At 39.5% G+C, this 60948-nt stretch overlaps 1 protein-coding gene across 5 annotated transcripts; it reads left to right on the top strand.

Annotated features, from left to right (window-relative positions):
• Positions 1-364: 364 nt before the first annotated feature.
• Positions 365-27083, top strand: ankib1b (ankyrin repeat and IBR domain containing 1b). 5 transcript variants are annotated; one of them, XM_046846840.1, is made up of 21 exons: positions 365-656; positions 6185-6443; positions 10281-10581; positions 10686-10868; positions 11026-11143; positions 12754-12962; positions 14587-14675; positions 14875-15019; positions 15867-16033; positions 16573-16661; positions 17000-17130; positions 18142-18276; positions 18402-18488; positions 18570-18636; positions 18732-18877; positions 18991-19169; positions 20817-20868; positions 23000-23074; positions 24206-24317; positions 24507-24550; positions 24635-27083. In XM_046846840.1, the coding sequence occupies exons 2-21, from the start codon at positions 6256-6258 to the stop codon at positions 25412-25414; spliced, it is 3297 nt and encodes a 1098-aa protein (XP_046702796.1). In that variant the 5' UTR covers positions 365-656; positions 6185-6255; the 3' UTR covers positions 25415-27083. The 5 variants fall into 5 exon arrangements, with proteins under 5 accessions (XP_046702796.1, XP_046702797.1, XP_046702801.1 ...); XM_046846841.1 differs by having other exon boundaries at positions 365-688; XM_046846842.1 differs by lacking the exon at positions 365-656 and adding an exon at positions 911-1375.
• The last annotated feature ends 33865 nt before the right edge of the window (positions 27084-60948 follow it).

Here is a 60948-nt window from a genome sequence, read left to right as displayed (position 1 = left end):
CTTTATTTAAAGTGAATAAAATACCCTAGTTAACGGAGTTCAACATTAATTAAGCCGCAGCCACACACCTGACTCGTGTGTGTAGAGTAGGTGAGATGAACTGGGAAAGCAGGCAGTGGGTCAAACCACTGTGAGGAAGGGGAGGGGGGGAACTCAACTGTTTCTAAATGCATTTTTGCGTTTTTTTTCTACTTACACAATTATTTAGGTATACATACATATATTTTTCACAATAGAGAGTGCGATATTTATTTAGATTTTTTTTGGGGGGGGGCAACCCTCGGATGGGTGGGGACATGTCCCCTCCGTCCCCCCCGGGATTTACGCCCATGATAGATAGATAGCTAGATAGCTAGTTAGCTAGCTAGATAGAGACAGACAGACAGACAGCGAGCGGTGGCGCTGCAGGGACTTGTATTTTGGCGGAAGGTTAAACACACAGTGAAGCTGGCCGCTTGTTGCTGCTTCACCCGCATTTGAGCTCGTTTACAACAAAGAGCGGAGCAGGGAGGCGTTTCTTCTTCTTCTCTTTTCTTTACTGTATGTTTGTGTGTGTGTTGGAGATTAAACCGGACCGGATTGATGACTGACATATTAGCGGAGTTGTTCCGGATCAGCAGGACCCTCGGAATCGCACCTTTTTTCTTGATCATCGGGTAAACCACAGCCACACACACTCCACTCTCAGGTTACAGCTTTCCGTTGCGTTAGAAGCGTTATGTTTGTGTGTGTGTGTGTGTGTGTGTGTCTTTGTCTTTGTCTTTGTCTGTCTTTCACTCTCATACACTCCCTGTGCGATTTACTGACACAAATACAAAGTTAGCATACAGGACAGCACTCCTACTCTCTCTCTTTTGCTTTCGCACACACACACACACACACACACACACACACACACACTGTGCTGTTAGTAAACACGTCGCCTAGCGGGCTAACGCGGTGCCATGCTAGCCCAGGCAGGTATCAGATCCGGGCAGGTTGGTGTCGGTTTTCCGCAGTTAACCCACTTCTTGGTCTGGTTGGACCCCAGGGATGGAGCTCGATGGTGAGAGGAGCGGTGGAGGAGTGTGTGCTGGTGGATCAGCGTGTCTCTCAGCTATGTGCGTGACCCCATTCTAGAAAACGGCCAAGATGTCCGGAGTAACCGTCAGTGTTCATGATCACCGCTGGGTTTTGCTTAGTAACGCTAGCTAGCTGCTGTACACACAGGCAGGCCGGCGCCTCGGCCCAGGAACCTGCTGGATCGTGTTGAACATCAGCATGCTTCCTGGGTGAACACTGGGAGATGATCGTCGTCACAGGAGGAATCTCAGCGCCTTCAGTGATCTGAGCATCGCTTTGACCAGACGAGCCGGAGAGAGAAACAGTCTGATCAGTGTGTTCCACCTCTCGTTTCTTCTTTTAGAGGTTCACGACGTGGACGTGAACGTTGCGTGTGTGATGGCGTGTGTTATTGTGTGTGTGTGTGTGTGTGTGTGTGTGTGTGTGTGTGTGTGTGTTTCCTGCGCGCTTGACGCTCGGTACCAGTGCTGTGTTGTTGACCAAGGTGTGGTTGCTTTACCGATCTTCTCACCTGGCATGCTAGAAAGCAGAGCTTGTATACGTACACACACACACACACAGAATCCAGACTCTTCTAGGAAATGGAACCAGTTTGTTTCTAAACAGCAGTGAAGACCGACAGCTGGAGGACACCACACTGCCTCTATGGGCTTCAGACATTTTCAGGTCTTCTCCAGCTTTGTATCTCTGCCCGCTGAGGTGAACGATGACCCCGGCAGTTCTACAAATGTGACCCCAGCTACCAGCTGCCAAAACACATGCCCAGCAGGTCAGACTGGTAGACTGTCTTCACCAGCTGGTGGATGGAAACAATTTCTGAGCTGCCCACTGCAGAACCCCCCCCCCGGACATCAGGACACCGGGGGATTAAAAAGTCTTTAATGCGCATTGGTTCGTTTCGTCAAAAATCTAAAGACGATGGAACGGCAGCGGCCTCTCAGCTTGCTGTTAGTGTGTGTTTTGACTTTTCAGACCATGCTGGGTTTTTTCAGCAGAGGTGTTAATTTGAAGTTTTCATGCCGTGATAAAACCTGAACATAGCATGGCCAAGCTGTTGTTTACTTTGTTTAGAAAGATGTGTCTGAGATCTTTCCTCCACACAACTTCTACACTGTCAGTGTCAGTATAATGTTGTAAGCTGAAAGAGTGAGTGGCTGTGTGGAAGCGCTATGCTCTGAGCCCCCGAAAGACCACCTGTAACTTGGATGTTAATGCTGGTTAACTAAAATTCGGATTGTTCATTACCACGGATAGTGTGGTGTTCTGTGCGTTTGATGTATCCAACAGATTTATGTGCCTGTGCTTACAGCAGACTTAGCAAAGAAACATTTCCAACAGTAGCTGAATACACAGCCGGTGGGTTTTCGGTGGAGTCCTGTGCAGCAATACTGAGGCTCCTGGCGTATGATTTTAGGAAGAGTTGTGAAATTGTTTGAGAGACACCACCAGACACGAACGCGATCAGAGAGATTACGATAAAAATGACTGTAATGGACAGAAATGCCTTTTTCTTTTGATCAGTATTTTGAAAAAAATTCAGCAGTGAGGTCGCAGTCTTATCATACACTCTGACTAATCATGAGACCATAACAGCTTTAGTTATGTGGATCATTTGGTGTGATTGCTAATTGGCCTTCCGATTTGCGAGATTGTATCATAACACCCCTGTAACACTCCTGATCACCAACACACACTCCGATCGTCATATTTAGCAGCCTCTCTCTTTCACACTGTGTTTAGTGGCGACTGACACGAAAAAACTGTGTGTGTGTTAGTTGCTGCTCTGCTTGTTTTGCTGTGTGTCTGATCAGCGATGATTGTACTGTCTGCATCTCTAGCGCCTCCATGTCTGTATTGCGTCTGCCTCACTTTGGATAAACAAGCAAATCTATATTTCCTATAGCCATATATTTTGTGCCTAATTATTATTTTTTTGCAATAGTTGTCCCTGATTATTTTGCATGCAAAGTGTTCATTTCAGGATCATTTCAGTGGTTGATAATGTTCACCTCACTCAGGTGTGAGAGTTAAGGAATCAAAACAGCCAAAATTGCAAAAACGGTGGGTTTGGAGTTCAGCAAATAAAAACAAAGTAGTCGATGTGATTACAAACCGGCAACAGTGAAAGCCATACAACATTCAACTACAGTCTCTAACTGCATATTTACTTTTAAAGTCTAATAAATTGGCCAGTAAGTGACTACACTGACACTCCTGAACTCCATGCACTTACATTTTATTAGTGTCCTGAAGACCTGAGTATAGTATTCATATCAACATCCTATTCCATATTTAGTCCTTATTTGCTGTTATAATAACCTCCACACTTCTGGGCAGATGTTCTACTAGATTTTGCAGTGCGTTTGTGTAGATTTGTGCTCATTCAGCCACAAGTGTGTTCATAAATGCAGTTACTGATGTAGGGTGAGGAGACCTGGGCGTTTTGTACAGTCAGCGTTTTTATTTACTGCAGCCCAGAATTCAATTGATATATATGTATAATAATAATTATATTATATAATAATGTCTGTTCAGCGGAACTGCATTTCCAGACACAGTTTATTGGCTGATGTTTTGAATTATTTGTAGACTAAATCTTTCAGTCAGGACACTCGTTTCTGCCTCCCTTAGAAGCAACTTTATGATGGGTTTTGATCGCATATGCTATTTTTTGACAAAATCCTTTCACAAGTTTTTAATCCTGAGGTAACTGATGAGTAATAAAATGGGAAAAAACAACCATAAAATGCCTGGTAGATTTGCAGGACTTAAAAAATTAAAGACTTAATAAATACTAGAATATTTCCTCTATTATAAAATGACTTTTAATGCCTCACTTATGTATTATTATAAACCAAGAGGTTTGCATTGAGGAAACAGAGGTGGAGGGAGAAGTGAGGCAGCTGTAGCAGTCTTCTTTTAAATTAGTTTAAGATCACAGGATGTTAAGTAATACAAATATGAATATTATGGCAAGCTGATTTTGAAGTCTTTCTGATTTAAAATCTTAAATTAGCAGCTTTTTTTGAAAGTAGGTTTCCCTCTAAAAGGTTCATCTCAATTCACGTCCTTAATGGTATTTTATTCGCTACAAACTCTGCTAAGTGAAAACATGTGCTTTTGTATGTGTGTTCCTGTAAGTTTCTCATAAAATACAATCGAAATAATTCGTTAAATGTTTAATCAGTGCAATTTTGAACTATTTAGTTCAACTTTTATGAGCTCAAATGTTGCATCCATAAATCTGGAATATCCTTTTCGCAAATAACAGCTCCGTAGGAGACGAGATCTGTGCGCTTTATATTTACCCAAAAATGGTCTTGTTTGTCCTGTGGGTGGATGTGAGTTGTAACCTCTCAGGCTAAAAGCAGGATTGAGCATCAGCTGACTGGTCACAGTGTGGACAGATGGTATGAGTAGGGGTATAACTGAATCCTGCCCCTCTAACAGAACCTGCTCCCAGTGGGTTGAGGGCAGTTGGCAGAGGGAGCCGGAAGCCCCTAGTGCTCCTGAAGGAAAAGAGTGTCTCGTCTCTCTGGCTCCTGTGGTGCATGAGTCAGTATAATGATGGAGATTGTTCACTTCTAAAACATGTGGTTTTATACTGTAATACTAATTCCTTCACTGGCTTAGGCCAAATGCTCACTATACAACTTTTAGAAACTCTCCGAGCTGCTCGCACTATAAGAATTGTGATCAGGAGTTCGGTGGCTGTGTATCTGTCACCGTAAAAGCGGTCATGTGACTTTGTAAGGAAGCATGAAAAAGAAGGTTTTACAGAGTAAGTGAGAATTTAGTTCTGCCAAGAGGACATGCGTTATAGTAAATCTGTATTTGTTACAGAAGTATTTTTATTGTGTTTAAATCTTGTCTTTGTCCTCAGACACATGAACTGGATTCGGGTATTTGCTGCGCTTGACATTAGATGAATTAGAGTTTTTTTGGACTCTTGTTTGCATTTCGGAGCTGTTCTTGCTCGTCTCTGAGGACTTCACTACTGAAAATGATGCTTGAAAATATTGAAGCCTTCACACTCGATCTCAAAACAAGAACAATTCACACTGTGCAGAGAGTAATCACAAAACTTTGTTCAATTTAGTTCAACATTGGGTCAGAAGTCATGTAGTGTGTACTGGGCTTTAAAAAAGGAATATTCATTTACCATGGAAGCATCTGTGTTCGTACATCTTTGTCACTAGTGTGATTACGGAAGTACATCAGTTGCCATTACAAAGACAAATATATTTTATGTCTAATCCTCCAAAGCCATGTTTATCCATCGGTTTTGCATTCTATTCATGCGGGTGCCTCCCTAATTGTTACAGTTAACTGTAGAGCACAGCAGGGAAAACCGGTTATTTTACTGCATTATGTCCATGTGCTCTGCACTTTGTTCTTTTGCCATCCTGCTCTGCCAGTGGGGTGCTATCATGCTATCATCAGCGAGCAGATTATTCGTTTGGCACAAGGGAACCGCTTCCAGGAAATGCAATGCTTCATGCTACAAGGCTCTGTACTCTCTCAGAGCTCGGATGTATACAGTTTAAATACGAATTTAATGATCTGAAAGTGCAGATACGTTTTTTTTACGGGCCAGGCATTGTTCTGCGTCACAAATATTTAATTAGCGTAAAAAGTTAAAGCGTCCAGGTGCGTTTAACGTCAATAGCTGCATAAACTAGCTCAATGGTTAAAGCACTTCTGTCCTGCAAGTAGAGGAAAATGCATCAAGTAGGACATGCTCAGCATCTGCTGCTGTCAGGCCCCTCATGTGGCTGAGCATGTGACTTTGTTTTTGTGAATACTGCTGGGCCTCAGTGGGGAGAACTAACTCTTCATTTTTGAACAGAAGAAAGAGACAAAGTCTGTGTGGACATGTTAGGCCTTGTTTGCACCGATAGTTTACTGGATTACACCGAGGTTCTATGAGAAAACAAAAAAAGGGAAATCTGGAGCGGGGTTTGTCTCCTCCTTTCCTGGTAATCGTTCGGCCGGATAATGATTTGGCTTGTAAGCATGTAAAAATGTAGGCTAGTTAAAACTGGATACGGGACCGCACTGCTGTTTCCATTCTCAGCATTCATGTATAATAGGAACATTTTTATCTTCCTGATGTTTCCAGGAGACACGCGATGCCGGATCCACAGCCTAAGTAGTGCTGAGTGAAGAGAACAGAGAGCTGGGAGCTGAACGATGGGGAATATAGCGACCAAGTTTCGAAAGGCGCTGATTAACGGAGACGAGGTGCTCGCCTATCAGCTCTACGAGGGTAACCCACAGTTTAAAGAGTCACTGGACCCCAACACCTCATACGGAGAGCCTTACCAACATAATACTCCGCTCCACTACGCTGCTAGGCATGCAATGACACGGATACTCAGGTACTCATAAGATTGCTTTATCTGAAGGTTACTTTTTAGAAGGTTTACTGGTTCCATTTAAGCTTTTGGCAGAATTTTTTTTTTTTTTTTGCACTGTATCGTTGAGTAACTGTTCATACTGTTGTATCAATAATAACACAGTACCTGCTACATTGCAGAACAGTGTATTGGGGCATTGTTAATAGAACTGGTTAATATTATATCATTATATTTTCCCAACATTCCTAGAGAGAGGTTTTGTTACTGACATCAATGTTATATATTTTATACTTATATAATATATATACCAATATAGACACCAATGTAAACCTATTCTTGTAGAAGTCCCAAAGGCCTGATTTTGTTTATTGTTTTATAAAATTAAACTACTTTAATATCAGAATGTGATTTGACCAGTGTGGAATTTTCTGGATTTGTGTCTTTACTCTAGATTTATTATAGCTCCCCCAATCCCCCCCCCCAATATGATTGACGTATTTGAAACCGCTTATTATCCAGACCGTGTTTTCACCTTTAAATGCTTCTGTACAGGTGCAACAGGATATGCTATAGTAGTAGGATTTGCTTATGCTCTTAGCCAGGTGTTGATGGCTCAACTGTAAGAAAGTTTGAAGAAACTCCCGATGTTCCTGGCCGCATCCATTACTCTAAACCTGTACTGCTTTGAGTGTTGATGCTTGCCTGCTTTACTACTTGGTTGACGGTTCATCAGTGCGCTACAAAGAAATGAAATAAAGTCACAGAATAGTTTCTTACAGCATTTTTGGACATGACCTCATCTAGCGGAAGAACTAGAGAGTTGTTTAAAGGGCGATTCAGCCTCACCCAGCCCAAGTAGCAGGATGTAATGGTTGTCATTCTGTAGTACAATGGACTCAGCAGGAGGGTGGGGTGGGGTGGGGTGGGGGGGGCGTCAATGTCTGTGTCACAGGATGTTTTTGCATTGTGAAATATGCAACTGTGTGAGTTCAACAGGATAATCATCTGCCCAAGTGCTTTCACCTAAAATGGTCATGTAGGAGACTCATTTCACTTGGATTGTGTTTGTCTGCTGCATAAAAACGAAACTAAACCCCATACTTGAAAATCACACAGGGATGTACCATGTAAGCAAAACATCTGTTCAGTGTAAACTGGCCTTCTGTCCGCTCCACATCAACTGCATGGAGTCAGTGCTTTCGGTGCTATTTCCCCTATGAGGAACGAGAGTGTGTTGAGCAAGCTGTAATTAAAGTGGAATAGTAAACAAAACTGCATATTTGGTTTACTCCACTTGGTATTATAAGTAGCAGTACTGTACAGAGTATTTGCTGTGTAACTCCAGGCTGTACAGTTCTACGATTTAAATACCAGATAAAGATTCATATACCAGAAGAGTGGGAGTGTTGTTTGATGGTTTTATGGAGATTAGCCTTTAGTAATATGTGCAAATTAAAAATGATTTGGACAGCAAAATGGAAGGGTCCACTCTTCTATGAGTTCTGTGTCTCATCTGGGTTTCTGCGTTGGATTCCATAGGCTTCAGTGACTATTTGTCAGATATTGCAAATTTTATATCTCTTATATCTTAGTTTAAAATTAAATATTTTAAATATCTAATGGAAAAGAATATATCAAACAGTCCTTATATCAAGGGAGCAATTGTTTCATAGCATATTATACATGTTCACGCTAATACTGAGTCTTATTCTTACTAATGTGCACAGGGAGAGGAGATTGCTGTTGGGATTACTGGAATTCTTGAGAATGTTAAGTGCTTTGTTAATGGAAGGAATAATTTGATATTTTAACATGTGCATAAGCTCCAGTTTAATAAGTTCAATAAGTTCATAAGTTCTATTGAATATTTTAGGAAATCTTTCCAATGTATATTACTAGAACTAGAACCCCCCCCTGCTATAGAGCTCTGACCTCAACTCTACTAAACACCGGATAAATTGGACCACTGACTACATCAGTACTTGTCATCAAGTCAAGTCAAGTTTATTTCTATAGCGTTTTTCACAACAGACATTGTCTCAAAGCAGCTTTACAGAATTTAAGAGTTAAGGTGAACGATGTGTATTTATCCCTGATGAGCAGCCATGGTGACTGTGGCAAGGAAAAACTCCTTAGATGTTATGAGGAAGAAACCTTGTCTAGTCTTTAAACAATACAGAACACTGGAGAGTAAAAACTAACATGAGCACTGGAGTATAAGACTTTCTACAGTCTTTTACAGTCATCTGAGATTATAGAACCAGGAGCTACTGAGCAACTCATAAAATAGCTCAACATTTGCCATCATCATGGATCCAACTCCAGCTTCTCCATGCCAGAGCCTTTAAACACTCAAAGAGGTCCAATGTCCAAACTCCACATGAAGTGGAATCCAAATGGTGCTTGTACATCTCTAGATGGTTCGGGATGTTCGTGGGGTCGCACCTACTTCTTTAAAGGTCCACAATCTTCATTACTAATGCTCTTGAGCCTGAATGAGTACAAATCTAACCTCAAATTTAGTGGAGGTTAATGTAAACTGAAAATAGGGACTAAATGTAGAATGAGAGAGGCGAAAAAACACACAGGAATCTTATGGTCTGGTGTCCACAAACTTTTTTCTATATAGTGTGTGTATTTTTTTGGACATGCCCAAAACTCCACTGGTTTTCAGCTCATAAAAGTGTAATTGTACGTTCTGTTCTTAACTTTGAAATGTTGTGTTCCAGTTGTGGATTCCTGAAAATTTTCTTTAGTCTTTTTTTTTTCCACTTATGCAAAGTGGCCTATGCTTTTTTCCGACGCTATCAGTACAAGTTGTTCTTATTTTCTAATTATATTTTACAAAAGTTGAATTAAAATGGATGCTTAGGGTCAATTGGTCTGAAGTGGATATAAATTAAGCTGGCTGTCACCTGTATTATTCAATCACATTGTCACATTTCAGTTCTATTTAAAGAGCAAGTTTAACAATGGACATTGTTACTGCAGCTTTACAGGAATAAAAAAATTATGAATTTACGTTTTAGCATAATAAGTCCCTATACGTTTATCCCTAATGAGCAATCCACTGGTGAGACAAGGACAAGCTCCCTGGGATAGTTTGAAGATAGTATGATGGAACTATTCACGGTAGTTTTATCATTGTTGAGGTCATCATCTGTTCACTAATGGGCGATTGAATGCGAAACTGTTCAGTGCCAGTTACAGCCCCGAAACATTGTAGCAGATTGTTTTTGTTATTTACAGTCCAAATTTATATTCATAGTTCTTGAGTTTAATCCTCCACAGTTATCTCATGGATCTTTAGGCTGTTCATGTGTAACTATTCTCAGCTGAATGGTCTCTAGTTGAAGATAACTCCATCCAGAAGTAGGGTATTAGGCAGGTCTGGAAAGCAGAAGAAATTTTAATGTCACTAATGTAAAAAAAATATGCATGTAAAAGACATCATGAAAAGCATTTGTTGCCATCTGACTTCCAGGTTTTGACAGTGTCAGAAATGTTTTAATTTCAGACTGTGACCTCAGCAGGGACACTTGTTTAAAAGCCAGTAGGAAGAAGGAAATATCCTTATTACCTCAGACTCACTTTGAAGATTGCTTTTGTTTATGTGACCCTATTTTCTGCACCAGTCTGGATTGCTCTGATTGATTCCATGAGCGTGACATACTCGTTTTCTTTAAATCGCTAGTCTATTTTTAGAGGATCTTCATTGTATAATCAGTCATGGAGAGCACATGTTCTTGCATGGTCTTTTATAGAAATGGAGCAAGATTCATTTTTATTTATCTTAGTAGAGAGGGGTTTTTCATCCATTCTCCCCGACCTGCTTCTCATCATTCTTTTCTTGCTCAGGTCTTTCCTCTTTAGCAAGGATGGCAACCCTAACAAGCGAAACATACATAACGAGACTGCACTGCACGTGCTTTGCATGGGGCCACACATCCTGATGGCAGAGGGGACGCTCCAGCCGCGCCTGGCACGGCCCTACGAGGATGAGCGGCGTCGTGCAGACTGCCTCCAGATGATCCTCAAGTGGACCGGTGCCAAGCTGGACCGCGGCGAATACGAGAGCGCTGATGTCAGTGCCACCGATAACAAGAAAAACACACCACTGCACTATGCAGCTGCCTCAGGGATGAAGACGTGTGTGGAGGTGAGCATGTTCTTTAAACGTCTTGCAGATCTTCAGTGTTTCTACTTGAGGGTCATAAACATACTGTCATGCACAATGCCTTTAACAGATAAATGTCTTTACAGTTACTCGTAAAGCGTGATGGAGACCTGTTTGCTGAAAACGACAATAAGGAGACACCATGTGACTGTGCAGAGAAGCAGCATCATAAAGAGTTAGCACTAAGTCTGGAGTCTCAGATGGTCTTCTCAACCGACCCTAACGCTGAGGACATCGAGGCGGAATACGCCGCTCTTGATCGCAGGGAGGTACAAAAAATGCCCAGATTTTCCATTTAGTTTTTTTTTTTTTTGGGGAGCGGTCATGAAATACACTTCAGATTCAAAGGCAGTAATTGGTGGAGGTGCTGATTTAGGATGTAGAACACCCGGCTGAATGATTAATCTGTCTCTGATTGTGTCTCAGTTTTACGAGGGCTTGCGGGTCCAGGACCTGAGGAGGCTGAAGGACATGTTGATAGTGGAGACAGCAGACATGCTGCAGGCTCCTCTCTTCACTGCAGAGGCTCTCCTCAGGGCACATGGTACGCATGGCATAGTCACACTAAAATATCTGTTGGGATCATTTCCATTCTGCCACGATCATTCACGGGAGGATGGAAAACGTTAAACTATTTAAACACAACAGCCACTGGAATCTGAACCCTGGAATCCCCAGAAAACTGAATTCCTCTGCTTTTTGTCACATTTGATGTGTAGCACTAATCCAGATCATGTATGTTTTTAACAATTGAAGTTAAAGGTTGAAAGTTACAGTAACTCTAGTGCCAGTTTTTTTTTCATTATCTCCAGTTATATGTTCAAGCCAATTGAAGTCCTTGTTCTAGATGAGTTGTGCCCATGGGAAAACAGCCAGCGTTCTGCTTGCTATTATTACAAGTGTGTCCTCTTTGGATTTTGCTAGCACAGGTTAAAATATGGGGTCTCGCCTTCTCAGAATGTGCAAAAATAAATCTGTAAAAAAGGTAGACAATGTGTGTTAGTACCACTTATACATGAGCATTACATTATACATAATATTTGCTAAAATATATACATAGACGGTTTGGATCAACTTGAAAATATTTAGTTGTATGATGATTTTACATCCGCATAGGCTATACGTAACATTACGTGGTAAATTAATTGGTAAACATTTTTTTTAACATAATCAATTTAAGTTTGTTTGCATTATACAGATTAACAAGCATTTGTTGTTGAGAGACACACAGTATATCTGTATACAGTTTGGATGTTTTGCTAACCCGTGGACTTGATATTAATCTATTGGATGTTATTATTGCGCTCTTCTTAGTGATATGTGAAGCGCAAATAGTAAAACGTTTGTTCATATGTTTTATATTATTACCTCCACATATGTTATTTATTGTTCTACATGTATACTTTATTCGAGATCATGTGCTATATTTAAGATTATTTGCTTACATATTAGTAACTTGTTAGTATATTAGTAACTTGTTAGTATATTAGTAACATGTAAGATACAACTAAAAAGCAAAATCTTTCTACATTTCCCCTTCTTACTATTACATTTTAGTCTTTTTTTCTGCTGGTATTGGTTATAGAACTATTTTTAAGGTCTGGTGGCTGCCAATAATTAGAGTTTGTTGAGGCTGGATTGTAACTGTATTAATTGAAAACATAAATACACTTCTAGTGGCTCGGCTAAAAACTTCAACTTTAGTTTAGAACGTACGTCAACGGTTGGTACATGACATACTAAGCTTGATCTTGATGACTAAGCAAATTTTATATAACGGCACTGTCAAAAAGTTATATGACTGGACTTTGTGCTTCCCTTGTTAAAACTTGCACATCAAGGATATCCTCATTAGAAATTGTGATGCATGTGCCCTGCTTTGAGGCCTGTTAGGGCCCTATAAAATCCTTTTATTTTAATATCATGCTCATAACTACAGAGGTCTACAGAGGTCTAGGGATTCCCCTAGGCCGTTTTTTATGTTTTTCTTAAATTAAGGATTCCAAGGTTGTTCATCTTTTTGCATTAAATTTGAAGACTAAAGTAATTAGAAAATTAATTTTGAAGGGAAGATTTATATTAGAATTATATTGGAGTGCTATGAGCTATTAGACAGTTCTTCACCTTATGAAACACTATACATCTTCTACACAGACTGGGACAGAGAGAAGCTTTTAGAGGCATGGATGTCCAACCCCGAGGACTGCTGCCAGCGTTCTGGTGTTCAGATGCCCACTCCACCACCCAAAGGGTACAATGCCTGGGATACACTACCTTCACCCCGAACGCCACGCACCACCCGCTCCTCCATCACGTCACCTGACGAAATCAGCCTCTCGCCCGCGGATGACGACCGCTCCTTGGTAAGTATGCAGAACCATAAACACACGATTTTTGTATTTTGTAAATATATAGCAACACAAGTTTATTATTATTTTAATGTTCATGTGGTGTCTCAGTGAGTCATGTATGTAGGAGGGAGGTGTCTGTCATTTTTACCATTTTGCTCTGTTGAGTGTACTGAGTGTTGAGTGTACTGAGTGTACTGAGTGTTGAGTGTACTGAGTGTTGAGTGTACTGAGTGTTGAGTGTACTGAGTGTTGAGTGTACCTTCAGATTTAGCAGATAGACTCTTTCTCAGTTTGTCTCCTTGGAGTTTTTTTTGTGAATTTGTGGTGGGTCTTGTGCGCTAGCAGATGCTGGTAACTGTATCGCTAATTTTCTTTTTTCCCCATATCTTTCTGATCGGTTTTGAGGACCACAATGTAGTCCATTAGAACTTCATAGCTCTGTTCTAGTGCGCCTTGTTTATTAGGAAGACAGTAGCTTGAGCATAGTCAGTCTATGAATGTATCAATACAGACACTGTAGTCAGACAATGTCTTTTTCACAGTGGCCACTTTTAGACTCTACAGTACAACTACAGTCTTCAGAACAGAGAAGCTTTTTAATAGATGACTAAATGGACAAGCAGATGTTTGATATGACAAATGCATGGTTGCATCCAAGTGTTAAGTCTCATAAAGCGTGCACACGATTCAACCCTTCAAAATCTAATAATCGCTGAATTACTCATGCCACATGATTAGAATTGCCGTAGTTCTGATGTAGTGTGTAGTGTTCACGCTACACAAGTTATTGCAAGCAAGGCTCTTGTCCAACACAAAATCTTTCACTTGGATCCCAGATAGTGTGTACTAATCCCTATTTCACAGCTTGTCATGAAAATAAACACAAAAGCTATCTATCAAATCAAATGACTGTCTCTGGTGACTGTTTTGCATGGAAACATGGAATGTCCAGGAAAGTTTTATTGTTAGGATGCAAGTTGTGTGAACGGTCTGTTCTGCGAAGAGAACCGAAGTAATAGTGCAAAGAAGTGCAGCTCTATTTTATCCTGTTGGTCATCATTGCTCAAGTGTTTACTTTTAATGTTGCTGTTCCCTGCAAACATTTGAGTACGACATACCACGTGTAAGCACAACATTATTTTATTTACATTTTGCTCTCGTTCACACAATTAGATAGATGAGATCTGGATTCAGGGACAGGAGATAAATTAGTTTTCCTTTTAGACTGTCATTGGTGCTCACACTACACAAATCTTTGATAAAGAATATCAAGCATACATGCAAAAAGTCAGCATGTGTGACAGCCTGGAGATCGAGAAACTCACATCACTGAACCTCTCGCCTTCTATGAGCCGTCACCACAGGAGCATGCAGTGAGTTGTCACCAATACGGGGGGAGGGGTTTGTCGGTGGCTGTGAAATCTAAACTTGTGTGATGTGCACAAGGCTTAATCTCTCCTGGCATTCGAGACATGAATATTGTGTAGGTTTACACCTGCATCACTTTTTTTTTTTTTTTTTTTTTTTTTATCTTCTATACCAGGATCAAGCCAACTGGGGGAAAGCAGATGTGTATCAACACAGCCTTTTAAAAAAACCTCTTACTGTCATTTTTGCTTTGTGTTTCTTTTCTTAGTGTGGTATATGTATGTGTGCTGCTTCCATGTTCGAAGAGCCTGTCGATATCCCGTGTGGCCATGAGTTCTGCAGATCATGCTGGGAAAGGTGAGGGTCGCTTTTAACCCCATTGTTCCGCAGGCCATTTGTCGCTACTAAAATTAAATTGGGCTTTTAAAACTGATTAGATGCAAGATGTGCACCATATGCTACCTTGCTACAGCTGTGCTATTTTTATCCAACTCTTGCACCAATATGTCTATTAAAGACTAGACTCATTTGTTTAGTGAAGTGTCTTCTCCTGCAGCTTTTTGAATATGAAGATCCAGGAGGGAGAGGCTCATAACATCTTCTGCCCAGCATATGACTGCTTCCAGCTGGTTCCTGTGGAGGTTATAGAAAGTGTCGTGTCCAGGGAGATGGACAAGCGGTACCTGCAGTTCGACATTAAGGTATAGCCTATTCACGGACGGCACTAATGGATGCTACATTTTATGTTATCCTGCAGTTTGCCTTCTAGGAAACAAATGCCTTATTAGATTGACAAGCCTGTTGTTAAAAATTAATAAATAAATAAAAATTCCTATTTACACAGTTTATTTTTAATTTTTACAGTATTGTTTTTAGTAATAAAATCTAAATTTGTACTGGATCTCACAAACTGACTGATCAGTGCTGCAGGCTTTTTAATTTAATCACTAGCTGTTCATTTGTCACTGTTCAGCAACGTTCCAATCACATTGCCCGGAAAGAACTCGCGTATGCGTAATGTGACATCTGGCTACAGCTACCGTTAACCTAAAATGTGAGCTATAGGGGAAACAACAGTAATGATCCGCGGCCCCTGCAATCTGAACATGCATTGGAATGATGTGTCTCATGCTGGGTGCCCAATAACTATTCATTATGTTGCCATAACAACTCTGAATCTTTTGCTGGGATGCTGTAGTTCTGTATTGCTGGTCAGGGTAGGGGTTACTACCGGACATGATGGCTGTCTCTGTCTGCTAGTATTATAATTAACCCACTTTTGTTTTTTTCTCCAAAGACTCCCTGCTTTGTGTTGTACGATGATTTAGAGCATATAGATTCATTTTGTTTTGGTGATACTTGACTGCACATTGTGAAACAGTTGTAAAATGAGGATGCATGATTTGATTTTTGCTTTTGTCCTCATATTGATTTTTATAATATATAAATTGGCTAGGTTCACCATGTCCATCTCTCTGCCTCATATGAGTGTATGTATTTCTTTCCCCCTCCTGTTTCTCCTTCTTGTTGCCCGGTGGTCTCTGCCAGGCCTTTGTGGAGAACAACCCTGCCATCCGGTGGTGCCCACGGGCAGGCTGTGAAAGAGCAGTACGCTTAGCGAGGCAGGGGCCTGGTGCCAGCGCCTCCGACCCGCACAGCTTTCCTCTGCTCCAGGCCCCGGCTGTGGACTGCGGAAAAGGTCATCTTTTCTGCTGGTCAGTGCTGATTCTCACCACAGCTCTAGAATTGCCATCTTAAAACCACAACACTGGCAGGTTCTAATTTTAAAAGCAGGGCTGATGTTTTTATTTCTTTTTTTTTATGTCTTTGCACAAGAAAATCAATGGCAATCTTTTGAAAGATATTCATATGTGTTATTTTTTTTTTGTATTTTATGATCTGTGGTGTATATGTATATTTTGCCTCCTGGCATGGCAAATCACTGATCATCTCTTCCCTGCAGCTCTATCCCTTCTGTTCAAACTGCACACATGCACTCGGTTATGTGCCCAATGCTGATTGCGCCAGGCCTCATTACACTTACCTCAGTGCATTTCACTTCAATCCTCCATATGCCAAGTAGGCATTTGCTCATAGCACTATTGAAGCTAGGATAGCAGCAACGTGACTATACTGTCTCACTCCATAGCAATCCCTCTCATCAACATTCAGTTCAAAAACAAGTCATTCTCAGACTCATTAGCCTGCCAATTCATCTTAATGAGTGTTTGTGTGCTTTTGTGTGACACTGCAGGGAGTGTCAAGGGGAGGCTCATGAACCCTGTGACTGCCAAACATGGAAAATGTGGTTGCAGAAAGTCAGTGACATGAAGCCAGAAGAATGTGAGTATCGCTTTGCTATATACTCGAGTGAAAAACCCATAACGGGTACTAATTCGAGTCAGGGTTTTTATGGAAATCAACCTAAAAAGACACACTTTTGTTTTTATGCTAGGACATTTGTAAGGTAGCGCGTCACATGACATTTGATCTATAGTTGTGAGATCTCTGAATGTAAGACTTTCATGACTGGTTCATCCAGTCATCAAGTCCTCAATTTAATTTCCTATTTTGATTTTTAAAATTGTTTGTTCTATAACAATGTGAAAATTTGCCTTGTCTGGGTGTCTGTACTTGAAACAAGACGACGGTCTATTTTTGTGCTTTTTGTCCCCCTGCAGTGGCAGGTGTGAGTGAGGCGTATGAAGATGCTGCCAACTGTCTATGGTTACTCACCAACTCCAAACCCTGCGCCAACTGCAAGTCTCCCATTCAGAAGAATGAAGGCTGTAACCACATGCAGTGTGCCAAGGTGCTCTTTTTGTTTCTGCTAAGAGGTGCTGGGAATAAATATTGACCTTTTAGATGTTACCTTAATGTTCATTTTCTCCTCTCTCTCTCTCTCTCTCTCTCTCTCTCTCTCTCTCTCTCTCTCTCTCTCTCTCTCTCTCTCTCCCCCGCCAACTGTTTGAAGTGTTTGTTGAGGTGTACGGGATAGATAGACCGATATTATTTTTAGGTTGAAGCATATCAAGGCAGAGATGTCTGTATTGAAATCAGTGTTATATACTCAGACATATATTATATTTACATTATATAAATTAATATTTGAATCCAGCATCCACACATTATTTGACATTTTTGATCAATATTATTATACTTGTTACAAACCATTCTTAAGTACTTGTTGCTCTTCTTCCTAATAATTGTATTTAAATTTTAGTATATATTATTTATTAGTATTTTTTTTTTAACGTTTAGTCAGGTGGTGTTAATTAATTTTCTACAACATCCTCTAAAAGTAGTGCTGATTTTTTATTTTTATTTATTTATTTTTACAAATTTAATTTAATTTTTTTTATAAGATTTATGTTTATTTATAAGATATTTATTATTTGTATCTAATATATGGTAACAATTTATTTTATTTGGCATTTACCTTTTATTTTTTATTTTTATTTTTATTTATTTATTTTTACAAATTTAATTTAATTTTTTTATAAGATTTATGTTTATTTATAAGATATTTATTATTTGTATCTAATATATGGTAACAATTTATTTTATTTGGCATTTACCTTTTTATTTTTTTTTATTTTTTTATTTTTATTTTTTTTATAATTAGTACATTTAAGGTTAATTTGAACATTACGAGCTGCATTATTTTGGCTTATTCATTTGTATGAAGAAAGCTTGTTGAGGAAACATCTCAAGCTGTATACCATGCCATTCTATAATTCCTTAGAGAAAGTTAACTGTTAACAAGAGAGTTAAGCATTTTAGGACTTTTGTGTCATCATCCCCTTCTGTTGTGTCTCTACAGTGCAAGTATGATTTTTGCTGGATCTGTCTGGAGGAGTGGAAGAAGCACAGCTCATCCACAGGAGGATATTACCGCTGCACTCGCTACGAGGTCATCCAGCAGGTGGAAGTGCAGTCAAAAGAAATGACTGTAGAGGTATATTAATGATGCTTACTCTGTTTACATGTACATACAGTATGTGTGAACGATTTATTTCTGCTTTAGCGAAATGTTAATGACTTTCCTTTGTTTTTCATTTCTGGTTTGAATTGCATATGCAGGCTGAGAAGAAGCACAAGAGCTACCAGGAACTCGATCGCTTTATGCACTACTATACACGCTTCAAAAATCATGAGCACAGCTACCAGGTAATGGATCGATTTAACATTTTTTCCTACTGTAGTAGGTTTACACTTAGTTCTAATGTCCTCTTTTACCGTTCTGTTTAGCTGGAAGAGCGTCTCCTGAAAACTGCCAAAGACAAGATGGAGCAGCTGAGCAAAGTCTTGAGTGGAAGTAAGGCCTCAGCACTCTCATAACACAAACGCTTCTTGTCAGAGCAGCAGGTCTCTGCTATTAGATACAAAAGAGCCTTTGCTTTGCTATTGCAGGGGAAGGAGGTGCCCCAGACACTACTTTCATTGAAGATGCAGTCCATGAACTGCTTAAGACTCGCCGTATCCTCAAGTGCTCTTACCCTTACGGATTCTTTCTGGAGCCCAAAAGCACCAAGAAAGAGATCTTTGAACTTATGCAGGTAAACTGACCTCTACCCAAACTTTCTGGATCATTGTGCAGGACAGCGGAGTAGTGGAGAGTAGGCTTTGTGGACGCGGTCTGGTTCATGTTTAGTTCCATTGTTTTTCTCAGACTGATCTAGAGATGGTAACGGAGGATCTTGCCCAGAAGGTGAACAGACCCTACCTCCGTACCCCTCGTCATAAGATAATCCGTGCCGCCTGCCTGGTGCAACAGAAGAGGCAGGAGTTCCTGGCTTCTGTGGCTCGAGGCGTGGCACCCAACGACTCGCCAGAAGCCCCAAGACGCAGGTTTTTAACACGTTTCTGTGTTGCCCAGATTTCTGCAGTGCAGTAAAGCAGTTTATCATTAAACCAAAAGAAGCCAACATATCATATTCATTATTTTACATCTATATGTGATCTGATCCAGTTTTTCCTGCGTTCTGTGCTGGCATTGCCAAACAATCCATCTATTAGCAGTGTTGGGGGTAACGCGTTACAAGTAACGTGCGTTAGGTAATAATACTTTTCTGGAGTAACGAGTAAAGTAGCGCGTTTAGAAATTTTATTTATACATTTATAAAACTTTATAAATTTACACATTAATATCTGAGTTACTTTTTAAAAAAAAGTAATGCGAGTTACTTTTCAGTTAAATTATTTTGCATAAAAAAAATAAATACTGAATTAAAATGAACGTAGTCACTTAGAATCGCGCACTCATACGTGCGAGCCGTGGGAACAGAAGCTGGTCAGAAGCGGAGATGGCAAACCAGTGCATTACATTACTGTGATGGAAGTATTCTTATTATTTTTAAATAGTCGAGGAAAAGGAGAAAGGAATAATGATTAAGTGTAGATTATGTGTTGGTGAAAAGCTCTTGTCAACTGCAAAAAATACCACTTCAAAATAAATAAATAAATAAATCTGCATGCAAAGCACAGCACTAAAGGTGTGTGTGTGTGTGTGTGTGTGTGTGTGTGTAATGTTAAATATATGCAACATTATGCAATGTTGCATATATGGAAATGGATACAGAAATATAGAAAACTTTTCACCTAGACTTTCCACCTCTGCAGCTCAGAATAAAAGTTTTCAGTGGTACATGTACGATGCCATCACAGTGGAGATAGAGAGCAAATTCACAGCTCATTTGCTCTTTGTGGGAAGATAAACTGCCACGGTCACTGATAATAGCGTGAACTTTGTAAAAGCGTTCAGAATGTTTCAAGCTGATGATGAAGCAGAGAATGATGTAGACGAGCACGAGGTCATATTTATGGAATTGCACGATGTTTTACGTGATGACAGCGAAAGGTATGTTCTCCCAGCCCACACCCTTAACCTTATATACACGAACGATAGTTACGTTCTTGACGGCGAAGCAGATTGAAAAACAGTGTACAGAAGTGCGACTGGAAAGTGTTCAGCCTTGTGGTCAAAATTTAGTCGATCATCTTATTGTTCTTAAGAAATGTCTTTTGCCCTAATATAACTTATTTCTTAATGGCAATTATCTATATTACACCTGTTACACCTGTAAGGCCTGAAAGAGATACAAGTAACGCAAAAGTAATATAACGCATTACTTTCCATAAAAAGTAACTATGTAACGTAATTAGTTACTTTTTTGGGGTGTAACTCAATATTGTAATGCATTACTTTTAAAAGTAACATTGCCCAACACTGTCTATTAGATAGTGAAGAAAATTGTGCAGAGGAGATTTGTTGCTTTTAAAATTATTCTGATATGTAGTTGTTAGATTTAATGTGTTATATCTCTGCCATGTTTTTGCTCTCCTTGGAAAAAAAAAAACAGGCCTCTTAACGCTCTTTTTTTTTTTTTTTTTTTTTTTTTTTTTTTTTTTTACACATTTATTTTAAATACTTTTGTATGTGACATCCATTCGTATAAGTTGAAAAAGTGGATGTTGATCGTGTTTGTGTTTTTACAGTTTTGCTGGGGGCACATGGGACTGGGAATACCTGGGTTTTGCATCACCAGAGGTAATTCTTTTCTCCTCTCTTGACTTATGTAAACTAAAAGGCATTTGCATGTTGGCCTAGTAAAAATAATACACCTAGAGTGAAATTTCTTAGCTCAGCCTTAATTCTGTGAATAACAATTTTTTATTAGCATCCCCTACTCTTCATCATAGATGACAGTGCATTTACAAATGTGAGACATTTAATAGCCTAGCTAACTGTTCTATTCAAACTTAAAGTAGAAGTAAACAGTAAAAGTAGCTCTAATTATGACCTCTTATCTATCTCCTTCAAACTGAAGACTGATGTTACCACTACAGAGAGAAAACTCTTAAGAAAACAGATAAAAAAAAAAGTGTGATTAAGTTATGATTAATCATGCATACATATATACACACACACACACACACACACACACACACATATATACATACATACAGTAGTTGCCTCTTCCTGATTTCTTATTTTTTTGAATGTTTGTCACACTTTAATGTTTCAGATAATCAAGCTAATTTAAATATCAGTAAAAGATAACACAAGTGAACACAACCTGCAGTTTTTAAATGAGGGTTTTAATTATTAAAGGAAAACAAAATCCAAAAATACATGGCCCTGTGTGAAAAAGTGTTTGCCCCCTGTTAAAACTGTGGTTTATCACACCTGAGTTGAATTTCTCTCACCACACCTGTTCACAATCAAGAAATCTCTTAAATAGGACCTGCCTGACAAAGTGAAGTAGACCAGAAGCGCCTCAAAAGCTAAACATTATGCTGAGAACAAATGAGAAAGAAAGTAATTGAGAACTATCAGTCTGCTAAAGGTTATTAAGCCGTTTCTAAAGTTTTGGGACTCCAGCGAACATGTGACAAACATGCAAAAATATATCAGGAAGAAATCAGAAAGGGGACAAACACTTTTTCACACCACTGTGTGTATGTGTGTATATGTATATATATATATATATATATATATATATATATATATATATATATATATATATATATATATATATATATATATATATATATAAATATATAAATATGGGCTGTCAGTCGATTAAAATATTTAATCATGATTGTTGTGAGTTAACTCGTGATTGATTGCAACTTAATCACACGTATTGATCTGTCCAAGATGTACCTTAAATTTAACTTTTCAAGTTTAATACTCTAATCAACATGGGCGTGAACAAATATAGGTGCTTTATGCAAATGTAGGTTTTTATTAGTGAAAACACACACATAGAGCATGAAGACAAAATATTCCTGTAAATGCTTTAAAGTAGTTATGGTGTTTTAAATCACTTTAGGACACCATACAGAACTTTTGCTATGTTTTCATACGGATGGTTTTAATTGCCGGATGTGTTCATCACGGCGGCTTTTGGTGCTGATTTGAGACATCAATAAAACAAATGTTTAGTGAATAAAAAAAGATTTCTCGGTGTAGTTTGTTTATTTATTTATTTTTTATATCTAAGTAAAGAAAGGATGTGCTTTATAAATGTGTTGCATTGAAGGTTTGAATATCGTCTATTTTATATTTATTTATATTTGTAATAAAAATGGTCAAACAGAAACCAGCGCTGCATTATTCGTGCGTTAATAAAATTAGTGCCGTTAAAATGATATAAAATCAAGTATTGATTGGAAATGCAGAACTAAATTAAAATAGTAATATTTCTGTTAAAATGTAGATTTTGTCTCTTCTTTGATGTTTCCTTTTTCTCCTTTTCTCTTCTTTATTATTATATTTAATGCAATTCTTTGGTAAGTTTAATACAGTTAGAAGCTTGACAAGACATACTATAACACAAAACATCTTTTATAATGCAACAGTGTGGACAGGGAGTGCTAAACTTATCACAAACTATTTAGAATTTTGATTCCCAGTGTATTATTTGGGTAAAACCTGCTTTTGATTGTGGATAATTGAAAGCCACTTTCAACCAGATCTAGATAATAAAATACCTAATTAATTCTCTGATTTATTTGTATACTTGTACTTCTTTTGGATAAAGATTTACTGGTATAGAATGGTCCATAGATCAAAACGAGCATGCTGAGATTTGAGGTGCAACACTATTTGGATGTCTGAATATGTTCATGTATAGCTGAATGGTATACCACTGCTATTCTGTTCTAATCTAAAGATCCAGGGGAGTCAGACAATTCTCGGAGGAATTGATCCGAGAGTCCACATTCAAAATGCAGGAGGCCAGCGGCAGGTATTACTGAACACCACCCCCCTCCTACCCTCCCAATATTCTTCCATTTTTAGGGATGGCAGCATCAGCAACGGAATGGCACCTGTCATCTGCACTCCATCAATCTTTTCATTGTTCGCACTTTAATTTGGCAGCATGCTTTCTTTTTTTGGTTGTGTCCTCTGCAGTTGACTTAAAGATCTCATGCCTGAGAGAGTATTACCTTTTTTTGTTTAGTTTAGTTTAGTTTTGTTTTGATGTAGACTTGCATCTCTTGAGCCCATTCAAAAAGAAGAATAAAAACTTTCAGTATTGTTAAAAGTCTGCTCCATTCCTTTACAAGCATATACATGAAATAGCCATGTACATACTTTCAGATTTTTGGAGCTCCTCAAATATGGCATGTTGAGATTTAAACCGCGGTGTATTGGTTACATCTTCTTAAAATCATTAGGAAGGGCATACAATAAAAGATTAAGACACTGGTTCTTAATCATGGTTACTGGTGTGATATATATAAAGTTATGTTATGCAAAGCGAGTATACTAGTATAATAATAAACACCAAACATTTTTACCTTTTTAGTTTAACATATCTTCGAGCCTAGACTTTTGTTTTGCATGCAGCTTTGAGTTCATTCAGGTTTTTATCTAGTTTCATGCAAATATTTTGGTGTTGAAAGGACAAATTGGTTTTTATCAATTTGTCACCTTTTTTTGACATTCTTTTAATTATTTTTTATATGGAAAAGATAATCATTTATTCAAAATATGTTCCTTAGCCACCTGATATAATTGAAACAATTGCATTTTTTCCCCCTAATTTCTTAACATTAATACCATTGTTCATGATGGTCTCACAAAACAAGTAATTCCCACATACTGTATAATTTCCACAAGTCCAATCCTAGATGGCCACTGTACTTTTTTTTTTTTTTTTTTTTTTGCAAGCCTGCATTTATTCTGTGGTCATACAGGTCTGGATTTGTGTCACAGTTTTGTGGAGGTTGTTTTTAGATTTCTCTTGAACGTGTCTTTTAACAGGCTTTTCTTCAGCAGGGTAGATGGGGGGATTCTTCTGTGCATGGGCTTAACAGATTCTCAGAAGTGGTTTAGTGCGTTGTATTTTTTTTTTTTTTGTGTTACAATGTAGGAGTATGCAGAGTTCCAGTACAGACGCAGACACAGACAGCGCAGGCGTGGAGACATGGCCAGCCTGCGCAGTAACACACCAGACTCCGATGAGCCCAACTCCAGAAATATAGGTAACTTCTAGGAGCAGAACAGCTACAGGAGGTGTTTTATGCCTAGGGTATTTCAGTACTGGAAGAACGCAAGTCTTTTAGTAGGATTTTGTTACTCTACATATTATTACTGTAATTGTGCTAAACATTATTAGAAATTAAATTTTTATAAGTATTTAAATGACCCCCCCCACCTTCCCATTCTCTCAGATTCAGAGCAAATTGGTTGTAGTCAGAGGCAAGGATTACCCATGGTAAGTTTTGTGACTCTTTTTTATAATTAATACCACTGAAAATTTCAATTGGAGTAAATCTTCTCCCTTATTTTCATCCTGCAGCCCCACAGCTCATTGGATGAAGATGATCCTAACATCCTGTTAGCTATTCAGCTCTCTCTGCAGGAGTCAGGGATGGCCATGGGAGACGGAGGTGCTGTAGATACCCAGGAGCTGCTTGCTCAGGAGGCATCTCTGGGGGCCATCGGCACCTCTCTGCCCACCAGACTTGACCCGGTGCTCCATGGTGTGGATGTTCCTCGTGCTGCACTAAGTAGTTCTGAGCTTCTTGAGCTCGGAGATAGTCTGAAAAAGCTGGGCAACATGAGCGGCCAGAACGTCCCGCAACGCTTTAATATTCTGGGTAATCCCAGTTGCGAGACCACTGGAGGCCCTTTCCCAACTCCCACTGGACACACAGAATCTGCTGAATTAGACTCTGCTGACAATGCTAATCTCCTGGGCAACATCATGGCCTGGTTCCATGACATGAACCCTCAGAACATCACTCTGGTTCCTTCAGCAACTTCTTCAGATCCAGAATTTGGCGCTCACCTCAGCGCCGAGCAGACAACAGAAAAGCCTTTCCAGCAGTGGACAGCAGAGGGCAAGCAAGAGGATTGTGAGTATAGCAGCACGCAAGAAAGAGAGCCTGTCAGACCCACTCAGCTGGACCTAGTGAGTGTAGACGTGCCATCTGCATCCGCTCTTGTGCCCCAGATGAGCGAGACCCTTGGCGCCTCTCAGCCGAGCCACCACGAAGACGACCTTAAATGTGACTCGGACCCTGAACAGCCAAGCAGCAGCTCTTCTGAGTGGGAGGGTCAAGTGCACCTTGTATGAAATCAAGCTCCCTGTTTCTCTTCCTCCTCCATAACCACTTTTGATGTGAATAAGCTGATGATGACATCATTCGTGAGATGGGATTCATTCGTATATATGAACTAATAGGATTAGAAATCGGCTGAAGTCCTATTTAAAGAACACTGAAATTGTCTTGAAACTTGTCTGGTGTCTCTTGCTGCAGGCCTGAGGTTTTTTTTGTGGACATGATGTGTGATTTTTCTAATTAGAAGCAGACAGCATTTCACAGCCTTGTGGAGGTGAACAATTATTAAAAGGAAAGCAGTTAAACCAGAAACCGCCAACAGTACAAAACAGGCCCGGCTTTAGTCTGTGGCAGGAAATGATTAGGGTAGCGAGCTTCAGTATAAAACTGTCGGCTCTTTTTCACAGAAAAGGTCTACTGTATGGATACAGGACTGTTCTGTTTAGTCTGACAGACTGGTTTGCTTGAATGTCCTGTGCAACCTGAGCAGGTTAATTTTTTCCTTGCTTTCTTTTTTTCCTGGAAAGACCTGCAATCTTAGTGATAGGTGTTACTGTAGGTGCCATAAACACTGGTCAGCACATGCAGAGTTCATGCACCCAGTGGACAGTGTATTGGCTGTGCCTGCTGCTGAGGGCTAAAAGCCCTTTTGTAAACACAACCCTTCCTTTAAACACAGTGTGTAGTATTGGAGAAATGAACTCTAGCACCTTCCTTTGGAGAGCTAAGCTGTTCTGAAGTGTTGATCATGGCGAGGGTAAAAAAACAACAACAACAAAACAAACAAAAAAAAAAACCGGTCGTTCCAGTCGCAAACTCTTAATTTCTTTGGTCAAACCTGATCACTGTAATATGCTACTGGTATTTAAAAATGGAACATAACGTTGAAATTCGTCCTGTGCAGGACCACTGCAATGGTTACACTACGCAACTTATTACAGTGCCTTGTCCCTGAACCTTCCCTCTTATTTATTGCCACATCTCTCGAGTGCTCAATGAACCGCTCTAGTTTTCAGTGGCAATGGAAGTCAACAGTCTCCAGATTTAGCATTTGTATTAACATTTTTCTATACTCTCAACCACCCTTTAGTTAGTCTCTGGGCTCCATGTCCAGAGCTTTTTATAAAACAATTATTAATACAGGCTTGTGTGGAATTACTGCTGATGATCATTTTTTTCCCCCCCTGTATCTTTTATCCAGACCAGTTTAAGTGGTGATAAAATGATTTGAGTGTTCGAGATGGTGTGTACAGTACGTGATGCCATTGTGCTTCATTGATTATGTAAAGCGCCAGACCTAATATATTGTGAAATTAGATTTTCTATTTATTTGAAATTGAATGTCTTTCATAAAAAAAAAAACTAAAATAATGGATAATGTACAAAAAAAATTAATGAAAGCCAATGTTTTTGTTCATGTGTCAAGGAGACGGTCCTTTCACAGTGCCACTTTAAAAAAAAAAAAAAAAAAAAAAAAGCGCTTTAAACTAATTAATTGTTACTACTGAGGTGATTTTTTTTTTTTTAAATAGCTTTTTAAGCAAACCAACTTCAAGTTTTTTTGTATCGGCATGTTTCTATAGAGAAAAAAAACCTCCGGCTTAATTCTCAATTAAAAAAAAAAATCCTGAATGGCAGCATTCGTTCATGGCATTTAGCGAAGTGGTAAAATCACACCTAATTTAAAAGAAATCCCCCAAATTTAATGGTATATTATCAATTCAGTTTTGCCCTGCTGAAGAACAAATTGCTTTAATGTCAATCAGAAATCAAGTTCATAGTGGAAAAAAACCCAACCTGTCCTCGTAGTGATGGTAACCCCTGCAGTATTTCTTCAGTAAGCAGTAATGTATGTTGCCAAAGTGGGTGAGCTATAGTATAACATAGTTAAGCACTCGATAGGTTCTTTCCATCTGTTTAGATGTGAAGTGACACGTCCTTTGTGACAGTATGCTGTGCATTAAATCCAAATACACAAGTTCTATTTTCTTGCAGAGGAAAAAAAGGCGATTTGAGTGTGAATGCAGGTCATCGGAGGAAAAGAAAGGCAAGCACATTTTGTAACCCATTTAAAAAAAAATTTATATTGTTAAGTGACTAATCCTTGAAATGTTATTTGCACTTTCATAGTCTATACTTGATACATTCCCAGTTTATACGGAGAAGAATTATATAAATGGTTGATGTTTGGCCAATACATTTGACTGAACTGAGTATGAAACTCATGAAATAAAGTTATTAAGCCCCCCCCAAAAAAGCTGGACTTTCCTCTTGAAATTACTGTCACATATACAATTGTAGTTCTACCATTGTATCAGATTATTCACACAGGCTTCTTGTAGTGGAACAAGGAAAATTAAAAAAATATGTTGGTAATGGTGTGGAATACAGAAGCTCTGATGTGTAGTGTGATAGCAAGTAGGGTGTAAACCTCAGGCTTTAATATGTTTACAATAGGGTTTTTTTTTTTTTTTTTTTGCTTGAGGTAACTACTAATTTTGAAATCTATTGCATCTGATTCGATATGATTGGTTTTTGTAGCCTCTGATTGATATTTGATCAACTTTCTTTAGGGGAGGCCTGTGGTTCATTTGCAAATAATGATGACTTGGAGAAGGACTATTGTAAGTTATGGGTGTAATATGCTAGCATAATAAATTAATCAGTTTTCAGCAATTTAAATTACTATAAATTGATGATAACCATAATGTCTAGTCAATTATGATGAATAGTAATCTATTTGATTATTGTCTTGATTAATTTAATTCATTGCTTTATAAATAGGTTAAATAGTTGCACTTCTAGTAAAAAGCAAACAATAACTTCAGAGATTTTATTTCACTTTTATATGCCATCTTGAAACCATTATAATGCTAACAGGGAGTCCAGTTGAACACATCCAAATGTTATTGTAGAAAACAAAAGAAATGCTACCCTACCTTAGATAAATGCGAGTGTGATGCCTTCCAGGCCTTGCACTGCCAGAGCTCCATGTTTCATTTGCATCATTAGCTGGAAAATTTATGAGCTTGTGCTAAATCCTTCTCGTTTGTTGTTGACCAGAGCCGTTCAGCAATGGAGTCGATTTTAGATATCAAACGCTTCGGATGTTGGTCAAGATGATTGAAATGCTTTCTTGACAGTCCCACAGCGACAATAGAAACATGGTTTAAAACACAAGTATAATAGTCTTTTAAACTCAGTAGGGATTAGGGAGGAAGCTTTAGTAAGGTTAAATGTCAGATTAAATTACTTTGCAGAGAAACTTTAATACAGTGGTTCTGAACTTTGGTGCTAGAGGATTCAAGCAAATTGTGTTCCCTGCCTTGCCTGACCCGACTAATCAGTTGATTAGCAAGAGTCGACGTGGGGGTGCTAGAGTAAAGGTCGGGCTGCATGAGGGATGGAAACCATTATTCTCTTATTAGAAGTAAAGATTCTTATCGGGGCTTGTCGAGGGTTGCTCACTCTTAAACACTAATTAAAATCTGTAATTTGGGGTGGGGGAATTTCCTTTTATGTTTGGATTTGGTTTCTAAGAAAGTTTTATTGCACAAAAACAGTTACCAGTCTGGGAATAATAATTGGGTCCATTTCCAGATTTGTGTCGCTAAACGGTGCAGGGAACGTGATGATTTTGCTGTGATACTCTGGAATTCCAGTAGAGGGTAGTAAGCTCCTACTGAAGAAGAGTTGGTCTATTCTGCGCCTTATTCTTGCAGCTTTGTGTGCATTGCTGGCAGATGCTCCTGGCATGCTCTACCCCAGACGTGATTTGGAGAGGAAGAACCAAAAGGTTCCTCTGGTGACTATTAAAGTATGTCGACATCCGGCGTAATATTCCCGCAGTCTATCTATAACAAGCTGCTTGAAGGAAATACTGTACAGAGAATAGAGATTTATTGGGTGCTGCATTATTTTCCAGAATAAAAAAAAGGTTTTTGTTACAGTAGAATGTACAGTACTGTGAATAATGCTTGTGCAAAAGCACATGTAAACAAAAAGTGCTGTAAAGCAAAGATGCCATGAATTATGATGTAAGTCAAGATTTTGTGATAACCCATTTTAAAAATGTACCAGTTTGTCTCAGGTACACGTTTCTTTAAAAAACTGCAGTTTTCTAAACATCTTTGAGAATCTACTAACTTCTCTTCCAGCAAAGTAAATCTGGATCATTTGCATTATGTTTCTGTTGGTCTATTGCGTATGTAATATGTTGCTTCCTTTATTGACACAAACATTTTTCAGCTTTTTCATATGTCACAAAAAAAAAAAAATCTTCTAAGACGTGTGGTCTGTATGTAAGGTGATGTGCTAACAGTATAAATACTACTTCTGACAAACTACGACAGATTTTTTTTTTTTTTTAATATAAGAGTCCAGAGCTTTAAATGTTGACTTGTGTGGATTAAAAGTTTGTCATGTGCATAAAGAGTGCTTCAAGCATCTATATTCAATGATAGTATTATGCTGTAGTTGTTACACTCCTACCCAGACACAGTGCTAAATGATAAAGGGTCTAATAGTTAAGATGTTAACTATGGACTTCCGATCGGAAGATTGTGAGTTCAAATCCCAGCACCATCAAGCTGCATTACTGGGCCCTTAAACCTCGACATGTCTGCCAGGTGCTATAAATGTAAATAATTCTTATACAGTACTAAAATGAGCAAAACACTGTACATAGACAAAGACCATTCAAAACTGGCTAAGCACTTGAACAATCATAGATAATAAAGAGTTTATTTCCTCATTGTTTGCAGTCAAAAAAAAGAGGGCATATTGCACATACAGAGTTTGATGTTAGTCAGTGTCCAGTTTAAAAGTAAACGTAAATATTAAAGTGAATTGCATGGAAGTTACAGTGGATTTGTTTATGGTGGTATTGTTTTAAGTTCAACCCTGATGGTGCAGGAAGTGATGCAATAATATCAACCTGATAGTAGCAGTGAGAGTGCTCCATGATTTGGATCACTGGAGTCTCTGATGATCATCTTTGCTTTCCTTTGCTTTCACGTCGCCTGGTGTGGCTGTCCTGGAGGGAGAAGATCTCACCACCGATGATGTGTAGGGGTGTCCTCACCACTTTCTGCATACCTTTGCATTTGAAGGTAGTGACACTTCTGGTTGGAATACACCCTAAATGCAGGTATTTTAAAGGAGGGTTTTGGTCATATATTTATTCAGCTTAGGAAGTAGAGATTCTTCTGAGCTTTCATCACCACTGCCTCAGTGTTAATGGACCATGTAAGGTCTGCAGTGAAAACACTAAGCAAGCAAGCTGCTAACCTGTTCTACTGGAATCCGATCAGTGGCAATGGGATGTACTCCCTGTCCTCTTTCCTAAAGTCCTCTAAGAATTCTTTAGTCTTGTTGAGGTGAGAGGTTGTTTTCCTGGCACCACTGCATCAGATTGGGTACTTAGGCTGTGTCCATTGTTGGTGATCAGACCTACCACCTAAGTCTTCTCTTCAGCAAATTTGACAATGATTGGAGTTGTGTGTGGCCACACAGTGGTACGTGTATAAGGAGAACAAGAGTGCTGACAACACAGCCCTTTTGGGCTCTAGCACTGAGAGTCAGTAGGGAGGAGATGATGTTGCCAATTTTGACCACCTGGCATCTGTCTGATATGAAGTATAAGGTCCAGCTGCACAGGATGCTGTTCAGGCCCAGATCCCAGAGTGAAGCTTGGAGTGTTGAGCTGTTCTTTAAAAAAAAAAAAAAAGAGAAAGAGGAAAAAAAAAAAAAAAATAAATATATAAATATATATATATATATATATATATATATATATATATATATATATATATATATATATATATATATATATATATATATATTTTTTTTTTATTAGTTTTAAATGAATAGGGATATTTTTATTTTGTTTTGTGTAGTCTGATATACCATACTGTTTTTTTTTTATTTTTTTATACCCCTTGTGGTTAGTACCTACCAAGGACAACTGCTGAACCAGCGACAGGTTGTTGATGCCCAAGACTCAGAGAGGCACATGGGAATTGAGAGATAGTCCACCTGGTCTAATCTAATAGAAGAGTTACTGTAGCATAAATTTGGACTTCTTACATTTACATTTGCAACATTTACCAAACGCCCTTGTCCAGAGCGACGAACACAAGTGGTTTTAGTCTCTTATCAGTGAATAGATCACTGGCATGCTAGATTTCAAACTTAAGATAAATCAGCCTACAACTCTGTAAAGAGGCTTTTTTATTTATTTTTTTATGTATTTATTTTATTATATGTAAACAAAGCAAACTTGGAAAGTCTTAGTTTAAGTGTTTCAGGAAGCGATAGGTCTTCACCTGTCGCTTGAAGATAGCCAGGGACCCCGTGTTTGGACGTCTAGGGGAAGTTCATTCCACCACCTTAGTGCCAGAACAGAGAAGAGCCTTGAAGTATACTTGACCACTTACCATGAAAGACGGTGCTACCAGTCAAGCAGTGCTGGTGGATCTCAGGCAGCGTGGTACAGTGCAAGGAGTGATGAGGTCTCTAGGTAAGAAGGTGCTGGTCCATTGTTTTAAATCTGATAAAGTGATATAGTGTTCAGAGAAAGACCTGCCAGCAGAGAGATGCAGTAGTCCAGTCTTAAAATGACAAGAGATTGAAATAGCACCTGAGCAGCTTGTGTGGACAGGAATGGTCGAATCCTTCAGATGATGTAGAGAAGGAATCGACAAGAACAAGCCACATTAGCAACATGTGAGGATCAGGACAGTTGATTGTCAATAGTTATACCAAGGTTGGGAGCAGTGGCTGAAGGGGAGAGCAGAGAGTTTTAAAAAGAGGTATTCTGAGATCCTGACCTAGAGATGAATCACCTGGGGTGACCAGCAGTTCGGTTTTGCTGGGGTTGAGTTTTAGTTAATGAGCACTCATCCACGAAGATATGTCTGCCCAGCATGCTGAGATCTGAGCGAAAGCTGTGGTATCTGAGGGAGGAAAAGAGATGAGTTTAGTGTCATCAGCATAGCAGTGGTAAAAGAAATAAAAAATAAAACCCGTGAGAATATGACTTCACCAAAGAGTGGGTATAGAAGGAGAAAACGAGGGGGCCAAGTACTAACTCCACTGGGACACCAGTGGAGAGTCTTTGTGGGGCAGATGTGGACCCCCTCCATGTTGCCTAAACTGCCCATATTGGATTTTGTATACCATTGAAAGTGCCTGGAAGAAGGTGGCTTGGTGTGATGAATCAAATTTCTTTACTTGATGGATGTTCAGGTGTGAAATGGAACCAGGATGCACTATATTAGAAGTCTGCGAATGTGACTAAACACTGATGTACTGGAAACCTTGGGTCCTGGCATTTATGTGGATGTTACTTTAACACTTATCACCTATCTTAATATTGTTTCAGACCAAGTACACCAATTCTTTGTAATTGTTCCATAATGACAATGGCCTCTTTCTGCAGGATAATGTGCCTAACCACAATGCAAAAATGGTAAAGGAATAGTTTGAGGAACATTGCAAAGTTAATGATGTTGATTCGGCCTCCAAATTGCCTTTATCTTAATTTAATCAAGCCTCTGTGAGTGTAATAACAAAAGCATTAGATCTATGGAGTCTCTAATTAACATTTTTAAGGAATCTTAGAAGCTGCTGGTAATCTTTTTGGTACCAGATACCAGGACACCTTTGAGTTTAGCCTCAATGGGCCTGAGCTGTTTTGATGGCACAAGGGACACAATATTAGGCAGGTGGTACTAATGTTATGGCTGATGGGATGACTATAAAATCTACAATAGGTTCAGTCTACATTTATTCTGACATCTGAAAAGTATACTATAATTACATGCCCATATTTCTGCAAATTAAGTATTTTCAACCAGCAAGGCCTTCTTTGCTGGCTTAAACACAATCGGAAGCACTAACCTAAATTCTAATACAGTGGTCCCCCGGTTATCGAACGGCTCGGATATCGAACATTCCGGTAAGCGAACGGTTTTCTGAACGAAATTTGGGTCTGGTAACAAACAAAGTTCCAGTTATCGAACACCACCCACGCTGCCCAACCCAGTGCGAGGGGAAGAAACTGCTTCCGCTTCAACCATCACTGACTAAGCATCTATCGCAACTTCTGTTTGTGAACAATATTAGTGATATTTAGCGGTAAGTACAGTAATCATTTTGTTTCTTACTCTTGTAAAGTTGTTAATTTATACTTTTACCGAGCCAACACAAAATACCCGCAGAGATCGGGATAATCCGGCAAAAGGCAGTCCATAAATAATATCCACGGTGCTTTACGGAGAAAGCCCGATTGCGATGAGCTCAATGTGGGCGGGGCACGCATGAGCGAAGGAACAGGGCATTCCCTGAAGCACCGAGGTATGACACCCACCAAAGGGGGCGTGGCAGGGGGATTCCTGACGGTATTAATACGGCTAAAAACAGGAAAAAATTGTTAATTATTGGGTATTGGTGGAGTTCGGGAACGGATTAATTGGTTTTCCATTATTTCATATGGGATAATTAGGTCCGGTTTTCGAACATATCGGATTTCGAGCGGTTTTAAGGGACGAATTAAGTTCGATAACCGGGGAACCACTGTATTTGTTCCATGAAATTTTGTAAATTTATTCCCAACAGTTTATTCTCTTTATTTCGTAGCGTTTCTCTTGACTGTACTGCTTTCAGTACGTGTATGTGGATGTTAGATTATTATTTTTTGTCCAATCAGATAGCTGCGATGGCAATCTAATATACCCAGGGTCTTAAGGTTCAGTAGTGCTGGCTAATGTACCTTAAACTATATTAGCAATATGTCTGTTTCTTTAACCAATCAGATTTCAAATTCGCCTCACAGAATAGCATCAGCATTTTTCTGTCCTCTGATTGGTTGGTCAGAGGGAAAATGTTACAGCCAAATTCGACTAGCTAAACACATCTGTAGTGCTCTGCACACATTAATACATCGGAGTTAGATTTTTTTTATACGCCCATACTGGCTGACTGAGAAAGAGAAATTGATTTGGTCGCAGACATACTTAAAAATCATTTTCATGGTTGACTTTTCCAGAAAAGAACCCAGCCATTAGGGAGGCACAAGCCAGTGCATTCTTAGTGCCGGTCCCAAGCCCGGGTAAATGGGGAGGGTTGCGTTAGGAAGGGCATCCAGCGTAAAACATGTGCCAAATCAAATATGCGGATCACAAATAAGAATTTCATACCGGATCGGTCGAGGCCCGGGTTAACAACGACCGCCACAGGTATCGTTAGCCGACAGGGTACCGGTGGAAATTGGGCTACTGTTGGCAGAAGGAGGAGAAGGAGAGGAGGAAGACGTCTACAGAGACGGCAGGGAAAGGAGCAGTGGAGGAGAGTGGAGGTTAGGGTTGGTACTTTAAATGTCGGTACTATGACGGGGAAAGGGAGAGAGATAGCTGATATGATGGAGAGGAGAAAGGTAGATATGCTGTGTGTTCAGGAGACCAAGTGGAAAGGGAGTAAGGCCAGGAACATTGGAGGTGGATTTAAACTGTTTTATCATGGTGTGGATGGAAAGAGAAATGGTGTAGGGGTGATTCTGAAGGAAGAGTACAGTAAGAGTGTAGTGGAGGTGAAGAGAGTTTCTGATAGGGTGATGATCGTGAAGGTGGAAGTTGAAGGATGATGATAAATGTCATCAGTGCCTATGCTCCACAAGTTGGCTGTGAGATGGAGGAGAAGGAAAGATTCTGGAGTGAATTAGATGAAGTGGTAGATGGTGTACCTAGGAAAGAACGGTTGGTGATTGGGGCAGATTTTAATGGGCATGTAGGTGAAGGGAACAGAGGTGACGAGGAGGTGATGGGTAGGTATGGTTTTAAGGAGAGGAATGTGGAAGGGCAGATGGTGGTAGATTTTGCTAAAAGGATGGAAATGGCAGTGGTGAACACTTATTTTAAGAAGAAGGAGGATCATAGGGTGACGATAAGAGTGGAGGAAGGTGCACACAGGTGGACTATGTGCTATGCAGGAGATGCAACCTGAAGGAGATTGGAGACTGTAAGGTGTTGGCAGGGGACAGTGTAGCTAGACAGCATCGGATGGTGGTCTGTAGGATGGTTTTGGAGGTGAAGAAGAAGAGGAGGAGAGTGAGGACTGAAAGAAGAATAAGATGGTGGAAACTGAAGGAGGAAGAGTGTAGTGTGAGGTTCAGGGAAGAGGTCAGAGAGAGGCTCAGTGGTGTTAAGGAGGTGTTGGATGATTGGGCAACTACTGCAGGAGTGATGAGGGAGGCAGCTAGAAAAGTACTTGGTGTGACATCTGGAAATAGAAAGGAAGACAAGGAGACGTGGTGGTGGAATGAGGAAGTGCAGGAGAGCATAAGGAGAAAGAGGTTGGCAAAACAGAAGTGGGATAGACAGAGTGATGAGAAAAGTAGGCAGGAGTACAAGGAGATGCGGCAGCAGGTTAAGAGGGATGTGGCGAAAGCCAAGGAAAAGGCATATGAGGAGCTGTATGAGAGGTTGGACACTAAGGAAGGAGAAAAGGATTTATACAGATTGGCCAGGCAGAGGGACCGAGCTGGAAAGGATGTACTGCAAGTTAGAGCAGTAAAGGATGGAGAGGGAAATGTGTTGACTAGTGAGGAGAGTGTGTTGAGAAGGTGGAGGGAGTATTTTGAGCAGCTGATGAATGAGGAAAATCAGAGAGAGAGAAGGTTGGATGATGTGGAGTTGGTGAAGCAGGATGTAGATAGGATTAGTAAGGAGGAAGTGAGAGCAGCGATTAAGAGGATGAAGAGTGGAAAGTCGGTTGGACCAGATGACATACCGGTAGAAGCGTGAGATGTTTAGGAGAGATGGCAGTGGAGTTTTGACCAGATTGTTTAACAGGATTTTGGAAGGTGAGAAGATGCCTGAGGAATGGAGAAGGAGTGTGCTGGTACCGATCTTTAAGCATAAAGGAGATGTGCAGACCTGCAGTAACTACAGGGGAATTAAGTTGATCAGTCACACCATGAAGTTATGGGAAAGAGTAGTGGAAGCCAGGTTGAGAGAAGAGGTGACCATCTGTGAGCAACAGTATGGTTTCATGCCGAGGAAGAGCACCACAGATGCCTTATTTGCTTTGAGAATGTTGATGGAGAAGTATAGAGAAGGACAGAAGGAATTGCATTGTGTATTTGTGGATTTAGAGAAAGCCTACGACAGGGTGCCAAGAGAGGAGTTGTGGTATTGTATGAGGAAGTCAGGTGTGTCAGAGAAGTATGTGAGGGTGGTGCAGGACATGTATGAGGACAGTGTGACAGCAGTGAAGTGTGCAGTAGGTACGACAGACTGGTTTAGGGTGAAGGTTGGACTGCATCAAGGATCGGCCCTGAGCCCTTTCCTGTTTGCAGTGGTGATGGACAGGTTGACGGACGAGGTCAGACAGGAGTCTCCTGGACTATGATGTTTATGGATGATATTGTGATTTGTTGTGAGAGTAGGGAGCAGGTTGAGAAGAGCCTGGAGAGGTGGAGATATGCGCTGGAGAGAAGGGGAATGAAACTCAGTAGGAGTAAGACAGAATACATGTGTGTGAATGAGAGGGAGGGCAGTGGAGTGGTGCGGTTGCAGGAGAAGAGCTTCAGAAGGTGGAGGAATTCAGGTACCTGGGGTCAACAGTGCAAAGTAATGGAGAGTGTGTTAGAGAAGTGAAGAAAAGAGTGCAGGCAGGGTGGAGTGGGTGGAGAAGAGTGACAGGAGTGATTTGTGATAGTAGGGTATCTGCAAAATGAAAGGGAAAGTTTATAGGACTGTGGTGAGACCTGCGATGTTGTATGGATTAGAGACAGTGGCATTGAGTAAAAGACAGGAGGTGGAGCTGGAGGTAGCAGAGCTGAAGATGTTGAGGTTTTCGTTGGGAGTGACGAGGATGGATAAGATTAGAAATGAGTTTATTAGAGGGACAGCGCATGTAGGATGTTTTGGTGACAAGGTGAGGGAGGCGAGATTGAGATGGTTTGGACATGTGCAGAGGAGGGACATGAATTATATTGGTAGAAGAATGCTGAGGATGGAGCCACCAGGTAGGAGGAAAAGAGGAAGGCCAAGAAGGAGGTTCATGGATGTGGTGAGGGAAGACATGCAGGTAGTTGGTGTAAAAGAGGCAGATGTAGAGGACAGGGTGGTATGGAGACGGATGATCCGCTGTGGCGACCCCTAATGGGAGCAGCCGAAAGAAGAAGAAGAAGAAGACTTTTCCAGAAAAGCTAGACATCGTAAGGATGCATTATGACTATGCATCTCTGGTGACTAGTTTGTGTTTTATTAAAAATGTTTTTTTTTTCATGTTATTAAACAAATATTGATTGTGAACTGCTCCAGATAATGTAGGTGGCACAGTTGCAGTTGTAGTGTAGAGGTTTGAAGCTTGCTTTAGTAAAATGGTATTCACCCTCCATATGCAAAATGCCTCTGTAATGCCACGCATTGTTTTTAAAATTGCGGCATGATGGTGGTATTAAGAGGTGGATTAAGTCAGGCAAGTCCCCTCTGAAGGCCCCAAATGCATGGCCTGCCACTGACATACAGTAAGCATTTGCCAAGACTGCCTTCTATGAGAACAAGGACCTTACGTTGCCCTTTGGGCCTAGTTTAGGTAGTTATCTACAAGAAACATATCAGGGGCTTGTTGTACATCTGACTCCAGGCAGTTTGCTTGTGCTTCAATAATGATGTTCCTGCTTAGTTTGTTAGAGATGTTCTTGCTGTATATGGCAATGGTGAAAAACTCCATATTAGATCTGTCTGGTAATAATTTGTTTCCCACATACAGTGGCTTTTATCTCAATACCCGGGTTTGGGCCTTATTATGATAAATTGTCTCTTGTGGTTTTTACCTCACAATCATAATTAGATGCTTTTCTTTGTAGGACACGGGACCTCACTTGCCTTCCTGTGAAATTAGGCTCACAATTTCAACAGCAACTAAACAGATGCTGTTCATTATTCAGTGCATATCCTGATTGTAAGTTATTCACTGGTGAATTTTAGTGTCAGAATTCATTACCATGTCTTTAAGGTTCCCTAAAACACAATTTCAATTTGTTTGTATTTGTAATTGATTCAGTTGAAAAGAAAGACACAGCATGTTTTAGAATTAATAACACCAGTTTTCTTTTGAAACTTGCTTTACATTCTAATAGTTTGTTAAATGCTGTATGTTACTTTTCAAATTTAATTTTCTTGGTTTATTTTTTAAACAATGTGTTTGTTCGATTTCACCAAGAAAAATCTATAGACTTTCATAACTATTAATTCACATAAATTGTTAAGAAAAACTGTTTAAAAATATATATATGATTTGCAAAAAAATCTAACTAAAATATCCAAATATCTAACTAACTATACAAAGAATAGCAGAACAGGCAGATGAGAAACTGCTGAAGTTGTGATGTTCGTAAGTTTTTAATGTGCAATTACCACCACCCACTATTAAATGTGTTTTCAATTGCTATCAATGAATTACTTTGTATGAGAGATTTGTTAAAGTTGCTTAGTTCTTTCAATCTGAGCCTGATGCCATCATACTTTCCAAATCCTCATCAGGAAGGCCTTCTGTCTGCAATTCATTATACCCACCTGTAGGTTTACCTTGTCTTAACTGAACTGAATGGTTTATGAGGACTTGTGTGATCCCCCCCCCCTCACACACACACCACCCACTTCCCTGGTGCTTAAATGCCACTTTGGTTCCCTGGCTCTTAAATTTCCCTGGGTACAAAAAAGTAATAGAAGTAATAAGTAATAGAGTTTGTGGGAACAAACAGTGCGCTCCTCTCAGACACAAACTGAGAGGCCCGCAGGTAATACTGAACCCCTGGAGAGGTTTGCTCAGATGCCGGCCTGGTTGAGGGCAAGTTTTGGATTACTGTTGCACAGTGACAACACGATTACCACACAATGAACGTGCTTGGGCACAGGAGCTCAAACGCCTTGTATGTAATGAACACCGGCACCATTACAACGTGATACCTGGCCTTGGTGAAGAACAGACTGCACCCGTCTTCTTCCACTGCAGAACTTAGTACTGCCTCACCAAGATTCAGATGTTGACTGATTCTCTTCTATGTTTAAACGAAAAAAGGAAGGATTCCTTGTCGGAAATGTTCAAGTTTCAAAGGATAATGTCTTCTCACTGGAATAAATCCCCATGGGATCCCTCCTACTGCTACCAGTTGATCATTCGTTGCAGGAAGAATCTAAATAGTGTATGTAAGCTAGCTTACAAGTCTTCCCCTTTGGTCCTTAACTCTGGCCATATGGGGCAGCTACAAACCCATGTGGTTATGATAAAGACACAGTGATAGCTTCTCTCCACGCTTTCTCACAGTGCTTACTACAGAAACACACTGTTGCTTGGCAAAAGTAGGGCAGTCTTACTGATGGCCACATGCAGTGATGATGAACAAGAAAAGAATTCCATGCACAGGTTTATGACGATACATAGGAGAAACAAGTGTATTAGATTAAAATTGTATACTTTATAAGATTTATAAGAAGGTATATAAAATCTTTTTTTTTCTTTTCTTTCTTGGTTTAAGAACTCTACTTTAATGTCAGATTTAACCAGAAAGCTTCCAGGTTGTGCATAAGCATAAATTATCCTCTTTTTCTTTTCAAAGGAATAACTATTGTTTGATTGAATACACTGGCAAAACATACAAAAATACTGGTCCTGCTGTACACTGTGGTGTTGCTAAATTATTTAAATATGGTACAGGCATGAGGTAATCTGTGTTCTATCTCTGTTTGGAGTAGACTTTACCTAGCATTAAATTTCTTCAACATGCCATGTTTTATTAGATAAAATTATTTTTCATGATTCACAGTGGTGCTGAATGCAATGAAAATGTCATGCCCATGGTTTTTTTCAGCCTTTTTCTCAATACCCTGGTCTCTATATAAATTCTGGACTACACTGTAATGTCCTTTAATCTTCTTGCTTTACAGCAGATGACGACTGTTCTGTTTCTCTGTAATCTGACTACAGCTTGTTTCATGTAAGCAGCTCTACCACAGCCCCTTCATTCTGCGTGTGCAGAAATGGCAGCTATTCTTTCTCTCCACAATATTTTCATCTGCATGTTGGAACGAATCTTCGGAACAAAACACCAAAACATTTGCAAACATCTGTATGTCGGTGTATGAGTCAGTCATGCATTCGCAGAAGTGAAATTCACTTTAGTTTGCTACGTCCTTTCAAGGAAAGGCAACTCCCTGGGTGTGCTGTTTGACTGTGGGTTTCCAAACAGCTGGGGGACATAATTATCTGTTCAATGTCGCTAACCAAGTGTACTCTGCTTCCGTCAGAGGGTTCTCAGAGGCACTGCTCTGACACACATTGTGGACAATAAGGACTCTGTGAACCCCTCTCCGTCTAAGGCTTTCAGCCAGAATGGAGCATCATGTCGGTCCAGAGCAGAACTGGAGTACTGAAGCAATCCATCTGGGCAAAATAATGTTAGACATGGGTTGATATTAGTTGCCTAGGTAATTTGGCAATGAATCCATATTTCAGTGGATTGAAATCAGTTGACATAAATTTTCAGATAAATAACCATTATTATAGATGTACATAACCACTGAATAAACCATATGTAATCCCTAATGATGCAAAAAAGTTGTTGGTCTAGGAGGGCAGTCTACCTCTGCCCAAGACAGACACTTTGTCTTGGGAAGTTTTGCCACGTGATGCTAACAGCTGGACAAACAACTGTAAAGCAGCTAAATAGCCACTTGTGTGCTCTATTGCAACACACTCTGAGCTCATTGCAGTTGCAAGGCATAAGTTGCATTTGTTTTTGAGATCACTGTACTTCAGATGTACAGTAAAATATCTTAAGACTTGAATGGGATAGAGTGCATCATACTGAGACAGTGCATGTAATCTATGAAATCAGGTTTTATATTAATATAACAATGAATCTTTGGGGTAAATATGCAAAACCTACAATAATATGTAGTAATATTTTAGGTTAATATAAAAAGCATTTAGGAAAAATACACACGTTTCAATTCTGAAATCTGCTGTTGCTGTTTTTGTTTTCTTTGCAGAGAAGGCTAGCATGATCTAGAGCCTCTCATTTCTTTACAAGTCCTCTTTCCAAATGATATTCTACACCAGACCATTCTGACATCAACAGATTCTAAACAATATCTGCACTGCAAACCAGCTCCAGAATGCCATGAACAGCCATGGTTCAAGCTTGCACACTCAATAAAAACTATGCATGACAGGTTAGCTGATCCTGATGCTTTTGATCTTTTCATAGCCCCTTTATAAAGTTAAGGATTATCTCCTACTGTACATCCTCACTGACCATGAAACCACTAGAACAGCATGACTAAATGATATTTGCCTCATCATACCTGGATGGACAACCTGATCAGTGGACAAGAGGATTTGTATTATCCCCATCCAGACTACATATTTGTTTGCTATATCATTCTTCATGATTTATGGTCAGTAAGATCTCTAGTTGTGAGGTGCCATTTAAAATCACTAATCTAGTAAGTAGAATGTTTTAGAGGTAAGAAGTAACCAAAGGAAAAAAAATATTTGGAGTACATTCTATAGATCCACACTGAGCTCAGGATTTGTCAGGGAACCTTGGATAACCGAGGCCCACCAAAACTCACACACACAAAACAAATTATAATCTAATTTCAGACCCTTTTAAAAAAAAAAAAATTTCTTTTAGACTATCTGTTTAAGAGAGTGGTCATATAAAAATTGCCAGACTGGTTCATGCTAACAGGAAGATTATAGTGAGTAAACTCACAGTTCTTTAGTTCTGTTTTACAGTCATGGTAAGTACAAAATACACCAAACCACATGCCAAAACAAGGGATCACATCAACACTACTTTGAAAGGTTCTACATCTGTCAGCCAAGAACAGGAACCTGTGAATACAGTCTTATACAGGCTTATAGAAAGTGGACAGTTGAAGCTTAAAAGAAAAAAAACCCTTCCTTTTCCATCTCTAAATTCAAAACTGTCCAGTTTCTGTAAACCTGTGCTCACTGTATTCTCAAGAGCGTAAATGGAGGTCTTGACTTTTATCTGTAAGATTTTATTCACTGCTGCCAAATGATGACATGATTAAATAATCACATGAATGAGCAGTGATTTAGGTGTCACGGTTTGTGATTTTATGCACTGCTGCCAAATGATGACATGATTAAATAACTGCATGAATGAGCAGTGATATAGGTGTCACGGTTTGCGTATGTATAATAGATAATATTCTTAAGCATTTTGATAAAAAGTGCTTTATCTGTAACGATAATCTAAGACCAACAACAAACATGTAAGAGTGAAGCTTCACATTCTGTATTACAATAAAGTGTGCTAGCTAGAGAAGTGAAGGTAAGGGGCACTTTGAATAACAGCTCCTTCACCCATTCCGGGCTAAAAGATTACTTGGATATACAGAAAGAAATACAGTAGTACCAACAACTAAATATGACAAATTTTATTGTATAATCAAATCCTAATTTACAAAGATGTTACATAATTATAAATACTTGACTATTTTACTTTACTAGGATTTACTTTTACAGCAATCATTGCAATTTTCCCATGGTCAACTGAGCCAAAAGTTGTAGGTGTTTCAGGCTTGTTAAATCATTGTTTAATTATGCCCTGCAGCTGAGGGAATGTTTGATGATTAGTCATTTTGACTAATCTATAAGAATTCAGAGAACCAGATTTGTGGCTGTGCTGTGGCATATGCTCCTTTTTTCATCTGCTGAAAGTTAAGGTTTCAGTCCCGCTTGGCACCATTTTCTCATCCTTAGAATTTCACCATATACAGTGGGGTCCAAAAGCCCAAAAACACTAAAGAAAATGCTTTTATTTGCATGATTTACAAATTAAATGCAACCTGTTTTATTACAAATCAAAGCATTTAAACCTGAGTGAGGAGAAAAGGTTTATATAATTTCTACATGAATAATTGCTTTAATGGCAGTTTGTAGTTATGCTGGCATAAACGCCATAGGTTTGTATAAAAAGTGATGAATTATTCAAGCTCAAATCCAGGTAAACAATGTCTAAACAGGTTCTTCAGTGGGAAGGATGGTTTTAAATTTTTCTTAAGAAATTGTTCCTATTTACATTATGCAAATATTAAAACTCACTTGTCAAAAGAAAAATAGGATTAATATTATACTTTGGAAATCTACTTGCGCGATCATTTATCAATACTTCAATTCACCCATTCCAGTTATAAATTAAAAAAGAACCACAACACAATTTCACAACAGAATTTTGGTGCATTTTCACAGACTTTTGGACTCCACTGTATCTGTTTCCTTCTATAATTTTTTTGTCATAAGTGGAAGAAACAATTATAGATGGTAGCCTAAGTGTCTTTAAAAGTGACAGTTAACAGCTTCTGCATTATGCATGACGAATATGACTTCTGGGCCTGGGTGTTGTTTGAACCTTTAACTGCTTTGATCTCTCACGCACAGCTTCCTTTAGTTTCATTCATTTCCATTCATCAGCAGATTCTGTGCAGGCTCACACATGGTTGCTGACTTTCATGCTGCCGCTGTCAGATAATATTGAAAAAACAATGTATTGTCAGTCACTTGCACTTCAATGTGTTAGTATAAATCCAAGACAGGAGTGGTATACACGCTGTGGTTAATAATTTTAGTCAGTCTGAATAATTGAGCCACGCTAAAGAGTGGACTGTTTCATCTCCAAGAGTCAGGCTCAGGGGATTCCAGTTATCCAAACTGTGGTTTTGTATGAGCTACGCTATGCTGTACGAGATGGGATCCTTTATGGAGTGAGACTGGTGATGTGAATAGGATTCCAAAGCTCATAAACACACCCCTTAGGCAGAGCTAAAGAGACAAGGTTAAAGTAATGGATCCTACTGTACTCTGTCTGACCTCTCTCTGAACGGTAGATATGACCGATTGTGCTAAAAACAACATTTTTACCTTTTAACTGGAGTACACAATGTGTAAACTTTGAACTCAGACTCTACAGATAATTAAAATATCAAATAAAAAGTCTAGAAGAGATATAATATTGTTTTATGATTAATATATTTTTTTAATTGCACCACAAATGTCTATTACAGTTAGAGTTTCAATGAAATTTTTTGTGTCAATTATTCCCAGTTGTGATTAAACATTTTCCGACTTAATCTAACTTGAATGCTCAGTAGCACTGTGGCTGCATTTATTGTGAGATGAAATGTGACTCCTCATTTCATGCCTCCATACAGGTAGTCAATAAATCCTGTTATGCTCCTCATAAAAGTAACACATGGTATATAACTGGGAAATGGAGGATGCTGGAGCATTTGCTGTATACAGTCAACCCCGGACAATTCACGCTTTGGAACTCGTGGCTTGGAAATTTTGCGGGTTCTCATTTGGAACCTAACTAACAGCAAGTTACGAATTATCTTAAAATTCGTGGGAATCCACTGCAGGGCCAAATGTTCAGGAACGTTATAAATAACATTTTAAACGATGTTTCCGATAACAAATTTAATAACATTTTTTTAAAACACATTATTGTATTATTAGTTATAAGTTATAAATAAAGCATATAGGTCCTTTACTTCACATTTTCTGTTGAGTATGCATCAAAAACGAACCAACTTATTGGTGTAATGTCTAGATGAATTCACTAAGATAACATAGGGGCTGCGGGGGTGCATCCAAAATTTGTGGATTTTTGAAACCTGCTTAGAAGGTAACCACCGTGAGTTCCAGGGGATCACTGTATTTAGCTTAAGACAATGGTTGCTCATAAAATAGAAGTCTGACAGTATAGCTTATGGTAACAATTAAAAGTAACATTACATATGCTTTCATCACTAAAAAGAAATATGGCAAAAAAGTATGTATTTATCTGGTGATCAACTCATGTTGAACACACCATCACAGATCGAGGCCCTCTTTGCTGTTATAATAATCTCCTCTACTTTTTGGATCATGGCTTCTGTCCATTCAACTATGAGACCACAAGAGAGATCAGGTATTGATGTTGGGTGATAAAGAATAGGGTCAGTTAGTGTCCCAGTTCATCTTAAAAGGTGTTCAGTGGGGTTGATATCAGAGATCTGTGCATGCCACTTAAGTTCTTGCACTCTAACCTTGGCAATCCATGTGCACAGGAACATTACAACTTTGTGTCAGCAGTTCCTGTACACAGTGGGGCTCCAACATATATGAATACATTAGCAAATTGTTCTTAACTAATACAATATAGATAGATAGATAGATAGATAGATAGATAGATAGATAGATAGATAGATAGATAGATAGATAGATAGATAGATAGATAGATAGATAGATAGAACTTTATTTTCATTGCATAGTACAGGTACACAGCAACGAAAGCAGTTTGGCATCTACCAACAAAAAAATAAAGAAAGAAAGAAAAATGTGCAGAAGATTATAACTTTATGGCATTAAAAAAATGTGCAAGCTGAATAAACAAGTTTATACACATTATATACAGATACAGCGGGGAAAATAAGTATTTGACACATCAGCATTTTTATTAGTAAGGGGATTTCTAAGTCGGCTATTGACACAAAATTTCCACCAGATGTAGCCATAAAGCCAAATATTGAATTCATACAAAGAAATCAGAACATTTAAGTTTACAAGTTGAGTCATAATAAATAAAGTGAAATGACACAGGGAATAAGTATTGAACACATGAAGATAACTAGATGCAAAATGGCATAGAAAGCCAGGAGATCACCTGAAATCTGTCAGTATTGAGAGAGAAACCCTGCCCCCTGTCAGTAGTAATTGATATCAGCTGCTTTAGTCCTAATTGACGGCTTATAAAGTCTTCTCATTACTCAGGAGGCACACAGGAAAGGCTTCATGATGGGTAAAAGCAAAGAACTCTCTCAAGATCTTCGCAATCTTATCGTTGAAAAGCATTGTGATGGGAATGGTTATAGGTGCATTTCCAGAATGCTGAATGTTCCTGTGAGCACTGTGGGGGCCATTATCCGAAATGGAAAGAGCATCTGCTCACCATAAACTGGCCACGATCAGGTGCTCCACGTAAGAGCCCTATCCGAGGAGTCCAAAGAATAATCAGGAGAGTTCGCCAAGAGCCAAGAACCACTCGGGCAGACAACAGGAAGACCTTGCATCAGCAGGTACCACGCAAGACTCCATTGCTAAACAAAAAGCATGTTGAGGCTCGGTTAAAGTTTGCAAAAGAGCATTTGGAGAAGCCTGTGGATTATTGGGAGACTATAGTATGGTCAGATGAAATCAAAATGATCAAAATGAACATTTTGGCAGTCATTCTACACACCAAGTTTGGAAAAGAAATGGCACTGCCCACCACCCTAAGAACACCATACCAACAGTTAAGTTTAGAGGTGGAAGCATCATGGTTTGGGGCTGTTTTTTCAGCAAGGGGTACTGGCAGACTTCATATTATTGAAGGCAGGATGAATAGAGAAATGTACTGGGACATTCTGGATAAAAATCTGCTGCCATCTACCAGAAAGCTGAAAATGAAAAGAGGGTGGACATTTCAGCAAGACATTGATCCCAAACACAAGGCCAAGGAAACAATGAAGTGGTTTCAAAGAAAGAAAATCAAGTTGCTTGAATGGCCCATTCAATCACCTGACCTAAATCCGATAGAAAATCTATGGAGAGAACTGAAGATCAAAGTTCATAAAAGAGGCCCAAGGAACCTTTAAGATTTAAAGACCATTTGTGTGGAAGAATGGGCCAGAATCAGTCCTGAGCAATGCAGATGACGGGAAGCTGTAATCACCAACAAAGGCTTTTCTACAAAGTATTAAATAAAGTTCAAAATGTTCAATACTTATTCCCTGTGTCATTTCACTTTATTTATTATGACTCAACTTGTATACTTAAATGTTCTGATTTCTTTGTATAAATTCAATATTTGGCTTGATGGCTACATGTGGTGGAACTTTTGTGTCAATAGCCGACTTAGAAATCCCCTTACTGATAAAAATGCTGATGTGTCAAATACTTATTTTCCCCGCTGTATATACATTAATGTGAAATATTGGGCAAAAAATACAGTAAGGTATATATAGATACACAAAAAAAAATAGTGCAGATAAAGCACAATATGTCTGGAGAATGAAGAGTATAAAAATACAGTATGTAATATGTACATTGTATGTATAATTGTACAGAAGTTATATACATTGTTTTTTACAGTGATCTAACAGTGTAGTGTAGAGTTCAGAAGGGTGATGGTGGATGGAAAGAAGCTGTCCCTGAACATGCTGGTTCTGGTGCGTTTGTTCCTGTATCTCCTTTTTGATGAGAGGAGGTTAAACAGTTTGTCACTGGGATGTGAAGAGTCCTTGATGATGTTGTGAGCTCTGCACAGACATCTGCTGTGGTGAAGGTGCTCAATGGGAAGTAGTTGGGTGCCAGTGATGCGTCAAATGATTTTGACTATCCTTTGCAGGGCTTTACGTTCACACACAGTGGTGCCTCTGTACTATACAGTGATGTAGTTGGTCAGGATGCTCTCGATGATGCAGCAGTAGAAACTCGTTATAATCCCTGGGGACAGATAAGCTTTCTTGAGACTCCTCAAGAAGTATTGGCATTGTTGTGCCTTCCTAACCAGAACTGAAGTATTCTGGTGCCAGTACAGCTCCTCAGAGATGTGAACTCCCAAGAACATAAAGCTGGAGACTCGCTCTACATCAGTTTCATTGATATTGACTGGGAAATGTCTCCTGCTGTTAGATTTTCAAAAGTCCATGATAAGCTCTTTAGTCCTCGTGGCGTTAAGGGGCAGGCTGTTGGTGGCACAAAATTCTGTCAGGCTTCTGATCTCTTCCCTGTAGGCCGATTCGTCGTTGTTACTGATCTGGCCGACCACAGTGGTGTCATCTGCATATTTGATGAAGATGTTGGAGTTATACAGAGAAGCACAGTCGTGGGTAAACAAGGAGTAGGGTAGTGGGCTCAGAACACAGCCCTGTGGGATGCCATTGTTCAGAATGGGGGTTGAGGATACCTGTTTGCCCAACCTAACAAATTGAGGTCAGTTGGTGAGAAAGTCCAGAATCCATCTGCAAGTGGAGGTGCAGATATCCAGGTCACTAAGCTTAGTGATTAGTACAGTGTGGAGGACTGTATTGAATGCAGAGCTAAAGTCAATGTATGTATTGACTTTATTTGATGTATTTGATGTAGGTGTTGTTTTTATCCAGGTGGAGAAGGACAATAGGCATACTGGTGTGGGTCCAGTGTAGGTGGTGGTGTGAGGTGATTTAGGAAAGTTTCTCAAAGCACTTCATAACAATATGGGTGAGTGCAACTGGGCAAAAGTTATTCAGGCATTCGGCAGCTGAATGCTTAGGCACTCGTATGATCGTTGTAGTCTGTAGGCATGTAGGAACTGTGGCTTGGGCCAGTGACAGTTTGAAAATGTCAGTGAGAACCTGTGGCAGTTGTCCAGCGCAGGCTCTGAGAACACGTCCCGATATGCCGTCCGGACCAGCTGCCTTGTGTGCATCCACTCTGCAAAACGCTGAATAGCCGTTCATTGTGGAGAGTAAGATTGAACTGTGAGCAGTAAAAGAGTCAGTGGTTGAGGTGAAATGTCCTATGCCTTGATCGAAACGAGCAAAAAAGGTTTGATTAGGGTTTTTGATTAAGGTTTGTCCGTTAGGAATGCACTGCTGGTTGGTTGAGATCAAGCTGTCGGTTTGTAGTATGTAATGGACTGGATGCCTTTCCACATGCGTCTGGGGTCAGAGTTGTGGAAGTGCTCTTCTATGTGAAGTTTGAATGTGAGCTTAGCTCTCCTGATGCCTCTTTTAAGGTTGGCTCTGTTGTAGTCCTCTATGTTGCCATATTTAAAAGCAGCATCTCTTGCTTTCAAAAGGAGACGGACTTCAGAGTTTATCCACGGCTTCTGATTAGGAAAGCGTTTTACGTGTTTGACGGTAGTGACATTGTCAATGCACATGTTAATATGATCCAAGACAGATGATGTGTAAATGTCCATATCTGTGTGAAAGTCCAGTGTGGCCTGCGAGGCAAACATGTTCCAGTAAGTATCCTGAAACTGTTGCTGTAAAGAAGAAATGGCTCCCTCTGGCCATACCTTTACTGTCCTCACAGCTGGTTTCACCCGTTTGATCAGTGGTGTGTATTTGGGTAGCAGGAATAAAGAGAGGTGATCAGACTGACCCAAGTGGGGGAGGGTAATGGCAGTGTATGCCCCAGGTATGTTGGAGTATACCTGATCCAGTGTCTTGTCCCCTCTGGTAGAAAAGGGAATATTGTGATGAAATTGTGGTAGTACAGATCTCAGGTTGGAGTGGTTGAAGTCAATGATGATAGCTCAATGATGATAGCTCTTTCGGGATGTGCAGACTGTTTGCTGATAGCTGCGTGCAGTTCCTCCATAGCTAGTTTAGCGCTAGCATTCGGAGGAATGTCCACCGCAGTCACAACAATGGCTGGGAATTCTATCGATAAATAAAAGAGTCTACACTTAATCATCAAATACTCTTAATTAACAGAGCAATGACTTTCAGTTTCAGTAACAGTAGAGTCTGTGCACCTCTGCGCTTACCAGAGTCTACTGCCTTCCTGTCCACCCGGAAAACACTGCGACCCCCGAGTTCAATGGTGCTGCTGGGAATGTTGTCGTTGAGCCATGTTTCAGTAAAAATCATAACATTACATTCCTTAATCAGCTTGTGTGATGTTATCTGGAGCAGCAGTTCATCCATTTCGGCTTCTCCCATTAGGGGTCACCACAGTGGATCATCCGTCTTTATACTCCACTGTCCGGCAAGTGCGTTGATGACATGACTATCTCCAAGACCATCACTACACGCTCCAACCAGCAGCATGCGCTGCTAAAAACAAGAGACTCCACCTTCAGAGAAGGGGACAAGACGGCCTTAAAAACAGCAAGGGCCAAACTGTGACAGCGGAGACACCTGGCGCATGTGGCAGGGCATCCAGGTGATCATGAACTACAAGACAACATCACCTGCTTGTGACCGTGACGCCTCCCTCCCAGATGCGCTGAACGATTTCTACACCCGGTTTGAGGTGCAGAACAACATGGTGGCGAGGAAGACCATCCCTCCTTCCAGTGACCAGGTGCTCTGTCTAACCACAGCTGAAGTGAGGAAAACTCTATGCAGAGTTAACCCACTCAAGTCTGCTGGACCAGACAACATTCCTGGCAGAGTGCTCAGGGAATGTGCAGAACAGCTAGCGGATGCCTTCACCAACATCTTCAACATCTCCCTGAGCAGCGCTATTGTTTCTATGTGCCTCAAGATGACGACCATCATTCCAGAAGAGGTCTACTGTCTCCTGCCTCAATGACTATCATCCCGTTGCACTCACACCCATTGTGATGAAGTGCTTAGAGAGGCTCGTCATGAGGCACGTCAAGACACAGCTTCCACCCGCACTGGACCCCATGCGGTTTGTGTATCGTCCAAACCGCTCCATTGATGATGCTATCTCCACAACCCTCCATCTTGCCCTCAACCACCTAGACAACAAGGACTCTTATGTACGGATGCTGTTCATAGACATTAGCTCAGCATTTAACATGATCGTCCCTCAGCACCTGATTGAGAAGCTGAGCCTACTGGGCCCGGCCACTGCTGTTCATTCTGCTGACTTACAACTGTGTACCCTACAGAGGATAGTGAGGACAGCTGAGAAGATCATTGGAGTCTCTCTCCCATTTATCATGGACATATACACCACACGCTGCATCCGCAAAGCCAACAGCATTGTGGATGACCACACACACCCGTCACACACACTTTTCACTCTCCTACCATCAGGAAAGCGGTTCCGAAGCATTCCCTCAAGCCATCAGGCTACTCAACACACAACTGAACTGAACTCACACGCACACGCACACACACACACACACACACACACACACACACACACACACACTCATACTCACATTGCTCACCCATGACTCAGTACCACTCACACTAAATAATTACCACAAGTGTTTACATGCCGTTTTTGCACATCTTCCTGGATTGCTGCTATTTGCTCTTTTGCACAATATTCTGTTTACTATTTTGCTACTGTCCACTATATCTCGATTGCTGCTATTTGCTCATTTGCACAATATTCTGTTTACTTTTTAGCTACTGTTCACTTTATCTTGTTATGACAGGTTTAATGATGGAGCTATTTTGTGTTTTGTGTATTGTCTTGCACTGTCCTGTGCTGTCCTGCACTGTCTTGTGTTGTCTTGCGCTGTCTTGCACTGTCTTGTGTTGTCTTTTTGCACTGTTTCCACCAGGTTGCACACATGCACTTTATGTGGCAAGGATTTTTCTTACTAGTCCTTGGCCCTGTGTTTTCTGTTTCAGTGATTGTTGTTTTATGTTGTTTTATGTATCATCAGGATTCTGGAGGAACGTTGTTTCATTTCACTGTGTACCGTGTCAGCTATATATGGTTGTAATGACAATAAAAGCTTCTTGACTTGACTTGACTTGACTTGTCCTCTACATCTGCCACATTCAATCCTAATAAACTCATTTCTAATCTTGTCCATCCTTGTCACTCCCAACGAACCTCTTGATCTTCAGCTCTGCTACCTCCAGCTCCATCTCCTGTCTTTTGCTCAATGCCACTGTCTCTAAACCATACAACATCGCAGGTCTCACCACAGTCCTAAAAACTTTGCCTTTCACTCTTGCAGATACCCTTCTATAACAATTCACTCCTGCCACTCTTCTCCACCCACTCCACCCTGCCTGCACACTTTTCTTCACTTCTCTAACACACTCTCAATTACTTTGCACTGTTAACCCCAGGTACCTGAACTCCTCCACCTTCTCTACCTTTTCTCCCTGCAACTTCACCACTCCACTCATTCACACACATGTACTCTGTCTTACTCCTACTGACTTTCATTCCCCTTTTCTCCAGCACGTACGTCCATCAACCTGTTCATCACCACTGCAAACTGAAAAGGGCTCAGAGCCGATCCTTGTTGCAGTCTAACCTCTACCTTAAACCAGTCTGTCGTTCCTACTGCACACTTCATTGCTGTCACACTGTCCTCATACATGTCCTGCACCACCCTCACATACTTCTCTGACATACCTGACTTCCTCATACAATACCACAGCTCCTCTCTAGGCACCCAGTCGTATGCTTTCTCTAAATCCACAAACACACAATGCACAAAAACACTTCTGACCTTCTCTATACTTCTTTATCAACATCCGTCTGTGCTGCTCTTCCTTGGCATGAAACCATAATGTTGGTCACAGATGGTCACCTCATCTCTCAGCCTGGCTTCCACTACTCTTTCCACTCTTCATCCTCTTAATCGCTGCTCTCACTTCCTCCATAATCCTATCCACTTCCTGCTTCACCATCAATCGGTATAAATTATTTTCTTCTTCCTTTGTGTCCAACTTCTCATACAGCTCCTCACATGCCTTTTCCTTCGCTTTCGCCACATCTCTCTTCACCTGCTGCCGCATCTCCTTGTACTCCTGCCTACTTTTCTCATCACTCTGTAGATCCCAATTCTGTTTTGCTACCCTTTTTCTCCTTATGCTCTTCTGCACTTCCTCATTCCATCCAGTCTTTTTTTCTTTTTCCAGATGTTACACTAAGTACCTTTCTAGCTGTCTTCCTTATCACTTCTGCAGTAGTTGCCCAATCATCCATCACCTCTTCACCACCACCGAGCCCCTGTCTGACCTCTGCCCTGAATCTCACACTACAGTCTTCCTCCTTCAGTTTTCGCCATCTTATTCTTCTTTTAGTCCTCACTCTCCTGTTCTTCTTCTTCACCTCCAAAACATCCTACAGACCACCATTCGGTGCTGTCTAGCTTCACTGCCCCCTGCCAACATCTTACAGTCTCCAATCTCCTTCAGGTTGCATCTCCTACATAGAACATAATCCACCTGTGTGCACCTTCCTCCACTCTTATACATCACCCTATGATCCTCCTTCTTCTCAAAATAAGTATTCACCACTGCCATTTCCATCCTTTTAGCAAAATCTACCACCATCTTCCCTTCCACATTCCTCTCCATAAAATCATACCTACCCATCACCTCCTCATCAGCCCTGTTCCTTTCACCTACATGCCCTTTAAAGTCTGCCACAATCATCAATCTTTCATTCCTAGGTATACCTTCTACCTAGCTCACTCCAGAATTTTTCCTTTTCCTCCATCTCACAACCCACTTGTGGAGCATAAGCACTCATGACATTTATCATCACCCCTTCAACCTCCAGCTTCATGTACATCACCTTATCAGAAACTTTTTTCACCTCCACTACACTCTTACTGTAAGATGCAAGTGGTCACATACAGTAAATTAACATATAAATAATAAATGTCTGTGTTAAAGTATATTCATATCAATGCAATAACACCACAACACTGTCTGTAACATGATAGCTGTCAACATACTGTAGTTTATATATAGTTAATGTTCATCACTTACAGATGTGAACTATGTCTAGTAAGATAAATAGTGAATTTTTGACAAATAACCTTTGGAAAAAAAAAATAAAAAGGGGGTGCAAATTATTTTGTTTTGGTTTTGTCACTATAGGAAAACAGATTTTACCAATGCTTTTCTTTTGTAATAAGCCCTGACTTCTGTAATAGCTAAAATTAGAGCTGCCTCCACTGACCACATCCACAGGCTTATTGTTCTCCATTGTGGAACAAAACACTCAGCTAATGAGCAATGTGAAATTAAAAAATGTCCAAAAGTTTTCTGATCCAATTTGAATGAGCTAACATGTCATCAAACATTAAATTAAAGCTGTGTGGCTAACCGGCAGGGCTGCTGAGCACTCATTAATTAAGCTGCTAATAGGATCCAGGATTAACAAGCTAGCATGCTTGTACCACCGTGATGTCAAAATAGTCTGCAAATAGTATTTAAAATATGAAAAACTGCGCACCTATAATTGTCCAAAATATGTGCATGCTGATTATTTTGTGCATTATCAGTGTGTTATCACAAGTTCATACAGTATATTCAGTACAGTATGTTTCTAACACACACCTGGAGACAGTATCTGCAATTTTGTGAAGCAAAAATCAAAGAATACACATAACTCGCTATTTATTACTATACATTGCAATATTAAAGTTATATGTTCGACCATTAGCTGCTAGGTTGTTCTTTGGAATGTCAAAAAAGGCAATCTTCCAGGAAACAAATAAAAATGCCCCCCAACAATCCCAACTGCAAGCCAACATGTGGGAAAGAAAACCTTGGTAGGTGGTCAGAAATATGATATTTGTTTAAGGTCATGGTTGCCATATTGACAGTTTTGATTAGATTATTTCTGGCAAGAATTTGTCTCATGGGTTGATCCATTTAAGAAACAAAGTGCTCCAAATCCTCTGATGCTGTTCGGTGTTTGTAAAAGTGGAACGCAACAGTTGTTTTGGAAACGGAGTAGCATTCATGAGGGTGTGTGTAAAAGTGCAATTTTGCGCATTTTCTGCGTATAAGAGGGGTGTTCTCATGGGTGTTTCTGTGTTTCATGTATTTCCTAGTTGCTCAACATGATTTTAGGCCATTTTTTTATTTTTCATTTTGAGTGTTCCAAAACCCAAGTGTTTTCTCTTGTTTTGAATGATGTTTTGTTTCTAACCAATTATGTGGCTGACACAACTTATTTGTTGTAATTATTTCTATGGCACTGAGGTGGTGAAATGCTAGGGGAAACTATTTAATGTGACATACGGTTTATTGCCATGTTTGTGTCATGCAGATAATTATTTTGTGTTTATATTTTAGGCATTATCAGCCATTAATATTGCATTAATAATACTGCAATGTTTCTTTTAGGGGTGGGGGGTAAGCTTAGGCTATGTTAACCGAACGTCCTATGTTTTGAATTTACATATTGAGAACTAGGGAAGTTCAGTGAAAAAAATAATAATATATATATTTATTATAAAATAATAATAATAATAAATAGAATTGTACATATAAAATCAAAATTGCTATTTTGCTCTAAATCTCTGCTTTTACTGTGATTATAAGGTGGTCCTTGTAAATTATTTTGTTTTTGTATAGGGATGATGTAATAAACACAGATCCAGAAATACACCAGCAGCATTTATTAGAAAGTAGCTCTAATATAGTCAGTATCCTGTCTTAATTCATTCTAAAGGCTTTGCATCTTAAAGTGCTCCTAGCCTCATCAGTGTCGCAGATTTGGAACAAATCCTGAAGGGCTCCCATCAGAGCCCCTTCTACTGCAAAAAAACCGACTGCTTACAAAAAAGGGTTGAGTTTAGCTGGACCCATTACACTGTCTGGTTCCCTAAGAGTCCAGCTTTACCGATTAAATGACAGACTGGGCATGAAAACAAAGATCACCATAAACCCTCTCTATGCTGAACATTGTATAATATTTCACTGTTGTGTTGTTGTTGGTCACACAGACACCTACCACAAGACTAGGCCAAAAATAAATCCCTTGTAGCATTCTTGGTGGTTGCTTGGTTTAAAATATTGAACAAAGAAACCAAGTCAGCAAATAAACCACATTTATAAACTAATCAGGAATTAGATCTAAAAATATTTGCTTTTGGTGGCACAGTGCATTTAACTTAAAATAATTGCAGTGAACTGAAATGTTCAGGTGACATTGAAAAAAAAAATTATATATAAAATATATATATATATATATATATATATATATATATATATATATATATATATATATATATATATATATATATAACATTCAAATAGAAATGGTCTGTAATTTTCACAAGGCTTTTTACCCCATGTGGTCCAGGGATAAGTTGTCAGGCTGCAATTCAACAAAAGAGAGAAAGAGAGGGAGAGAGACAAAGATACAGATATACAGATGTTGATGGAACTCTGTGATTCCCCTAATACAGTAAAAGGCACATATGAAAATAATATTTCAGTACATTTAGGATTATGAAGAGCTGTTTTTGTTAAAGGCAAGATAAATTGAGATTAAAAGACTTCACCTGCTCAAAATGACAGTCTTGAACTTCACTTCCAGTTCAAAAAGTAAGCATGTGGAAGATGTTACATGCACATTATTCTCTCAAAGCTTACTTCCAACATTTGGCAGGAGTCCAGTCTACTGTTTTTAATGCTTATTGTTTTATAAAAGTAGGAAAAGCAAATGTTATTCATTGCATATGTGTTGCTCTTGGATCTTGCTTATGTTGAGAACTACACAGTGAAAAAATACTTCCAAATAGGCTGGTTCAGTTGAATTGGGTAAAACTTGGTAAAATGTACATTACAATATGATGCCACTGTTGTGGCCTTTTTTATTAATATCTTTTAATATGGTAACCAGCTATTAACTATTATGCATTCACATTCAATCACGTGTGAACAATACATTAAATTATCTAAATGCAAAATATTTCTGATTAAATTAAACACAAATGCATGTTATGTGACTGGAAACAATGGTCCAAGGTCTTTATACATATTTCTTAAATTTAGTATAATACCTCATAGGAGAGTCTGGGGTAGTTCCCAAAACCCCTTCTGTAATTTATCTTTAGGTTATTCTACAGTCATTGGGAGCTAGGATCCCTGGAGTGTAACACCCGTTCTTAGTGTTTCTACAAAAAAGCTGGACCTTGAATGTCAACCTCTTCCCGTTACCAATCTTTTTAGGTAAGTCATTCATTCATCACAGAATTAATTTTTTTCCACATCTGTGTAGGATATGGGCATTGTACACATCGTAAATCTTCTCTCACTCTTCTTCTATACAGTTAATGGTGCTTTAGGTGAACTGTCCATCATGATCCCTTGGGGGGTTGGGGGAGGGGGGAAGACAATCACACTCTCGTTATTGCCAATTCACATTGCATTATGCTAAGCACACCAAGCCTTTTTGTTTTACACTGTCTAGTCCACTGTCTAGTCCATGGATTTTCTTAGATGTGGATCAAACGTCATTGGTACATTTGTACTGTGAGCTTAATAGCCCTGGCCTTCTTTTCTATTCTCCAAGCTCTGTGAACAAATGCATAGTCTCCTCATTGTCCACAGGAATTTACTAATCATAAACTGCTATTTCTAACTGGGTAACAACAGTGAGATGCTTTTCCCCCATCTTTTACACCTTTTTTCTAATGAACTCACAGACATCAATTTTCTGGAAATGACTGGAAATGAGGGCCTCCCTCCATTCTAAGTATCTCTCAAATAGAGCTGGCTTTTGATGGCCATGTTTTTCAATTATCTCAGTTGATTTCCAGGTATACAATATTAAATAATAAAAATTGTAAACTTGGAAAAGGAGAATTTTTTGTAGGGACATAATTCAGTGAATGTATCTGTACCTGTACCTGTATGTGTCTCTTTCTATATGCAGTGTATGTGTATATTTGGTTTTATTAGGTATACTATACTAATATTAGGTAGGGCCTTGCCTTTCATTTAATTCTTCATGGTTTTTACAAGATGTTTCTTTGAGATTCTGGTCCATGTTCACATCACACATTTCCAATATCTATAAGGATTTGGACTGTAATTTATATCAATATCTTGCTACAATGGCTTAGGACGGCAGTTTGCGTGAACAACTCTGCATTTAAGTGTCCATCACTGAACAGTACACCTCAACATGATGGAACTATATTTAATAGATATTCAGTGCCACTCAAATGAGGATAGGGTTCCTCTTAAGGTTATTTCTCAGACTATCGCAAGGGGTTTTTCATTGCCATAGTTGCCCTGGCTTGCTCATTAGGAATAAACTTAAAAGGAACAAACTTATTGTATAGGCACTAAATGTATACATTCTATCTTCATAACATATTTTTCCTCAGTAAAGTTTTTCAGGTGCATTTTCATGTTGCAAATCTCCTGTTCTACTACATTCCAAAAGTGTTCAACTGGATTCAGATCCAGTGACTGGAAAGGCCACTGAATAAGTGTACTCAACATCATGTTTACAAAAACAGTTTAAGATATTTGCATTTTGTTATGGTGCATTTTTATGCTGGAACTAGCAATTAGAAGATGGTAAATTATGGCCAGTAAGGGATGCACATGGTCAGCAACAATGTCTGTGTCATTTAAGCAGGATTAATTTATATTACCAGGACCAAGTGTGCCGGGGAAAACATTCCTCACACCGTTACACCACCTCCATCAGTCTGGACTGTCAAATTCTGACCATACCATCTTTGTGCCTCAGCAGAAATCCAGATTCATCAGACCGCAACAGCAGAATTGCTAATCTAACTCAGAGTTTCAGTCAAATCTTTTGACTCAATGCAAAATCTTTTATATATTCAGTTTAGCTACTATACCAGTAACTTTTTAAATTATATTGGACCAATAACAATTAAATGTTAGCTATATCTTAACTTCATTCTCTTTAATATCAGAATATATTTTATACGTTTTTTAACAATTGTGGATGTTCGAGTGAAGCTGGGTGCTAGGATTTATTATCAGAGAGATTTGGGTTCAAGCTTCAGCAACACCTAGAAAGATCTGTTGTGCCCTTAATCTTTTCTGCTCCAAGGATGCTTATCCTGGCAGATGCTGCACTCATACCACAGCTTCCTTCTTTTTCTATGTTGCTCATGACATAGAAAGTGTGTTTTAACTGACATTTTTGTTCACACAAATGTAATCTATTAATTTACTTACTTGTTCAAAAATGTATTTATTAGTAAACAAACAAAAAAATATATAGATGTTGACAATGTGAATGCATTTCTTAAAATTATGTAACTTCAATATTTTGATAGTAAGAACCTTATACATTTATTTAACTTATTAAACTTAAAATGTTGTTTAAATACAGGGAGACAGGAAGAAAATTACAGTAATAAATGATTTATTACTAACTACTCTAAAAACAAAATGACGAGAACTGCAGAAAATAACTTAACAATACATTATTGTCTCACGGAATCACTGCCTGTTGTAATGTTTGGTTTCAATTTTTAGGCTGTCGACTCACAGCATGATCAGTCCATCATAAAACAGTTGTTTGGTTTTAATGTAAGACATTAAATTTCTTACTTTAGGATCCCCAGCACAGGCTTTCCTCATAGCATTGATCTCATGAATTTCAGTTTCACAACAGAAAAAGTGTTTCTAAACTTTGGGGCCACCTAGACCTGTTTTTTTACTGTTGCAAGACAGGGTGATCTATATGTGTAATAACACATGCAAACAGTAATACTCAGAATTACTGTAATGTAGCAGTATATATGTGGTAGGTTACAGTATCTTACAAAAGTGAGTACACCCCTCACATTTCAGCAACCATTTTAGTATATCTTCTCAGGGGGCAATAATATAGAAAAGTAAATGTGATTTTTTTATAGAAGTCAATAAGCAACTTGTATAACAGTACAGATTTACTGTCCCCTGAAAATAACTCAATGTACAGTAATTCTGGTCAAAATAACTGACAACAAATGTGAGTACACTCTAAGTGAACATGTCAAAATTCCATGCAAAGTGTTAATATTTTGTGTAAGCTTAATCCTCCTGGGCATGGGATTTACCAGAGCTGCACAGGTTGTTGCTGGGATCCTCTTCCACTTCCCCATAATGACATCAAGGATCTGCTGGATGTTAGACACAAGGCACTTTTCCACCTCCTGCTGGATGATGTCCCACAGGTGGTTCAGGTCTGGAGACATACTTGGCCACTCCATCACCTTCAGCAAGGCACTTGCCATCTTCGCAGTGTTTGGGGCGATATTATGTTGGAAAACTGCTGTTTGGCCCAGTTTCTAAAAAGAGGGCATCATGTTCTGCTTCAGAAAGTCACAGTACATGTTGGAATCCGTGTTTCCCTCAATTATATCAGCTCTCCAGTACCAGCAGCACGTATGCAGCCCCAGATCATGATGATACCACCACCATGCTTTGTAGGACATTGTAGGCAAGACACAATTTTCTTGGAAATCCTCACCAGGGCATTGTCACACATGCTGAACACTATCTGAGCCAAATAAGTTTATCACAGGGCATTTTTTCAGTAATTCATACTCTTGGACAGGACCTGTTCAGCAAACCATTTGCGAGCTTTCTTGAGAGCCAGCTTCAGAAGAAGATTCCTCCTGGGATGACGGCCATGCAAACCAGCTTGTTGCAGTGTGCACTGTGTAGTCTGAGCACTGACAAGTGGACCTTCGGCTTCTGCAACCTTTAAAGAAATGCTGCAGCACTCATGCATCTTTTTTGAAGCCAGATTCTGCACCTGATGCACAGCACCAGGACTCAGCTTCTGAGTGGAACCCGTCTTGGAAAACCTCTGTATGACCCTTACCACTGTACTGTAAATTTGTTTCAGGGTGTTACCGATTTTCTTTCTAATATGGCCTAGGCCATCTTTGTGCAGAGCAAAAATTCCAATTTTTAAACCATCATGGAGTTTTTGGCATGAGGTGCCATGTTGAACACCCAGTGGTCAGTATGAGGGACTTGTACTCAAAGCACCAAATTTTAACTGCTCAGGACAAGTGGCTTTGCATCGTTAA

The sequence above is a fragment of the Silurus meridionalis genome, chromosome 4 (genome assembly GCF_014805685.1).
Source record: "Silurus meridionalis isolate SWU-2019-XX chromosome 4, ASM1480568v1, whole genome shotgun sequence".
Taxonomy (NCBI): Eukaryota; Metazoa; Chordata; class Actinopteri; order Siluriformes; family Siluridae; genus Silurus; species Silurus meridionalis.
Note: the sequence above shows the minus strand (reverse complement) of the source record. Positions and strands in the feature narration are given on the sequence as shown.

Bases quoted from the DNA above. Each gene is read 5' to 3' on its own strand.
- ankib1b (XM_046846840.1), top strand. From the start codon at position 6,256: ATGGGGAATATAGCGACCAAGTTTCGAAAGGCGCTGATTAACGGAGAC. The intron at 14,676-14,874 runs GTGAGGGTCGCT...CTTCTCCTGCAG, and splicing joins TGCAGATCATGCTGGGAAAG to CTTTTTGAATATGAAGATCC. The intron at 17,131-18,141 runs GTGCTCTTTTTG...GTGTCTCTACAG, and splicing joins ACCACATGCAGTGTGCCAAG to TGCAAGTATGATTTTTGCTG.